Below are 72,089 nucleotides of genomic sequence, written 5' to 3'. Positions count from 1 at the left end.
CTTCGTCGCACCATGAACACCCAGCTCCAAACGACCATCGTCGTCATGCCCGTTGCTCCCCCACTGCTGCTGCTGCCGCTGCTCCGTGTCGTTGCTGCTGCTGCCACTACTGCATCGCTGCTGCTGCTGCCGCTACTGTGTCGCCGCTACTACTGCCGCTGCTGCGTCGCTGCTGCTACTCCGACGTGTTGCTGCTGCTGCTCCGTGTCGCTGTTGCTCGTGCTGCTGCTGCGTCGTTTGCTTCTTCAGCTCGTCGTGCTGCTGTTGCTGCTGCTACTCCGACATGTAAATGCTGCTGCTCCGTTCACTGCTGCTATCCGCGGCTTCTTTATTCAAAATCTTCGATGGTCCGTTCGGGGTCGTCTTCGGCGTCGAATCGGTTTGGTGCGGTAATCGCTTTCGGATGGATTTGTTTTCATTCAAGTTCTTCGTCGTTCTGATCCGGTTAGTTGGTTTAAATTTTATTTCATCCGTAATTTGTTTGATATTTTCAGATTTGAAATTAGTATAAGTTTGTTTCATTTTTCTTATTTATTTTTAGATAAAAATGGTTAGTTTAATTATATTGTTGTTAGATTTAAGTTGAAGATTCAATTAAATTATTTTTCAGTTTGTTTTTATTAATTCTAAGAGGATTTAATGTTAATATAAAAGAATGTTAGTTTAAATCGCTTGAATCGGTTGTTTGTTGTAGATTAAATTCGTGTTCATTTTGTTTAAAGTTCGTCGTTAGTTTAGTGATTTAATGAGAAATTATGTTTTGGTTTTTAATTTTTTGAATCATGTATCTTTGTTATAATTTTATTGGAGTTAATTAAAAAGATCAATTGATTATTTGAAGTTTAGTGATTTGAATATGTTTATTTGTTTTGTTCAAGTTTAATTCGAATTTGAATAAAATTTGCTTGTTATTGTTGATGAATCTTTTCATTTATGTCCATACTTTGTTTGATTGTTCTTGAATCCGAAATTAGTATAAGTTTGATTTTCTTGTTTGTTGTTTATCATTTATGATTATTTCTTCAGTTTGTTTCATGATCTTGTTTAGTTTTAATATAGAAATTGTTGGTTGTAATGTGTTAGATTTAATTTTAAGTTCAAATGATTATTGGATTTAAAGATCTGAATATACTTGTTTGTTGTTGTTGTTGTTGAATCTGAAAGTAGGTTTGTTTGTTGTTAAAGATGTTGTTCAATCAAGATAATTTTAGTTGTTTCTTTGTTGTTCATCATTCAGTTTGAATTTGTTGTTGAACATTGTTAGAAATTGGTCATATTTGCTATATTTTGGTTGAAATTGATTAAGTAAATTGGTTATAGCTGATGGGGGTAGGTTGGTAATTTGCAGTACGTTCAGGGGTAAAAGGGTAATTTCATTAAGGGCAGAGGGGTATTTTGGAATTTAAATTCTGAATAATTATTTATTTTGAGGTTCTTTCCATTAAAATTAAGATAATATTAAAGTAATTAATAATGGGGGGACAAGATATAATGGTGGGGAATAATGCAATTGTTTAATATAAGCATGAGGGACAAGATATAATGGGGTATTTGTTTAATAAGGTGGGGGACAAAATATTAGATAATGGGATTAAAAGGGGGTTGAGTGGGAAGATAATGGGTTTTTATGTTCTAAAAATGTTGAAAGATGGGGATAAAAGGGAGAGGCTTGATCAGATTTAAGGGGGAGACATATAGAGAGAGAAAGAAAAAAAGAGCTGAATATTTAAGAGAGAAAGGAAAAAGGAGGTGTGACTGCTCTGGCGACTCTGCTGGGGACATTTTTACCCTGAACCACTGGTTCAGGGTTAGAAATTCGAGCTTATATAAATTGTTATATTTGGTTTTATCTGATTTTGTTACATATTTTGGTTCAATGTGCTAATTGATTGCCTTTTACCGCTTTAATATTACGTGAACTGTATATAAACTGTGCCGAAACCCATCTCCTCTCTGAGTCTTCTGAATCATGAAGAAGGGTGCACTTCGTGTGACTTCTTTTCTGTATAGTGTCTAAATTCCCAATTTAGAACGAGGTTGGATAAGTTGCAAAGCCGGTGAAGCTTCTGTATTCCCGGTACGCTGCCTCCCCCTCGGCTCGAGCTGTCCGCTCGGGTAAGCCAGGTCTAGAACAAACACCCAGGTTCTGAACCTAGAATAACTCAGCCTAATGCCGAATCCCTAATAGGAACGCTTATTTGCATCATGTGCATTTTAACTTAGGGGACTCAACACAGGGGTTGGGTCCGTCTAGGGATAGCAACCTGAAACAAAGACCGTCCTGAGACATCTTATTTGTTTTATGTGCATTTATTTGCTCAATCTTGCATGTTGACCGGCTTCTGAATCTCGAAAAAAATAAGAGTTAAAAATTCAAAAAATATTTCTTTAGACGTCTTACTTTTCAAAAAAAAAAATTCTCTTCGTCCTCAAAGGCCGTATTTGAAAGCCGGGTCATTTGGAATATAGATAGTTTTCGAGTCAAATAAAAGTTTTTCCTTCTTTAATTACTATAATAAATGTGCAGGATGAGCACAAGTCAAAATGAACCGTTCTCAGTCTGTAGCGAGGTCCCTTTGCAACTCCACATGTGGTGGAATGATATGGAAAATGATAGTAAAAATATAGTGGAAAGAGTTTTAGGAGGTTTTGTCGATCTGCTGAATATCAAGCCAAGGACAGATATCATTGAGGCTCTAATACCGTTCTGGGACCCGACCCGCAATGTATTCCGTTTTGTCGACTTTGAACTTTCACCTACATTAGAGGAAGTCGCCGGATATGCGGGGTTGAATGGGAAATTAAGAGGGCAGTATTTACTTTCACCAAGACCAGTATCTCCGCACGCGTTCTTGGATTTTCTAAGCATTAGTCGGAAGGTGCAGAATGATGATTTGTCGAAGGGATGTTGTACTCTCCAATTCTTGTATCAACAGTACGGAATTCCTCAGGGTTTGGAAGAACCAAACCTCGGATTAACTCACACTGGGAACAGAATCAAGTGGGAAGCAAGGCGTACTTTGGCATTTATCACAGCATTTCTGGGAGTTGTGGTCTGTCCCCGCAAAGATAAAAAAATAGAGATAGGCCTTGTAGGGATGGCCGATGTTGCAATCAAAAGAACCGACAGTACTGTGGCTCCTTTGATTTTGTCCGAAATCTACCGAGCTTTAACTATATGCCGAAAAGGAGGCAAGTTCTTTCAGGAATGCAATCTGTTACTCCAGCTGTGGATGCAAGAACACCTCCATCACCGAGTGGGATACATGAACCACGGGTTGACTGAGAGAAACTGCATTAGCGGCTTTGAGAAACGAATGACAGGCGTCATATTTCTCGAAGGCGTCGAAGCATGGCTTACACAATTGAGGTCAACAACAGCCGACCAAGTTGAATGGGCATTTGGGTGGCTGAATGATACTGAGGTAATATACATGGCGGCCGAGGAATGTCATGTTCTTTTGATGGGACTTCGCAACATCCAACCATATGCTCCTCATCGGGTACTGCGCCAGCTAGGAAGATTTCAGGTAATTCCCACTGATGAGGATCTAAGCAAGCACGCCATTGAGTTGAGTCCAGGAGTCGTGTTCCCCGAAGGAAAAATTAGAAAGCTGTGGCACGAATGTAGATTCCTTGAGCCCAAGACTATGGTTCGAGAGCTGGCTAAGGGTGAGATAGACCCAAAGTACGATGTTTGGTTCGGGAAAAGGTTCCAGATTCATCAGAGGCCTGCTAAAAGAGCTCACGTCCAATAATTTGCGGACGATTCGCAGGAACAGTGGGGTTGGTTAGTGAGAGAGGAAGGCTACCGGGCTGAAATCGGGAAGCTGAAGCGACAAATTGAAAGGCTTATGTTTGAAAACAACGTTCAAGTAGCCTCGGAGCAGGGTGAAAAGAACAAATTAGCCAAAAAAAACCAGGCACTGAAAGCCCGAATTCGCCAAGTCGGTAAGAGTGATAGCGACCGACAGAAACGTTGCTCTGATGAAAGGTTGATAGCGGAATTGAGAAATCAAGTCAGCAAAAGCCGAGAAGACTTGGAGAGATCCAAGGCTTGTATAACAAGAATGCGGGTCAGGTGGGCCAAAGTTACAGCATCACGGAGAGAGCACCTATGGCAAGTAAAAAGAGACTACGAAATGAGTGTTGCAACATTGAGAGAGATAAACTCCATTCTCAATAATCGGGTCCTCAAACAAGCCCGGGATGCTAGAACAGATAGAGAACGCTGCTATGAGTCGATAGCCCGGATGGAAGAACACATGGAGAGGTTCCAAGATCAGCTCATTGACAATACTCGAATATTGGGACTAAAGAATCAACGGATAGAACAATTGTGCATAGAGAGGGATAGAATCAGGGGTAGGATCAATGAGATAGGGCGCTATATCACCACGAAGTGCCTAACATGTGAAGAGATGCCCCGTGATATCCTTTTTGCCTCAGTCATGGGTTATGTCCACCGGATCATGGAGGAACTAAAAAGCTTGCAAAGGAGCCTGGCACCAAAGCCCGCGGAAAGGCCGAACGATGCCTCGCGGGCACCAAAATCCAAAGCTTTAATGTATCCCTAGTTCAATCTTGCACTTGTTTGTTTTTCAGAGTCTGTTGTCTACCCTTATGTTCTCTTCAAACATTCTTAAAAAGAAAAGTATGGAGTCTGTATTTTTGTTTGTTTTTGATGGCTTGTAATAGCATATTTGAATAATAAAAGTTATAATTGAGTCTTTATTTTTATGGCACAAACTACGCTTGGTCTGATTCGTGCGGGGTCACGATACGTAGGCAATCTCTATAGGATTCGACCGTAATTATGAAAAAAAAAAGAAAATAAATAAAAATATATATATATATATTTGTATATATATATATATATATATATATATTTGTCAGAGCAAAAATATTCCGGGATGATGCATGCGGTCAGAGCAAAAGCATGTTAGAAATGATTAACTGCCTAGGAGCATTGCACCCCCCAACGTGCAATTACAATATCTGTTAAGACTCTAACACTGACAAGTTTGTTGTTTTTCCAATCAATACCAGTTAGTTGTTAGAGCGTACTGGCACCGTACCATTATCAAACAAGATCGAAAGGTCCTATACTAGAAAGCATGACTGGATCAGACAACAGTGTTGAGTTGGAAAAAACGGCAAATCAGATGCTGAAGGAAGCCATGGAAAAAATGGAAAAAATGAGGCTGGAAATGAATGAAATGTAGATAGCCTTGGCCAGAGCCCAAAAAGGGCAGGAACTACCTGTTACTCCTACTCTCCAACCAGGACACACGTCAGAATATCCCTCTCCCGGTCCTTCAACGAGTTTCCCAAGCCATCACTAATATCAGGGAAGAGAGGCATATGATCCCCAAGCTCCACCACCCAGTCAAAACCCTCCTCCACCAAATGTTCCCGTCTTTGTGGCACCTCCCCCAGCCCCATTGCACAGATCATCCAGTGAGCCATTGTTTCAGGCTCACGACACACAATATTACCCCCTCTGAACTCACATTCAAAGCACCCTAGCCACATACCTATAATCCCCACTTTGAGGTCCCGGCGGAGATTGAAAAGCCGGCTAAGAGCCCAGAGCAGGACGAGGTGATGTGGAAATTTAAAAGCCTGGAGCAGTCCTTTAGGAACATACACGGGTTAGGCAACCAGGTCAGCGTGGCCTACAAAGATCTATGCCCTTTCCCTAACGTTCAATTACCAGCAGGGTTCAAAATGCCCAAGTTCGATTTATACGAAGGGCATGGCGATCCTATGGCACATCTACGGGGCTTTTGTAGCAAAATGAGGGGATCAGGGGGGAAACGATGAGCTACTTATAGCTTACTTTGGCCAGAGTTTGAGCGGGTCGGCACTGGAGTGGTATACAAGACAAGATCCAAGCAGGTGGTACACCTGGGATGACTTGGCACAGGCTTTCGCAGGACACTTCCAATACAACCTTGAGATAGTCCCAGATCGTCTCACATTGCTAAAGCTTGAGAAGAAACCCGTAGAGAGCTTCCGGGAATTTGGGTTCCGATGGAGAGAGCAGGCAGCCAGAGTTGATCCTCCAATGAGAGAAGGAGAAATGGTAGATTACTTTCTACAAACTCTAGAGCCGACTTACTTGGGTCACTTGGTGACGTCAGTTGGCAAATCCTTCAATGAAGTGGTGAAAATGGGAAGTATGATAGAAGAGGGACTTAAGTCCAATAAGATCCTGAGTTACTCGGCAATTAAGGCAACAACTCAGGCCATTTAGAGTGGCACGGGAGGTGCGCTCGGAAAGAAAAGAAGAGAGGAGGTCACAACAGTAGAGGCAGGCAATTGGTCCAGATCTAAAGGCCCTTCCCCTCATTACCAACCCAGACCCCATCATCTAAACTACCCACACAATCCATACAACCCTCCACAACCTTACTACTCACCACAAGAACAACATTTTTCCATACATCACGCCCAAACTTACACCCAACCTCCAGCTCGTCCGCAGTGGCGTATACCGGCTCCCTAACATACGTATCTACCTCCACAGAACACATATCCACCACCGAGGGCCTACAAGAATCCTTCAGGGACAAGCTTCCGCGGAAATCAGGCTTTCAGGAACGAAAGGATGCAGAAGCCAAGAACATTCACTCCGTTGGGAGAAACCTATACTACTCTGTTTCACAAGTTGAAGTAGATAGGCCTACTGAGCCCTGTTGAAACCAAATTGCCAAATCCCCTTCCCAGAAATCTGGACCATTCAGTGAGCTGCGAATATTGTTCGGGTACTCCCGGGCACGATACTGAGAAATGTTGGAAGTTGAAGACTGCCATACAGGATCTTATTGACACAAATAGGATTGAGGTTCAGGCACCAGGGGCCCCCAACATCACTGAAAATCCGTTGCCGGTGCACCATGAAGCCCACATGATCGAATTAGTGCACAAGGGAGGGAAACCAAAAACACCCTCACAAACGGTAATGATGATTCGCGCCAGTACTAATGAAGAGTCAACCAGTGGAAAGGTAGTGGTACAATCGGGAAAGGTATATGACAAGCCCTTTGTGATAGCAGGGAAAGGATCATCTATTACAGGGAAGAGGCCAGAGTCAGTCAAAGCAGTATTGCAGGGAGTAGCAAACAAACCAAGGTTGGTAGTAAAAGGGGTCCATATGGGACCAGTTGTTATCAAGCCGGTCATACAGTTGCCGATAACAAATGAGAAGGTTGTACCATGGAGCTACAGTTAGGTGACGGTAACGCATGAGGGGAAGGAGGTTGTAGAAGACATATGCGAGGCACAAGGGTTAACTCGATCGGGAAGGTGTTTTGCTCCCGCAGAGTTGAGAAAGGTCAATCCTGAAACAATAAAGAAACCTGTAACAGAGGAAGAAGCAGAGGAATTTTTGAAGAAGATGAAGGAGCAGGATTACTCAATTATAGAACAATTGAGAAAGACCCCAGCCCAGATTTCATTGTTATCCTTGTTAATCCATTCAAGCGATCACTGTCAGGCCTTAATGAAGATTCTGAATGAGGCCTATGTCCCGGACAAACTCTCACTGAACCATTTGGAGAAGGTAGCGCACAAGATCTTTGAAGTAAACCGAGTGACATTCTCTGATGATGAGTTACCGGTAGAGGGTACTGAGTACAACAAAGAACTCTATCTGACGGTAAAATACGAAGAATCGGTGGTCACTCGAGCATTAATTGATAACGGGTCAAGTGCCAATATCTGTCCTTTGGCCACTCTCAACAAGCTAAAGGTTACTGATGACAGGATCCGCCAAAACAGTGTATGTGTCCAAGGTTTTGATGGAGGCGGCATTAACACAGTAGGTGATATCATACTGGAACTAATCATTAGTCCAGTTGAGTTTACCATGGAATTCCAAGTAATAGATGTGGCAGTGTCGTACAATCTTTTGTTGGGTCGACCATGGATCCATGCAGCTAAGGCAGTACCTTCTACACTGCATCAAGTGGTCAAATTTGAATGGGATAGACAAGAGATTGTGATACACGGGGATGATGGCACACACGCCATCAGGGATGCTATTGTGCCCTTCATAGAAACCGACGATGATAAGTGCCCGTAGGTTTATCAGGTTTTTGATGCAGTCTCGGTAGACAAAATTCCTGAGAGCGAGGGCCTTCCACTTCCCAGAATCACAGCTGCAGCCTTCATGATAGCAGCAGAAATGTTGAATAATGGGTTTGTACCAGGGAAAGGTATGGGGGTTGATTTGCAAGGAATGATCCAGCCAGTTTCTTTGCCCAAGAACCTGGAAACTTTTGGGTTAGGATTCAAGCCTACCTCAGCGGATGTGAAGCGAGCCCGCAAATTGAAAAAAGAGTTTGGGTCCTTCCTAAACCAGTCCCACGCCTGTCCAGATTATTTGTCAAAGCAGGATGCAGAAAGTTGCCAGTCCCGGAAGTTCTTGGACCTCTGATGGGGTCAAACAGAGATTTGAATGAATGCTTTAGAAGAATGTCTGCCGACGTCAACATGATAGAAGCTGGAGAGGGCTCCAGTAAGACAGACATACAGTTTGTGGGTCCCAAAGTCAAGGTCAACAATTGGATAGCTACTCCTATTCCTACTTGGAGGGAGTCTTGGTAGTTGACTCTGATTTTCCTTTTCTGTTTTCTGGATTATTCCAGGGTTGTAATCCATAATTCTTTTATTACATCGAATACAGTGTGAAACCTTGTTATCCCATAAATAAAACAAAAAGTTTCTTCTTTATTTCTTATCTTATTTTCTATTATTTTAATTTTGTTTCTTTCGTTTCTTTTCTGAACAGTTCTTTTCATACTGGTTCTAATGACATGGCATGCACAACGGATCTTCAACCTAGTCTAAAAGATCAATCTGATTCCGAGCTAACCATACAAGAGGTCGATTATGATAATGAATCGGAATACGATGAGGATGAAGCATTCGAGGAGATAAACAGGGAGTTAAGCCAGTTTGAAGAAAAATACAAACCCAACTTAAATGACACAGAAGCCATCAATTTAGGGGATGTCGGAGATATCAGAGAAACTAAAATAAGCATCCACATTGCACCAAATATCAGGGAGGAATTGATCAAAACACTTATTGAATTCAAAGATGTTTTTGCATGGTCATACGATGACATGCCGGGGTTAAGCACAGATTTAGTGGTTCATAAATTGCCCATTGACCCGGCATGACCTCCCGTCAAGCAAAAATTGAGGAAGTTCAAAATGGATATGAGTGTGAAGATTAAAGAAGAAGTAACCAAGCAGCTACAAGCAAAGGTTATTCGTGTCACTCGATATCCTGATTGGTTGGCTAATGTGATGCCGGTACCAAAGAAAGATGGAAAGATCAGGGTGTGTGTCGATTACCGCAATCTGAATAGGGCAAGCCCTAAAGACAACTTTCCTTTACCCAACATCCATATCTTGATCGACAATTGTGTCGGACGTGAGATCGGGTCTTTTGTGGATTGCTATGCTGGGTATCATCAGATTCTGATGGATGAGGAAGATGCGGAAAAGACAGCCTTCATTACGCTGTGGGGAACTTATTGCTACCGGGTAATGCCATTTGGTTTGAAGAATGCTGGGGCAACGTACATGAGAGCAATGACCACTGTGTTTCATGACATGATCCACAAAGAAATCGAAGTGTACGTAGACGATGTAATCATAAAGTCCAAGCATCAGGAAGACCACGTAGCAGACCTAAGGAAGTTCTTTCAAAGACTTCGAAGGTATGATATTAAGCTCAACCCGGCCAAATGTGCATTTGGTGTTCCATCTGGGAAGCTTTTGGGATTCATTGTCAGTCGGCGAGGTGTTGAACTGGATCCATCAAAAATTAAATCTATCCAAGAGTTGCCACCGCCGAAGAACAAGACAGAAGTAATGAGTCTGTTGGGAAGATTGAATTACATCAGCAAATTTATTGCTCAACTCATAGCAACCTGTGAACCCATTTTTCGGCTGTTAAAGAAGGATGCTGCAATAGGATGGACGGCGGAATGTCAGGAGGCATTCGACCAGATCAAAGAATATTTATCAAATCCACTTGTATTGGTTCCCCCTGAGCCGAGAATACCATTAATTCTTTATCTAACGGTCTTGGAGAATTCTTTTGGTTGCGTGTTGGGGCAACACGACATTACAGGAAGAAAAGAGCAAGCCATCTATTATCTCAGCAAGAAGTTTACAGTATATGAGGTTAAGTACACTCAACTCGAGAAGACATGTTGCGCCCTAACCTGGGTGGCCCAGAAGTTGAAACATTATTTATCCTCAAATACTACTTATCTCATTTCCCGGTTGGATCCGTTAAAGTATATTTTCCAGAAGCCTATGCCCACAGGAAGGTTAGCAAAATGGCAAATATTACTCACGGAGTTTGACATCGTCTACGTGACGAGAACAGCCATGAAGGCCCAAGCGTTGGCAGATCACTTGGCTGAGAATCCGATTGATGAAGAATACGAGCCGTTGAGGACGTATTTTCCTGACGAGGAAGTAATAAATATAGATGAGTTGAATTTACCTGAGGAACCAGGTTGGAAGATTTTCTTTGATGGAGCCGCAAATGCGAAGGGAGTTGGAATAGGAGCAGTGCTTATTTCTGAAACATGACATCATTACCCTGTTACAGCTCAACTGCATTTCTACTGTACCAACAACATGGCTGAGTATGAGGCATGCATTTTGGGTTTGCGATTAGCGGCAAATATGGATGTCCAGGACGTTTTGGTCTTGGGGGACTCGGACCTCCTGGTGCATCAAATTCAGGGTGAATGGGAAACACGGGATTTGAAACTCATACCATATCGACAATGTTTGCACGATCTGAGCAAGCGATTTCGATCAGTTGAGTTCAGACACATCCCAAGAGTTCACAATGAGGTTGTCGATGCATTGGCCACTTTAGCAACAATGTTGCATCACCCAAACAAAATTCATGTTGACCCATTACACATCCAGGTTCGTGATCAGCATGCCTATTGCAACATGATAGAGGAAGAAGAGGATGGTGAGCCATGGTTTTATGATGTCAAAAAATACCTCAGGATGGGGATATACCCGGAGCAGGCCACCGGAAATCAAAAAAGAGCCATTCGGCGATTGTCAAATGGTTTCTTCCTCAGTGGGGGAGTGTTGTACAAAAGAACCCCAGATTTGGGATTGCTGAGATGTATAGATGGCAGTCAAGCCACGAAAGTTATAACCAAGGTACATGCTGGAGTTTGTGGGCCACATATGAGCGGATATGTGTTGGCAAATAAGATTCTGCAAGCGGGATATTATTGGCTCACTATGGAGCATGATTGTATCAGTTTCGTACGAAAATGCCATCAGTGTCAGATACACGGAGATCTGATTCATTCTCCACCAACGGAATTGCACACAATGTCAGCACCATGGCCATTTGTGGCATGGGGCATGGATGTCATTGGGCCTATTGAGCCGGCAGCTTCGAACGGTCACAGGTTCATTCTGGTGGCCATCGACTATTTTACTAAGTGGGTTGAAGCCAAAACTTTCAAGTCAGTAACCAAGAAGGCAGTAGTGGATTTTGTCCATTCCCATATCATCTGTAGATTTGGGATCCCGAAAGTGATAATCACGGACAATGGCGCTAATCTTAACAACAATTTGATGAGAGAAGTATGTGAACAATTTAAGATTACACACCGTAATTCCACACCTTATCGTCCCAAGGCAAATGGAGCTGTTGAAGCGGCCAAGAAGAATATCAAGAAGATACTAAGAAAGATGGTAGAAAGATCCAGGTAATGGCATGAAAAATTACCATTTGCATTGTTGGGTTATCGCACTACCGTCCGGACCTCAGTAGGTGCAACCCCTTATTTGTTGGTATATGGAACTGAAGCAGTAATACCGGCGGAAGTGGAAATTCCATCCCTTCGGATTGTCGCCGAGGCTGAGATTGATGATGATGAGTGGGTCAAAACCCGTTTGGAACAGTTGAGCTTGATTGATGAAAAGAGATTGGCAGTTGTGTGTCATGGCCAGTTATATCAAAAGAGAATGGCAAGAGCCTACAACAAGAGGGTGCGCCCCAGAAAATTTGAAGTGGGGCAACAAGTGTTGAAACGAATCCTGCCACACCAAGCAGAAGCAAAGGGCAAATTCGCCCCGAATTGGCAAGGACCATTCATTGTAACCAGAGTGTTGTCCAATGGCGCTTTATGTTTAACAGATATCTAAGGGAAATGCGTCGACATGGCTATCAATTCCGACGCAGTTAAAAGATATTATGTATGATCTCTTTTGATTGTAATTGTCATTTGTTTGTGGTTGGCATTTATCGGAGAATGAAATGACGGAGGCAATTCTTTCTTCTATCCAAATACCTTAACCTTTGCTTACCCTTTTGAGCCTTATTTATTCTTTCATATCCCACTTTTGGAGTCAGTAATTAAAATAAAAGATAAAAAGAAGGAAAAACAATAATAAAGACAAAAGAAAATCACAAGAAAAACAAAGGAAGTGGGAACTACGTTTGACCTGATTCCTCAAAGAAGGATACGTAGGCGCCTCAGGGCTCGGTCATAGTATAACAAAAAATAAGAATCCCCAAGCAAGAAAAACTAGGGCAGAAGTTGTGTTTATAATTTTGGGAAAGAAAGTTTGATTCCAAGAGTTGTAATGTTTTACCCGTCAAAATTATTCTGAGCTTTCTGATAGCCTTTTCTTTTAACCCCACACAAAAATCCCTATTGATGTCCAAAAAAGACCTCCGGATTAGTATTCGAGAAGTGCCAAGTCCATGCATGTGGAAGTCGGGAACAACACTCTGATCCCCAGCAGAGAAGAGGATCATAAACTGGAAATAAACTGATAGCCGAAAAAATCCCCAACAAAGAGCGTCATATCGACAAATGCTCCAGTCCCCAACTGAAAAATAAAATAAAATGAGAGAGTCTTATTGGTGAAAACCTTCACAGGCACCATGAGGCGACGGGAGTTAAGAGAAATGAGAGAGTCTTATTAGTGAAAACCCCTCGAAGGGCACTATGAGGCGACAAGGCAAGATTGGCGGAGAAGGTCCACCTTTGTCAAAAGTTGAGTATTTATTTACCCTCAGCGAGATGAGGCCATCCGAAAAATTGATTGATACAAATAGACTAGGTTGATCAATCCGGAATGCACGACATGATCGTTGGGATTGGTTATACCATTCAGATAAGTTCTGTTCTTTTCTTTTTCCCCAGCGTTTATTCAGAAAGACTTCTTTTTCTATCTTTAAAATTATCACTCTTTCATTTCTTGGTTTAAAAGATTTTATTTCCCAGTAGTTTATTTTTGAAAAGGATTTTCAGAGTTTACTGCCAATTGCCAAAATGGTGCAAGTCAAAATGCGAAAACACCAAGCCAAAGATAAGGCGACAAAGCGAAAAGAAGTTTGTCGCAAGACCAAATGATGAATGAGTCTAGATCTTAAGAGGCCCAAATTTCCAAGGGAAGTTATGGATCAAAGCTCCACAATGGTCGGACGACACGGAGCGGGGAAGGAAGAGGAACGACAACCATCCCCAGCAGAAATATCAGCCCCGACAATCAATATTCTCCCTAGAAAGTTTTACAGCAATGAAAGGAAAAGAAAAGGGAAAAACCATCCTCAGCGGAAGTGGCACGACCACTCGTCCCCATTTTAAACTAATGAATTTTTCTTTGATTTGAAACAGGGAAAAGAAATATTATTGACCGCAGGAAGACAGGGTCATAGAGAAGATTATCAAATTGGGGCAGAAAATTTTCTCTCATTACGAAAATTTTCTTAAAATCAGATAGTCATTTGGGAAAGAAAGAAGATAACACAAGTGTTGAAGGAAGAAAAATCCTCCAGCAGTATACGAGAAGGGAATAACAAGTTTTAAGAGAAAAGCAATCTTGGAGGAAGCGAGATAATCAGTATCATCCCCACCATTGTTAAAAGGAGAAAGATAATTCCCCAGCGGTGTTATTCCCGGCAGATTTTAGGGAAGTGAAAGCACCAGCTTTAAAGGAAATGGTCTTTGAAGAAGGAAAATGACACATTGATGAAATAAAATATCGGTGTTATCCCCAGCACTTTTCAGAGGAATAAAACACCAAATTATTGAAGTCAGGAGCCCGCCTGGAGAATGGAGGTGTTAAAATTTAAGAAATTATTGAAGTCAGGAGTCCGCCTGGAGAATGGAGGCTGATTTATTTTTTTCGAAGTTGAAGAAGTCAGGAGCACGCCTGGAGAATGGAGGTGTTACATTTAAGTTGTTGTTGAAGTCAGGAGCTCGCCTGGAGAATAGAGGTGATAAAATTTAAAGAAGTTATTAAAGTCAGGAGCCCGCCTGCAGAATGGAGGCTGAATTATTTTGAGCAGTTGTTGAAGTCAGGAGCCCGCCTGTAGAACGGAGGTTGTTATATTTTAAGTTGGAGAAGTCAGGAATCCCCCTGAGAATGAAGGTGTTATTTTTAAGGAATTGAAGAAGTCAGGAGCCCGCCTGGAGAATGGAGGTGTTACATTTAAGTTGTTGTTGAAGTCAAGAGCCCGCCTGGAGAATGGAGGCTGAAAATTTAAGAAGTATTGAAGTCAGGAGCCTGCCTGGAGAATGGAGGCTGAATTATTTTAAGCAGTTGTTGAAGTCAGGAGCCCGCCTGTAGAACGGAGGTTGCTATATTTTAAGTGGAAGAAGTCAGGAGCCCGCCTGTAGAATAGAGGTTGCTATATTTTAAGTTGTTGAAGTCAGGAGCCCGCCTGGAGAATAGAGGTGATAGAATTTAAGAAATTATTGAAGTCAGGAGCCCGCCTGGAGAATGGAGGCTGAATTATTTTAAGCAGTTGTTGAAGTCAGGATCCCGCCTGGAGAATGGAGGTTGTTATATTTTAAGTTGGAGAAGTCAGGAGTCCGCCTGTAAAATGAAGGTTGTTACATTTTAAGTTGAAGAAGTCAGGAGCCCGCCTGGAGAATAGAGGTGTTAGAATTTTGAGGAAGATGTTGAAGTCAGGAGCCCGCCTACAGAACAGAGGAATACATTTCCAGATCAAACAGAAATCAGTAATCAGGAGGAGTACAACGAACATCTCCAGCATAACAAGCTTTAGTATAAGAAGTAGTTGTCCCCAGCAGACAGAACGGAATAAAGCTTATGCTCAAAAGACAAAAGGCTAGTGTCATCCCCAGCAGTTTTCGAAAGAAAGGCACCAGAGGAAACACAAGCCGACAAGAAAGCAAGGAAACCAGAGCAAGGGGAAGACAGATAAGATCTTGTAATCCGTAGTCTAACCTAACTTCTTGATTTTTCTTTTAAGCATGGTATAATAAGGAGGTCAGCAAACAGTAAAAGTAGCATGCAACAGCAGTAACTTTGCAGTCCCATGGTAGTTCCAGCTACCAAAACTTCCCGAACTACATTGACCTGATTCCTGTTCAGCCCAGGATATGTAGGAAACCTCTGAAGCAAAGGTTCGGTCAAAATCTTTCAAAAAATGCTTCACACGGAGTACTCGTACGAGCAAAAATCGCTCGTATCCGCTCACTTTATCTATGCTTGAAAACCCTTCGTGTTTTCGGACAAAGAGGGGCAGCTGTGAGCACGTGATTTTTTCCCTATATGAGAATCACTCCCAAAAAATCCAAAATAAAATAATTTTTCTTTGCGTGTAATTTTGAGAATTTTTGTGACATTTTGGATAATTATTTGTATTTGTCTGCGCATGTTTATTTGTTAATTTAATAAAAAATACAAAAAAATATGTCGCATTTGCATTTAGGATTTAATCCTACAATTTTTAGTAATTAAGTTTGTTTTACAAAAAAAACAAAAAAAAAATCATAAAATAAATGTACGTTGCATGTTTAGCATTTAAACGTCTAAATTGTGCGATTTTTGTCGTTAATTGCTATTTAAATGTGCGATAATTATTTTTAGAGTTAATTAGTTTTTTTTAAGGTAATTTAATTTAGAATTTAATTTAGAATTTTAGTTTTATTAATTAGGAAGTAAAAGAAAAGAGAACAAAAAATACAAAGAAAATCGGAATTGGGTCTCTTCTTCAAATTCAAGCCACAAGCCTAAAGAATGCCCAATCTTCCCAAATGACCCAGTCCATTTCGAACGGGGTCGACCCAGTCCATAACCCAAAGAGACCCAAACCCCCTTTTCTTTCATTTTTCATAAAACAAAACAAAACAAAAAAAACCAAGAAAACCCTAACACTAACCATCTGCCACCCCCCCTCATTTTCTTTCTTCTTCTTCAAGCTCCAAATGACCTCCATCCATGGTTGCCCCATCTTCAGCTTTCTTCGTCCCAAGCTTCATCTTCATCGTCAAACAACATCCACCATCGACGAGCTCGCCAAGCTCTCATGGCTGCGCATCTTCTTCTCCTTCTTCTTTGTTGCGTTGTTGTTTCTTCTACTGCTACTGCGTCTGCCATGGCTAGATCCCTCACATCCATAAATGACCAGCCCTGTCGTTGTTGCTTCATCTTCTTCGTCGCACCATGAACACCCAGCTCCAAACGACCATCATCGTCATGCCCGTTGCTCCCCCACTGCTGCTACTGTCGCTGCTCCGTGTCGTTGCTGCCGCTGCCGCTGCTGCGTCGCTGCTGCTACTGCCGCTGTGTTGCCGCTGCTGCATCGCTGCTGCATCGCTGCTGCTACTCCGACGTGTTGCTGCTGCTGCTCCGTGTCGCTGTTGCTCGTGCTGCTACTGCGTCGTTTGCTTCTCCGGCTCGCCGTGCTGTTGTTGCTGCTGCTACTCCGACATGTAAATGTTGCTGCTCCGTTCACTGCTGCTCCGTTCACTGCTGCTATCCGCGACTTCTTTATTCAAAATCTTCGATGGTCCGTTCGAGGTCGTCTTCGGCGTCGAATCGTTTTGGTGCGGTAATCGCTTTCGGATGGATTTGTTTTCATTCAAGTTCTTCGTTGTTCCGATCCGGTTAGTTGGTTTAAATTTTATTTCATCTGTAATTTGTTTGATATTTTCAGATTTGAAATTAGTATAAGTTTGTTTCATTTTTCTTATTTATTTTTAGATAAAAATGGTTAGTTTAATTATATTGTTGTTAGATTTAAGTTGAAGATTCAATTAAATTATTTTTCAGTTTGTTTTTATTAATTTTAAGAGGATTTAATGTTAATATAAAAGAATGTTAGTTTAAATCGCTTGAATCCGTTGTTTGTTGTAGATTAAATTCGTGTTCATTTTGTTTAAAGTTCGTCGTTAATTTAGTGATTTAATGAGAAATTATATTTTGATTTTTAATTTTTTGAATCATGTATCTTTGTTATAATTTTATTGGAGTTAATTAAAAAGATCAATTGATTATTTGAAGTTTAGTGATTTGAATATGTTTATTTGTTTTGTTCAAGTTTAATTCGAATTTGAATAAAATTTGCTTGTTATTGTTGATGAATCTTTTCATTTATGTCCATACTTTGTTTGATTGTTCTTGAATCCGAAATTAGTATAAGTTTGATTTTCTTGTTTGTTGTTTATCATTTATGATTATTTCTTCAGTTTGTTTCATGATATTGTTTAGTTTTAATATAGAAATTGTTGGTTGTAATGTGTTAGATTTAATTTTAAGTTCAAATGATTATTGGATTTAAAGATCTGAATATACTTGTTTGTTGTTGTTGTTGTTGTTAAATCTGAAAGTAGGTTTGTTTGTTGTTAAAGATGTTGTTCAATCAAGATAATTTTAGTTGTTTCTTTGTTGTTCATCATTCAGTTTGAATTTGTTGTTGAACATTGTTAGAAATTGGTCATATTTGCTATATTTTGGTTGAAATTGATTAAGTAAATTGGTTATAGCTGGTGGGGGTAGGTTGGTAATTTACAGTACGTTCAGGGGTAAAAGGGTAATTTCGGTAAGGGCAGAGGGGTATTTTTGGAATTTAAATTCTGAATAATTATTTATTTTGAGTGTTCTTTCCATTAAAATTAAGATAATATTAAAGTAATTAATAATGGGGGGACAAGATATAATGGTGGGGAATAATGCAATTGTTTAATATAAGCATGGAGGACAAGATATAATGGGGTATTTGTTTAATAAGGTGGGGGACAAAACATTAGACAGTGAGATTAAAAGGGGGTTGAGTGGGAAGATAATGGGTTTTTATATTTTAAAAATGTTGAAAGATGGGGATAAAAGGGAGAGGCTTGATCAGATTTTAAAAGAGGACAGATAAACATATAGAGAGAGAAAAAAAAAGAGCTGAATATTTAAGAGAGAAAGAAAATTACAAAAAAATATTAAAACTTTCAAGAAAAAAAAATACAAATAAAAAAGGAGCTGGAAATTAGAAGAGAGAGTAGTACACACCTGATAAATATTCTGATATACGGGTTTAGAAAAGAAGGGTTAAACATTAATTAGCCTTTCAAAATCTGAAAATTCCCTTGGATTCTGCCCGTTGTTTGTTGTTGGTGTTTCTGGATTTTATTTTGATTTTCAAATCTGTCACTGGGATTTCTGTTGACTGGATTGCTGGTTATTATTGTTGTTGTTGTGTTACGTACTACGTGGCTGACTTTCTTCTTCTTATGTTGACAATACCAGGTACACAACTGTAATTTTGGCCTTTTGTAAGCTGAAAATGAAAAATGGAAGTTTAAATTTTTTATTTAGTTTTTTTTATTAATTGCATTTAGGTTATTTCATGTATTATTATTCTGTAAATCGCCGTTGTTTTGCATAACTAGGCATATTGTAGCGATGTATTAAATAATGCTTTTCTTTAACCTGATTATTAGGTAGTATATATTTAAGCATGTCCATTACTGTTTAAACTGTCAAATAATTAAAATAGAAGAAAATAACGTAAAAATGGCTTTATTAAATCAGTTTGGCAAAATTGATTAAGTTCCTTATTCATAAGGGTTTTAGTATCGCCAACGTTAAGTTAATCGGAATCATGTAGCTAAATTCAGTTAAAACATGAATTAATTTTGCGAATCAAATATTAGGACAGGATTTGAATTAAAACAAGGTTAGTTAAGGTTAAATTATTTAATTTTTAGAAATACGGTTTAGTAATCAAGATTATTTCTAATTTTCAGTATTTGTAAATAATTAATTTCAATAGCTCAAGTCATCTAACAATATGATTTTTAATCCGACTATGGGATAATTAGTTTTTTAAAAAAAAAAAATTATTTGACAATTCCATGTTGTATTTATAATTATAATTTTTATTACTTTCTGTTAATATTTGTTTTTCTCTTCTATTTAATATGTTATTTTTAAGAATGTAGAGATTGATTTTATATTTATAGACAAACTTAGTAATAATAAAAATGTAGTCATTAAAGGATATTCTTAAAATAAGGAAGGATTTCGCTAAAAATAAATAGATGTAAACAATACAAAAATTTGCAGGATTCTCCAATCTCATTTATTTATTTAATTATTTTAAAAAAAATACTTAGAATTTGGGATGGACTGTTTAGTGAATTTCACTTCCTTCCCCAAAGATAATAACGCGCTAGACTCTTTAGGCGCGATTTAATTAATTTTACCTTCTTAAACTCGGATGCGCATTTCATGCGACCCAAATCTAAATCCTAAAACATTGAATAAAAATGTGTTCCGGATTGCGGGTGCATTTCATGTGACGTAATCCAAAGACATGTTTTAAACGATGTTCATATTTTTTTTAAAAAAAAATATATAATAATAAAAGCGGTAAAGAGTTAAAACTTGCACATAAGTTTATATTTGTATAAATATCAGATAATCAAGCCGAAGATGACAGTTGAGCGACCGTGCTAGAACCACGGAATTCGGGAATGCCTAACACCTTCTCCCGGGTTAACAGAATTCCTTATCCGGATTTCTGGTACGCAGACTGTAATATGGAGTCATTCTTTTCCTCGATTCGGGATTAAAATTGGTGACTTGGGACACCCTAAATCTCCCAAGTGGCGACTCTGAAATAAATAAATAAATAAATCCCGTTTCGATTGTCCTTTAATTGGAAAAAACTCCTTGTCCCCTCGCGGGAGGACAAGCAAAGGTTTAAGTTTGGGGGAGTTGATAAGTTAGGATTTTAACATGTTTTATGCCCCTACTTGCCTATGCTTTGATCATATATTGTTACAAAATTGTCCTAAAAGGCTCACAAGTTGTGCTTGATTGTAGGTTTGATCGACAAAGTGATGAAATGTCAAAGATCGGCTCAAAAAGGAGTGAAACCTGCTCAAGTATCAAAGACCAAGGAATTTAAGAAAAGAAGGCCTAGTGTGGACCGCGCAAAATGGAATGCGGCCGCACTAGGTGGTTCAGAGAGTTGGTTAATCAGGCTAGAAGAAGCGCGGTCGCGGTACACATCTCGCGGTCCGCGGTGAAAGCTCCGCGGCCGCACTACTCTTTTGTGCGGTCTGCGATCATGAGATTCAGAGAGATGAAGTTTTCAAAGCCAGTGCCATGCGGTCTGCGGTCATGATTGCGCGGACCGCACCAGCTCCCTCCGCGGCCGCGGTTCATTCTACGTAGTCCGCTGAGTCCAAGTTCAGAGAAGCAAAAGTGAGCCCAGTGCGGCCGCGGTCCATTTAATGCGGACCGCACTGACCCCGCAGGGGTATTTTTGTCCAGTTTTTCCAACCTAGTATAAATAGAACATTGTACCATTTTTTAGGTAATCAGATACATCAGTTGAGAGTTTCGCTCGTAAGACGAACTTTGTAGACATTTTTGGCACTTTTGCTTTACATTTATAACAGATTCTTGTAGATTAATTTAGCAATTAATTAATATGATTAGTTCTTCATCTATTTCTTTAATTTCTTTATCTAGCATGAGTAGCTAAACCCATTAGCTAGGGTTGTGGCTCAACCCTAGTGTGAGTAATTGATGGGTGTTGCCATCTAGTGTGAGATTGACTATGGTTGTTTGCTTTTTGGGTTGATTTTATGTGTTAATCTAGAATTGGTGGTTGCAAACACTGATTCAAGCTTTGTGGGTTTAACTCTTCTTGAGAAAGAGAGTCTATGACCCCAAAATTGACCCAACAAGGAATTGGGATGGACTCATGAGAAATGATAGTCCCAATTAACGGGTTAAACCTCGAGAGAGTAATTACCCTACTTGAACCCTAGTTGCTTGGTCTAATTTGCCTACCCATTTGGTCTCGAGAGAGTCAATTGGGAAAAATCACTCTCTCTACCGAGAGGTGTGAGAATGGGTAAAATTGTGTAACAGTTATAACATAAGCCCCAACTATGTCAATCGAACCTTAGTAATATATACCTGTTAATTAGCCACCTAGGTAGTGTCACGATCCTAGTGCCCTTCTTCCCATTAGATACAACTTAACAATATTCTCGTAGCATAATTTATTGTTAATCAGTAGTTTTATAAAAATAGTTATAATTTGAAAACCCGACATTATGAGTACAAACACATCTCTAGGATAGACAGACAATCCAACTCCACTACTAGCTCCCTGAGGAAATCGATCCTGACCCTTATATCGGGTAAAAGCTATTGCGACCCGCTTTTCCTACCTTAGTGTAACGTCGAGTTGGTAGCGATCACTTTTTGGCGCCGTTGCCGGGGAGCTTACGGTGTTGACTATCTAATTATTTAGTTTTGTGTTGTGTTTCTCTTTCCTTCTTGTTTACTAATTTTTTTGTGTCGATCAATCAGGTACAAATGGCTCTTAATGCAAATGACCCTCTCGACAATGTGATAGCGGGGGAGGAGGTAGAGGATCTAGAACAAGATGAGGTCTTACCTCAAGTTCCACGGAGAGGCCGAAATGCCAATGTAAATGCAAATGAGAACAACAATATTCCATGCCCTCCTCCGGCACCGCCGAGAGTGGCTCCCAGAGTTTTACCAAATTAAGGGTACACCAGTGCTATTGTTCCTCCCCGAATCCAGGCGGGGAATTATCAAATCACAAATGTTATGTTGACCTTGCTCGAGCAAAGAGGGTATTTCACGAGTGCCTCCGATCAAAATGCCTACAAGCACTTGAAGAGGTAGCAAGCAGACAAACGTGTCCGAGGATACGTTGAGATTGAGGCTTTTCCCGTTCTCTCTTCGGGGTAAAGCATTGGATTGGTTAGAAAGGCTCCCCAATCATTCTATTACAACATGGGATGAATTGGAGGATAAATTTATTGCCAAGTTCTTTTCTCCAAGTCATATGGCGGCTCTTCGGGATGAATTCTAGCCTTCAAGCAAGAGCCAATGGAACCTTTGCACGAGATATGGGAAAGATATAGAACAATGGTGAAAGAGTGCCCTAATAACGACATGACCGAGGCTATGATTCAATAAACCTTTTATCGGGGCATCAACACCACGAATCAATGCATTGTGAACCAATTGGCGGAGGAAACTTTATGAAACTTTCTTACCAAGAGGCATGTGATGTACTTGATGAAATGGCCGACACCTCTTCGGCATGGCAAAGCCGAGCAAATGTGCCCCAAGGTGACCCCATGGTCATCCATTTGCACAACGAATTGCACGATCACGACCAAACTATTGTCGAGATTACAACAACTATGAATCAATTAGCAAAGGCGCAATTGCAACAAGTCCAAAACCCGCGCCACGTCAATGCAATGGAAGGTGTTTCCATGTTGAAAATGAGGCAAAGAGGACAACAACCTCAAGGTAATTGTGAACAATATGACAACAACAATGATGGTGGTGGTTATTCAAATGAGTGCTATGATGATCAAAGCGAAGAGGTCCAATATGTCAATAACTACCAAGGGAATAGAGGCAGCTCTTCGAATCAACAATGACATCTTCAAGGAAATTGGGGTAATCAACAACAAAGCGGAGGTAATTGGAATAAAAATAATCAACAACAAGGTGGTGACAATTGGAATAATAGCAACCAAAACAACAATTGGGGTAACCAAAGCAACCAAGGGAATTGGAATGGGAACAACAATAATTGGAGAAACAACAACAATCAAGGAGGGTGGAACAATAGCGGGAACCAAGGCAACCGGGGGCAAGGCTTTCAAAGGCCCCCCATGTACCAATAACCGAACAATCCACCCCCATTTCCTTCTCAAGGTCCGAATTCTTCCGGAAGTGATTGTAGACATGTGATTTTTGACCCTCCCCAAGATTTTTTATATTTTAGCATGTAAATATTTAATTTAGGCCTAATATAGCTATTTCAACTCATTTTTACTTTTTTACTTTATTTTATTATAAGAAAAATAAAAATTACAAAAAATATTTTAGTTTATGTGTTTTTCATAAAAAAATTTAAAAAAATATAATACAAAAAATAGTACCTTATTTTTATCTTTATATAATTTCAAAAACACAAAAAATAGTTTCATGTTTAGTTTAATTAATTAGGATTAGCTTTGGCATTGTGTAGTATTTCAAATCATAAAAATATATATAAAAAATATATATTGCATCTGCATTTAGGATTTTATTTTACATTTTTAGATTAATTAAGTAAGTTGTTGTTTGACAAAATAGAAAAAATCATAAAAAATAGTTATGTTGTATTTTACTCTTTAATTTTTGAATTTTGGCAATTTTCTTTTAATTTGATATTTAATTAGTTGGGATAATTATTATTTTGAGTAGTTAATCTAATTTGGTAGGCTGAATCTTGGGTCAATTTAATCCATTTGATTTTTGAAGTAATTAACATGGGGTTTTAAGGGTAGTCTAGGGATTGTTTAAATTGGGAAGTCTTATCTAACTAATTAGGAAGCTTCTAAAGTGGTGGGGTTTGAATAAAGTAAAGAAAAGAATATGAGTGGAGAACACACTCACAGAAGGGAACAATAAATCTGGGGGGGCTGTAAAGCAAAAAGGGGAGCAGACAAAAAAACGACCCTGCCCCCCTTTGGATCGTGGTTTTCACGAGACCATCCCCGGGGCCTCCAAACCAACATCTTATTGGATTAACCCCGAACGACCCCTGCGGCTTCACCATTTTTTTGAGCAGCTTGAGACCTCACCCCAACGACCTTCCTCTCTAAAACAAAGCCAGCAGCAGCCGGCGTTCACCAGTTCCGCCATGAACGACCAACCCCAAGAGAAAAGCTAGCCGCTCACACTTCAGCTTCCTCACTTGAGTTGTTGCTTCGCCGGAATTGACCACCGGCGAGTGGCGACGCCACTAGCAACGGATCTGGCCAGAAACCCCAAAACACAACCGCGATTCAGTCACTCGTATAAAAACGAAAAATATTCTGGTTTTCTTCTTCCATTTTTCGGACATCCGTCTCAAAATCCAGAGGTGTTGTCCTCTAATTCTCATTCCAGAATGAAGGTCATTTGATGTCGTGTATGGATTCAACATTTCTTGTACCGATTCGAGGATTCTGTCAAGGTCCGTGTTCGCGAGTCCTGTCCGAGCTGAGTTCCGATCATGGTTGTGGTTTGTTTCCATCCGGGTAATTGCTGGAATTTTTATTAACTGAAGGCAACTTGAGGTTCAATTCTTTCCTATCTCCTTTTAATTTCATTTACATGTTTTGGATGATATGAATTTGGAGTTTTGCACTATTTGGTGTGGATTGATTGAATATCTTCACACTTTGAATTTGATTAAATTAGATTTGGTTTCCTATTCAATAGTTCAGTTGAATTTGATTAAATTGGCGTGGGTGGTGTCCCGTAGAATCTAAATTGGAGTCATTTTTATGGTTTGTGTTTAAGATGGAGGATTTGTATAATTATCTTACAGTTTTAGCCATATTCGTAATTTGACTGTTGCTTCTCAATGTTAGACTCGTCACTTCATTATTGTGTCCATTTGACAGACTTGATGTGTTCCTTTGAATGTGGGTATGTAAGAAATTGATTTGGATGGTAGTTCATTACTGTTATAGTTTTTTTTTTAATTAGCAAATGTGGTGGTAGCCTGTTTTGAGTTCTTCGAATTGGTTGGTTATGGTGGCAGCAAACGTTTTGAGTTCATTTGGGATGGTTATGTCCGTTTCTTGGTTGATTTGATTTCTTGGTTGCAAAGGCAGAGGGTTTTATGTATATAACCCAAAGTCAAAAATTGGATAAATTACCCAATATTCCTACTAGTTCTCGTGCTGCCTTGGTCGTTTCTGCGTTTGGGTCTATAAAGGAAAAGAATGAGTATGTACTTTGGAATGATTTGTTAATGTTAAGTTTAGGAATTCCGTAACTAATTGGTAATTGAATTATTTTTTTTATTTGGGTTATACACTAACATTTCAAGTGGTGGCTGGAATCTTAATTGGTTTATCTTACCTGATTTTGTTGCGTGACCCTCATTTAATTATTTCTTTTAAATCCTTAGAATTCGAGGCGTGTCATTTAGCAAATTTTCTATGGCCCTCGCAAAGTTAAAAACGTGTAGTTGCTTTAGATGCGTAAGTTAAAATTACCTTCCTAAACTCGGGTGCGCATTTATGTGACCCAAATCCAAATCTCAACAACGTTAGATAAAATATATTGTGGATCGCGGGTGCATTTATGTAGCGTGGCTTACGACGTGTTTTAAATAACTTTGAATTTTTCCCGAAATATTAAAAGCGACTAAAATAATAATACCTTTTTGCTTTTGCTTTTGCTTTAACTTTAACTTTAGCTTTAGTTTTTGCTTTAACTTAAACAAATGTACAGCATGTGCCGATTGTTCTTTTGGAGTATATTTAAGTTTGTTGTCATATGGTTGAAGCTCATGAATCCAAATCTCAACGATGTTAAAATATGTCAAAATCATGGGTGCATTTATGTGACGTGGTTCAGAACTTTCTTTAATAACGTTGCAATTTTCTTTAAAAAATGAATAAAAATGGTTTAAGTTAAAATTTGCACATAAGTTTAAACATGTACTAAAATCAAATAATATGCCAATTATAACAGTTGAGCGACCGTGCTAGAACCACGGAACTCGGGAATGCCTAACACTTTCTCTCGGGTTAACAGAATTCCTTACCCGAATTTCTGTGTTCGCGGACTGTAAACAGAGTCAATCTTTTCCTCAATCCGGGATTTGAACCGGTGACTTGGGACACCATAAATTATCCCAAGTGGCGACTCTGAATTTTTAATAATAAATGAATCCCGTTTCGATTGTCCTTTAATTGGAAAAATTCCCTTATACACCCTTCCCCGGGGGTGTAGTGAAAAAGGAGGTGTGACAGTGATATAGGGAGAATTGAAAGCATGTTCGAGCAAATGATGAAAAAGAACCAAGATTCCGATGCCCAATTAGCTTCTCATAATACATCTATCCGGAACTTGGAGGTGCAATTAGGTCAAATCTCTCAAACGTTGAATACTCGTCCCAAGGGTGTGCTACCAAGTGATATGGTAGTGAACCCGAAGGGTGGGAATAATAATGTATGATGGCGGTTACAACAAGAAGTGGGAGAGATGGTGATGTGAATGCCTCAAAGCAAAAGAAAGTTATGGAAGAAGATGCTGAGTTGCGGGATGATGATGTACCTTTGATTGTTGAAGATGTGGTTAATCAAAATGTGAACAATGATGTGCGGATTGATATTAAAAATGAAGCCGAGGTAGAGACTTAAGATGTCGTGAACCCGTCTAGGGAACACATGATTGACATGCCCGAGCCGGTTGTACAAAAGGGCAAGGCACCTTTGCCAAGGCCACCTCCACCCTATCCTCAACGGTTAGCAAAGCAAAAGAGTGACAATCAATTCAAAAAGTTCATTGACACGATGAAGAGCCTCACAATCAATGTGCCTTTGGTGGAGGCACTTGAGCAAATGCCGGGGTACAGTTCATGAAAGATTTGGTAACAAATAAGAGGTCGATGGAGTGTGAAACAATTAAAATGACTCATCAAGTGAGTGTCATAGTGCATTCAATGTCACCCAAGCTTGAGGACCCCGGAGCTTTTACTATCCCTTTGTGACTTGGGGGCTAGCATAAATTTGATGTCGTACTCGGTCTTCAAGACTTTGGGAATTGGACAACCTCGACCTACCTCAATGAGACTTCAAATGGCGAATCAATCGATGAAGCGACCTTTGGGCATAATCGATGATGTACTTGTCCGGGTGGATAAGTTTATATTGCCGGCCGACTTTTGTCATATTGGATTGTGAGGTGGAATTTGAAGTGCCGATTATTCTTGGTAGACCTTTCTTAGCTACAGGGAAGGCACTGGTTGATGTTGAAACGGATGAGTTGACTTTCCGAGTGGGGGATGAGAAGGTGGTATTCCATGTTTGCAAATCAATGAGACAACCCAATAGCACGGAGGTGTGTTCATTTGTGGACATCGTCACAGCTGTGATAGTGGATGACACAAGTTCCATGATCCATGTTGAAGATCCCCTTGAGGCCGTGCTTCTTAATATGGATGTCAATGATGATGCTAGTAGAATGGAGTGCGTGAATGCATTGCATAGTATGGGTTCATATTCATATGAGCCTAGGAGGTTATCTTTGGATCTTGAAAACCGCAAAACTCCACCAACAAAGCCATCGATTGAGGAGCCACCGATGTTGGAGTTGAAGTCACTTCCTCCACACCTCAGGTATGAATTCTTGGGTTCAAATTCTACTTTACATGCTATTCTTTCTTCTTGACTTACTAACATGCAGGTTGAGGCCACCTTGGCGGTTCTTCAAAAGCGGAAAAGGGCAATCAGATGGACTCTAGTTGATATTTGGGGAATAAGCCCCGCATTTTGCATGCACAAAATTATCTTGAAGGAGGATGCAAAGCCTTCCTTGGAGCATCAAAGAAGACTAAATGAGGCGATACAAGAGGTAGTGAAGAAAGAGGTTATCAAGTGGTTAGATGTTGGGGTGATTTATCCTATTTCTGACAGTTCGTGAACTTCTCCTGGGCAATGTGTGCCGAAGAAGGGTGGTATGACCGTGGTGACCAATGACAACAATGAGCTCATTCCCACTAGAACGGGCACCAGGTGGAGAGTTTGTATGGATTACCGAAAGCTGAACAAGGTGACTAGAAAAGATCATTTTCCATTGCCATTCCTTGACCAAATGATTGATTGTCTTGCGGGCTGGGCTTTCTATTGTTTTCTGGATGGTTACTCGGGGTACAATCAAATTCTAATTGTCCCGGAGGACCAAGAGAAGACCACCTTTACATGTCCTTATGGCACATTCGCTTTCTCTAGTATGCCATTTGGATTGTGTAATGCTCCAGCGACCTTCCAACGTTGCATGATGGCTATTTTCACCGACATGGTGGAGGATATCTTGGAGGTCTTCCTGGATGATTTCAGCGTGGTTGGGGATTCTTTTGAGGAGTGGTTGGTAAACTTGGATAGAGTGTTGGCCCGATGTGAAGACACCAACCTTGTTCTCAATTGGGAAAAATGACATTTCATGGTTGAAGAGGGTATAATGTTGGGTCACAAGATCTCGAAGCGAGGAATTGAAGTTGATAAGGCCAAGATTGAGGTTATTTCGAGTCTCCCTCCCCCTACTTCTGTCAAAGAAGTGAGGAGTTTCCTTGGGCATGCGGGTTTCTACCGGAGGTTCATAAAAGATTTTTCTAAAGTGGTACATCCGTTGTGCAAGTTGCTAGAGAAAGATGCAAAATTCTTGTTCGATGAGAGTTGTATGCAAGCATTCGAGCTTCTCAAGCTCAAGTTGACTTCTACCCCTATCATTACCGCACCAAATTGGAGCTTGCCTTTCGAGCTCATGTGTGATGCTAGTGACATTGCGGTTGGGGCTGTTTTGGGCCAAAGAATCAACATGATGTTTCATCTGGTGTACTACGCAAGCAAAACCATGAATGAGGCTCAAAGAAACTATACAGTCACCGAGAAAGAATTGTTGGTTATTGTGTTTTCTATGGAAAAGTTTCGACCTTACCTTATGGGGGCCAAAGTTATAGTGCAAACCGATCACGCCGCCCTTAGGTATTTGATGACCAAGAAAGACTCCAAGGAGAGATTGATGAGATGAGTGTTACTTTTTCAAGAGTTTGATCTAGAAATTGTTGACCGGAAGGGTAGTGAGAATCAAGTGGCGGACCACTTGTCCCATTTGGAGGAGGAGGGGAGGCCTTGTGACGGCCTTGAGATCAATGATTCATTTCCCGACGAACAACTCCTTGTGGTGTCAATGAAGGATATGCCATGGTTTGCCGATGTTGCCAATTACCTTGTGACCGGAATAATCCCGTGTGAGCTCTCTTTTAACCAAAAGAAGAAGCTCAAGTGGGATAGTTTGGATTTCTATTGGGATGAGACATACTTGTTCAAGATTTGCACAGATGGTGTGATTCGTAGATGTGTCCCGGAGGAAGAACAATTGAGTATCCTAGAGGCTTGCCATTCTCCACCCTATGGTGGCCATCATGGCGGGGCGAGAACGGCTTCTAAAGTGCTTAGTTGCGGATATTATTGGCCCACCTTGTTCAAAGATGCGGGCGACTTGGTGAAGAGATGTGATGAGTGCCAAAGAGCCGGCGAAATTTCTAAAAAGGATAAGATGCCCCTCAATACAATTCTCGAAGTGGATATTTTTTATGTTTGGGGCATCGACTTCATGGGTCCTTTTGTGAGCTCTTGTGGGAACACTTACATTCTCGTGGCGGTGGACTATGTCTCCAAATGGGTTGAAGACGTGGCTTTGCCCAACAATGAAGCTCGGATTGTTGTGGCATTTTTGAAAAAGAGTCTCTTCACAAGGTTTGGCACTCCTCGTGCAATCATTAGTGATGGGGGGTCTCACTTTTGCAACAAGGCTTTTGACACGTTGCTTTCTAAGTACAGTGTCAATCATAAGGTTTCGACCCCCTATCATCCTCAAGCTAGTGGCCAAGTGAAAGTCTCCAACAGAGAAATTAAGAGTATCTTGTCTAAAACTATCAATGCTAATAGGACCGATTGGTCAAAAAAGTTGGATGACGCACTTTGGGCTTATCGGATAGCTTACAAAACTCCGTTTGGTATGTCACCGTATCGGTTGGTGTTTGGGAAATCTTGTAATCTTCCGGTGGAATTAGAGCACAAGTCTATATGGGCTTTGAGGAAGTTGAACTTAGAATGGGATGTTGCGGCAAATTTGCGGGTTGAACAACTTAATGAGCTTGATGAGTTTAGATTCCATGCCTACTCCAACTCGTCCTTGTACAAGGACAAAATGAAGTACCTTCACGATAAATACGCTCGGGGTAAGGAGTTCAAGGTTGGAGATATGGTTCTCTTGTTCAATTCCCGGTTACGTCTGTTTCCCGGTAAGCTCAAGTCAAAGTGGAGTGGGCCGTTTGAAGTTGTGTTCGTGACCCCATTTGGTGCTCTTGATCTAAGGAACAAGAATGGTGAAGTATTTAGAGTCAATGGACATCGGTTCAAGCATTATCTTGGGAAATTTGATGATGGCCACGTGGTGGCACTTCTCCATCTAAAGTGATGTGCTGGTAACATGCATTGTGCCTCGACGTTAAATCAGGTGCTGCTTGGGAGGTAACCCATGTCTTTTTCTTGTTGTTGTTTTCTGTGTTTTCTTGGTAGTGTAAGTTTGATTTTTGAGCTAACTGATTGTGAGATGTTGTAGGGATTGAGTTTATCCAGTGCAAAATAGTTTGAAAAAAGTTGAACAGTCTCTGAAGATTGCCAGTGCGACCGCGGTTGCTTTTGTGCGGCCCGCACTGGTGATGGTGAAAAGTGGTGCTCTCTGAAGTTTGCCACCGCGGCCGCATTCCATTTAGTGCGGTCCGCGGTGGACCTCCACGACCGCGGTCTATTTTGTGCGGTCCGCGGAGGTTGCCTACTCAAGCTTCAATTGCACAAACCCAGCGCGATCCGCGGTCGATTCTGTGCGGCCGCGCTGGTAGGTAAGGCTGGGGACCTCACCTTTTTCTATAAATAGAGCCCAAGGGTCACAACTTACACTTTTTGAAATTTTAACACTCAAACCCCTAAAAGCTACTGTTCACTCTCTCTTCTAATAGTAATTCTTGCTTAGCCTGATTAATTGCATCTCATCATCACAATCTGGTAACATTTCATCATCTTTATTTGTTTTATATTATAATTTCATTTGTTTTTCATACCCAGTAGTTAGAGTCTCTTCTTCTTCCCATTTTTATTTCATTTGTTAGATGAGGAAAGTGTGATGGTTGGATATTGTGTGTTTAGAGACCTTTGTGAACTGGGTAAAATGAGTAGAGATAAGTTAGGTGGAAAACTTGAACAAAAATAGCAAAAACTTAGACCCTCACTTAGTGCCTGTTCAGAGTACTCTCCGCGACTCGCGGTCGCCTTTGTGCGGTCCGCGGTGCCCTGACGCAGTCTGCATTACCATTTTGCGTGGACCGCGGTGTTCAAGTGACTGGAAGTGAACCTGTGCCTAGCGCGGCCGCATTGCACTTTGTGCGGTCTGCGCTGGCACACCGCGGCCGCAATCCCACTTTGCGCGGACCGCGGTGGGATGATTTAGAGAGGTGATTTTTGGACTTTGCCCCAATACGGACCGCGATCACCTTTGCGCGGTCCGCGGTGCCCCTAGTGCGGCCGCACTCCTGTTTGTGCGGGCCGCGGTGCTCTATTCTGCAACTGCATATGCTGATACTAACCATGTTAGATGTGTATGCTTGTAGATAATGGTCAAACAATGAGGTGGAGGTGCCAAAAAACTCGGGCGAGCTAATTCCTCCCGGAGAAGGAAGCAAAGGATGGTAAAACTCACTCCCCATGCTAGAAAAAACATAAAAGAAATGAGGAAAGCAATCACCGCTGATAGAGCCATTGACAACTCGGGGAGTGAGTATGAGCCATCCCAGGAGATCTCTTCAGATTCAGTCCCTCTTTACATCCCGTATCCGGAGAACGCCATATATAAAGACACTTCCCCATCTTCCCCCGATGCTCGAGCTTCAATCAACATTTCTTCTGGGTCGTCTGAGGGCTCAGCAGTAGGTAGTGGGGATGAATATTCTACCTCTCCTACAGCATCACTATCTGGAGAGGGTGCTAAGGGTGATGCCGGAGATAGGGAGTTACCTGGGGGTGGTGTGCCTCAGGTTGGGGGGGGGTTGACAGGACTAGGAATCCCGCTGTTTGGGAAGATAGATTTGTCAGCCAGGTGGCGTTCCACAAGTTTAGAGAATGGTGGCCGTCACGGAAGTTGATTCTTGAGAAGAGCTTTATTGACAAAGACCTTCTACCCCTACACCCCAATGTACATAGACAGTTTCAGGCTCGAGTGGGTTGGGAGTTCTTTAAAGACAATTGTGTGAAGGCGAATGAGCATATGGTCAAGGAGTTCTATGGAAATGTGGCCCACATATTGAAGGGCACTAAGGTGACCAAAGTGAGAAACAAAAATGTGGTATTTACCAGGAAGGCCCTTAATGAATACCTGGGGTTCAATGATGAAGATAAGTCCCTTTACAATGAAAAGTTAGCAATGGGCGAGGAGGTTCATCCGTGGTTAGCTTCATACCTGGCAATCCCGGGTACGGTTCCAGAGTGGTTACAAGCAGGGGCCAAAATACTTCGGAGAACCTTCAACTTTGAGGCTAGAGGGTGGTTGACTTTTGTGTGCAGTCGGCTCGACCCCACTACCCATGATCAGACTATTCCACTTGCCCGGGCTGTTCTTATTGCTTCTATTATGGCGGGATATCCTATCAACGTGGGCAATGTAATGTCCCGCATCATTTCTGCAGTGGGGGTTGAGCATGACCGGAACTATCCTTTTCCCAGCACCCTTACTATATATTTTCGGGACTTGGAGGTGGAGAAGAGACCTTTTGACATCAAGGTCAAACCTGTGGCTCCGTTTTCATGGTAAAGTTTGAAGGGGTCAGACAACCCCAAGGACAAAAATTACAAGCCACCTGCCTCTGCCCCAATCGGCCAGTCTGAAGAGCCGGTTGCGGTAAAGGCCTTCACTGAGCCTACTTCCACAGTTGCTGAGATGCCTCCCGGACCTTCCACTACTGCTGGTCCCTCTACTTCAGCTGGCCCGAGGATTCCATCTTCCCAGGCCCATCCTATCACCGCCCACCAGCCGAGCCAGACACTTCATAGCTTGAACAACTGGATAGCGACTGCTTCATCCAAGTTGTCCACCTTAACTTCTACCATTGCGGCTCAGTCGGCACCACAGCCAGTGCAGGTGCCCCAGTCTATCAAGGATTCACTTAAGGAGATTCTTGCCAACCAATAAAAGATCCTCGATTCTCAGGCTGCCTTGGCTAAGGCAGTGGATTCACATGGCAAGGCCTTGAGGGAGCTTGCCAGGGAGCACAAGAAGTTGTGCAAAATACGGGCTTCTAAGGAGTTTGTGAAGGCGCTGAGAGAGGATGTCGACAAACTAAAGGCAGACCAGTTGACTTTAGATCTGCTATTTGAGGATCCAGCCCCAGCAACAACACCAGTAGCAGAGCCACAACAGGAGCAGACTCAGAGGCTTCCTAGGAAGAAGAGGAAGCTCCCTAGTGCTGACGAGGCGGTCATCCGGTTGGCAGACCCACAGGAGGTCTCTTCCAGTCAGCCACAGGTTGCTCTAGATATTCAGCCCGTACAGGTCCAGGCCCCAGGCCCAGCAGTTGAGCAGCAGGAGATCGGGAACCAATCTGAGGTTCCCGTACATACAGAGGACCCGGGGACCACTCATGTTCCCATCCATACAGACGAGGCTTAGGGAGCTCCTATATCATTTCCTCTTGATTTTTTATGGTTATTTGTTTAGTTGGCATTGGGGACAATGCCAGCTTTTATTTGTGGGGTGAGCCCTACTTTTTATCCGGATGATTGTATATATTAGTTGACTTAGTTTATGTTTCTGTTGATTTTTTTATTTGGTCTGTATATAACTTTACATTTAGTTACTTTTATCGCACATTTTATCTTCTCTTTGGTTTGTATATAAAGTTACATTTTTGTATATATATTCATCCCCCGTTGTATATTCTCTTCCCCTTATTGTAAATATTCATTCTATTTTCTAAGTTCGTACAAAATTTTCATTTTTAACTTAGTAGATAGGCTCGTAGCCTTTTTGTTTCGATTTTGGTGCTTTCAATAAACCCTTGGTTTTCTTAATGCCACGGTTCTTTCCAAGGGTGGAGTATTGTACGAATCGAGTGGCTCTTCCCGATGATGGATGGCATGACAACCTTGTTAAGGTTTTGAGTCTGTTTTGATTTTTCTCTTGTTTTTAGTAGTTTATAGTTAAGGGTACCTCAAGCAAAGCTTCACTTGGGCCTAATACATTTGCCTTTGATCTCATGGTCAAAGACAAGTGGTTGTGTTTAGGATAGTGAAAGTAGTGACCTTGAGACTCTTGTTTTGACCAAACAAACATCACGTGGTCTTTCGGGACTATTGTGTGCTCAATCGTGTCTAAGGTTGTTGTGGGCCCCCGACTCTATGTCTTTAGCAATCCTTGAGTGTGTGTGGTGAGAAATCGAATTGTGAGTTCAAGTCCCGAGCCAATGGTCTAGAACTTGCCCTGAATGTTTGTTGAGGCGAAATTTTGAGTGAAATTCGACTTGAGAAGTGAATATAGGCTCTCCTTGATCCAAACAATAGTCGAACAATTCCATAGCCTACCAATGATATAATCCTTAGCTAACCCTTTTGATCCTTAAACCTTTTTCTTTCAAGAACCAATGCTAGAAGCCTATACCCGTTCTAAATTATACCCTTTCTTGGCACCCAAATCGTCCCTTAAATAATGACAAAAGTCTAAGTTTGGGGGGGAGAGACAAGAAAGGAAACAAAGTGGTAAAAAGGTACAAAAGCAAAAGGAAAGGAAGGCGGTGAAAAAGAAAGAAAAGAAAAAGACAAAAAGAATGCCCAATATGCAAAGAATAAAACGGGATTCAAGAAAAACAAAAGTGAAAAAGGTGTGGAAAAAGTAGAAAAGGGAGAAATGCTTTGAATTGCATAAGAAAGAGTGACAATGTATCTCTCTAACCCCTTGAAAAGAAGTAAAATACTCAAAGAGTCAAAGAGCATTGTGCCAGAATGAATCAAAAGAAGTACTTAAGGGAAGATGAAACCCATATAGACCAACAACTTTTCCTACCCTAAACCAAAAGCCTTCACATTGACTCCACAAAAGCCCTATATGATCTTGAGTTGGATGACGCTCTCATTAGTGGATACTTACATGAGGGTCAAGCATATGGTACTTAGAGACGGACTTGTGACCTTTCCTTGAGAGAGACGAGTGACTTCTTATTAACCTTGGTTTGCATGCTTATACTCTAAAAGGTGAGGTTTGCTTAGGGAGAGTTGAGGATGTGTGAGTTTGGGTTCCACAGCGACAAAAGTAATTGAGAGAGTTCTTTGATGTAATGAGTCAATTCTTGATGCTCTTGTGTCACACTTGATCCATAGTTTTTTAAAGTTTAAATTTTGTTAATGATCCATTCATATTGAGGGCAATTGTTAGTCCCAATTGATGCTTGTTGAGGTTACTTTAGGACAGTTGGAATTTCTTGGATTTTCCTTTAAGGGGTGGGTCTTATTTTGTTTGCTTGAGGACAAGCGAAGGTTTAAGTTTGGAGGAGTTGATAAGTTAGGATTTTAACATGTTTTATGCCCCTACTTGCCTATGCTTTGATCATATATTGTTACAAAATAGTCCTAAAAGGCTCACAAGTTGTGCTTGATTGCAGGTTTGATCGACAAAGTGACGAAATGTCAAAGATCGGCTCAAAAAGAAGTGAAACCTGCTCAAGTATCAAAGACCAAGGAATTTAAGAAAAGAAGGCCTAGTGCGGACCGCGCAAAATGGAATGCGGCCGCACTAGGTGGTTCAGAGAGTTGGTGAATCAGACTAGAAGAAGCGCGGCCGCGGTACACATCTCGCGGTCCGCAGTGAAGGCTCTGCGACCGCACTACTCTTTTGTGCGGTCCGCAGTCATGAGATTCAGAGAGATGAAGTTTTCAAAGCCAGTGCCATACGGGTCGCGGTCGTGATTGCGCGGGCCGCGCCAGCTCCCTCCGCGGTCGTGGTCCGCGGAGTCCAAGTTTAGAGAAGCAAAAGTGAGCCTAGTGCGGCCGCGGTCCATTTAATGCGGCCCGCACTGACCCCGCAGTGGTATTTTTGTCCAGTTTTTCCAACCTAGTATAAATAGAACATTGTACCATTTTTTAGGCAATCAGATACATCAGTTGAGAGCTTTGCTCGTGAGACGAACTTTGTAGCCATTTTTGGCACTTTTGCTTTACATTTACAACAGATTCTTGTAGATTAATTTAACAATTAATTAATATGCTTAGTTTTTCATCTATTTCTTTAATTTCTTTATCTAGCTTGAGTAGCTAAACCCATTAGCTAGGGTTGTGGCTCAACCCTAGTGTGGGTAATTGATGGGTGTTGTCATCTAGTGTGAGCTTGACTATGGGTGTTTGCTTTTGGGTTGATTTTATGTGTTAATCTAGAATTGGTGGTTGCAAACACTGATTCAAGCTTTGTGGGTTTAACTCTTCTTGAGAAAGAGAGTCTATGACCCCAAAATTGACCCAACAAGGAATTGGGATAGACTCATGAGAAATGATAATCCCAATTAACGGGTTAAACCTCGAGAGAGTAATTACCCTACTTGAACCCTAATTGCTTGGTCGAATTTGCTTATCCATTTGGTCTTGAGAGAGTCAATTGGGCAAAATCACTCTCTACCGAGAGGTGTGAGAGTGGGTAAAATTGTGCAACGGTTATAGCATAAGCCCCAACTATGTCAATCGAACCTTAGTAACATCTACCCGTCAATTAGCCACCTAGGTAGTGTCACGGCCTAGTGCCCTTCTTCCCATTAGATACAACTTAACAATATTCTCGTAGCATAATTTATTGTTAATCAGTAGTTTTATAAAAATAGTTATAATTCAAAAACCCAAAAATGTTTGAAGTGACATTAGGAGTACAAACACATCTCTAGGATAGACAGACAATCCAACTCCACTACTAGCTCCCTGAGAAAATCGATCCCGACCCTCATATCGGGTAAAAGCTATTGTGACCCGCTCTTCCTACCTTAGTGTAGCGTCGAGTTGGTAGCTATCACCGGCCCAGTGAAGTTCCGCAGAAGCAGACCATTTCCGCAAATGCGGTTGGCGGAGGTGCGGCCCAGAACCACAGATGCAGAAATCGCCGAAAGCAGTGCCCTTTATTTAATAACGGGAGTTTGTCATTTTGACCCATTTTAGTCAATTCTTAGGCGATTTGGGAGCTTCAAAAGGGGAGATTTCAATTTAGCTTTTTGAGGTAAATTATTTCTACTTAATGTAAGTTTAATACCTAGTTTATGGGTAGATTACAGCATGTAAATTAGTGAAAATTATGGGTTTAGAGTAAAACCTAGGGTTTTGATGAAAATGAGATTTAACCACAATATTCGTTATGGAATGAAGTAAAAATCATATATTCTTGATCTTTAGGTTATGAGTAACAACTTTCTTCGAAAATTTCTAGAATCCGAGCACGTGGGCCCGGGGGTGAATTTTAGGAACCTTGCATTTAGGGTTGGAAAATTACTTTAATAGTTAGAATATGAACTCTTGAGCATGTATTGACTAGTTCTTACCCCATTAGAATAGTTTTGGATCGTTCGGCTCCGATTTGAGGGTTTGAGCGCTCTTGAATTTGGAAGTAAGCTTTAGGACAAGGTAAGTCTCCTTTCTAACTTTGTAAGAGGGAATTAACCCCATAGGTGAATTAAATAAATGTATGTGACTATCTATGGGGGATACGATACGTACGTGGTGATGAGTGTCCGTACGTAGCTACTATTATGCTAATTGTCCGGGTAGTTTAGGACTCGTATCATGCTATACTTGCAAATGCTTGCATCCTTACTTGCTACTAAGATCACTTAGGTCATGCTAGAAATTGGTAAATAAATATAGATAGTTATACTCACTTACTTGAGAATTTGTATGAATTACTTGACTATAAATGGACAATGTGTGCTTCCTTGATAATAAATTATTATTTGAGGATCAGGCAGAGCGCCTCGGTAGTAAATAGATGCATCTATGGTTAGCGCCATTCGACCCTCTAGCAGTGCACAATTTAATATTACATCGGATCGAGTCGTACGGCCTCGACACAATGTGCGCATGTTATTTATGTGGAACTTTCCGTGATTTACACTGCTTAAATGCTTTGAAATATAACTTATTACATGATATGACTGAAATTGATATGTTATTAAGAAAGAATATCTTATTTCTCCTTGTTCTTGGACTGTCATTGTATTCATGCTATTCATGCTTAGCGTAATACTTAAACTGTATTATTATTGACCCCAGTAGGTGTCAAGTCGACCCCTCGTCACTACTTATTCGAGGTTAGACTGGATACTTGCTGGGTACATGTTGTTTATGTACTCATACTACGTTTCTGTACTTAACTGTACAGGATCTGAGGCAGGTGTATCTAGCTACCCGTCCGGCATGCATACCTGATATTTGATCAAGATCTTACAGTGAGCTGCCCCCTTCTGAGCCATTCAGCAGCATGCCGAAGTCTTTTCTTTTGTTATTATTGTCTATTCTATTTCAGGCAGTAGGATAGTTGTATTTTGAACATTCTACTAGTTGCCCTCGTACTTGTGACACTAGTTCCTGGCACATACATTGGTAGACTATTCATTTTGGGTTGTATTTCTATTATTATGAATTTGTTAATTATCGACTGTTTTGAATTCAAATTAAGTAAATGTTGGGATTGTTTATTAAAATAAATGAGAACTCACTAGTTGATTAGGGTTGGCTTGCCTAATAACGGTGTTGGGCGCCATCACGACCTATAACGGAATTTGGGTTATGGCAACATGGTATTAGAACACTAGGTTCACGTAGGTCTCTCAAGTTATGGACAAACCTAATAGAGTCTTGTGGATCGATATGGAGACATGTACTTATCCTGAAGAGGCTATAGGGTGTTAGGAAACTACTCTTTATTCATTTTCAATCGTGCAGTTGATGGTATACTAAATTTCCTTCTTCTATTCTCTCCCAGATGGTGAGGACGCGCACGACAGACGTTCCAGACCCAGGAGGAACCGCTCCCCCCATTACTAGAGGCTGAGGCAGAGGCCGAGGGAGGGAACCGACCTGAGGTAGAGGACGAGGGCATCTTAGAGCTGCCCCAGTTGCACCACCGGCCGATCCTGCAAGGGATCCTATTATTGAGAAGCAGGGCGAGATGTTAGCAGCAGAGCCCACCCCGGCGGACTTCATGACAGCACCGGGCTTTCAGGAGGTCATAGGCCGTATGTTGCGGTTTATAGATTATATGACCCAGGCCGATTTATTTCCAACAGACCTAGCTATATCTCAGGAGGTAGGGGAGTACAGACCCTTACTGCTCAGGCTCCTAGGCATGCAGTCGTAGTGTATAAGACTCCGAGCACACTACCCGCGGATGGGGCCTAACCAGTTGCCGCAGTGGTACACGAGCCTAGACCAGCTGCGGACGGCGATCCGCAGAAGTTATTGGACACATGAACTAGGATACACCCTCCTATCTTCGGAGGTGAGCGTCATGAGGATGCCCAGGATTTCATTAATAGGAGCAGGGACACACTGCACAACATGAGGATATTGGAGTCTCATGGGGTTGACTTCACTACTTTCTAGCTGAAGGGCAGGGCCCGTAGATGGTGGCGGTCTTATGTTTTTGGCAGGCCAGCGGGTTCTCCTTCCATTACTTGGGGTCAGTTCACACAGCTTTTCATGGATAGGTATATTCTACCATCTGAGAGGGAAGGGTTGCGATATCAGTTTGAGCAGGGTCAGATGATAGTGACCGACTATGAGGCGAGGTTTTCTGAGTTGTTCCTCCATGCACTGATGATACTTCCTACTGACGCAGAGAGAGTGCGGAGGTTTGTTGCAGGGTTGCACTCTGGTATTAGGGCCAATATGGCCTGAGAGGTTGAGATGGGGACTTCTTATCAGCTGGTAGTGGAGATTGCTCGGAGGATTGAAGGCTACCATTTGAGAGGTAGAGAGCAGATGCAGCAGGACAAGAGGGCTCGGTTCTCTGGAGAGTTTAGAGGTGCCCCGGCTAGGGGCAGAGGTCAGTTTGGGAGGGGTCAGCCTAGCAGGCCCCCATATTCAACACCACCACCTCCTCGAGGTGCTCCAGCGCGCCCCTATTTCAGCGCCATACGAGAGAGTTATTACCGCCCACCAACCATCCAGGGTTCTTCCAGTGGGTATTCAGGTCCCCAGGGTTCTTCCAGCTCCTACTTTAGTGCTATACCAGAGAGCTCATACCGTCTACCGGGTATTTAGGCTTCTTCTAGTGGTCTACAAGCCATCAGGGTCCGACATCAGGGCAGCAGGTCACCTCAACAAAGGGTGGTTTCGAGTGCAGAGATCTGGGTCACATGAAGAGGACCTGCCCCAAACTTCTGGGCAAGGCAGTGCAGTAGGGTCAGCAGCCTATGATTGCAGCACCGACTGTCAGGGCGCCTCGAGGCGGAGGACAGACTTGTAGGGGTCGTCCTAGAGGTGGATGCCAGGTAGGGGGAGGTTAGCCAGCTACTGTTCAGTTAGGTGGAGGCCAGCCAGCCGATGCTCTAGCCAAATTCTATGCTTTTCCAGCCAGACCAGATGCATTAGCCTCAGATGTCATTATCATAGGTATTATTTCCATCTGCGGTAGGGATGCTTCATTATTATTTGATCCAGCGTCTACAAATAAGTATGTGTCATCTTTGTTTGCTCGTCTTCTGGTTATTGCTCCTGATCCCTTGGGCACTCCTGTTCATGTGTCCACTCCTGTGGGCGATTATGTGGTTGTGGATCGGATCTATCGGTCCTATGTGGTCACATTCTTTGGTTTCGAGACTAGAGCAAATCTCATGTTGCTCGCTATGATCAATTTTGAGATCATCCTAGGCATGGACTGGTTATTCCCATATCACGCCGTCCTAGATTTCTATGTCAAGACTGTTATTTTAGTGATGCCAGAGTTGCCAAGGTTGGAGTGGAAGGGTTCCTCAGTTAGTACATCTAGTCGGGTTATTTCTTTTCTGAAGGCTCGACATATGGTCGAGAAGGGTTGTTTGGATTATCTAGCTTATGTTCGGGACACCACCGCAGAGTCTCCGATAATTGATTCAGTTTAAGTGGTCCGGGAGTTCGCCGATGTGTTCCATTCTAACCTTCCAAGCATGCGACCAACTCATGATAACGGTTTCTATATCAATTTAGCTCCAGGTACACAACCTATATCTATCCCACCGTACCGTATGGCTCCGAAAGAGTTGAAGAAGTTGAAGGAGAAGCTTGAGGAGTTGTTAGCAAAAGGGTTTGTGAGACCGAGTATATCACCTTGGGGTGCACCAGTGTTGTTTGTGAAGAAGAAGGATGGGACTATGCATATGTGCATTGATTACCATCAGTTGAACAAGGTTACCATCAAGAACAAGTACCCGTTATCGTGCATTGATGATTTGTTCGACTATTTGTAGGGTGCTAGGGTGTTCTCTAAGATTGACTTGAGCTCAGGATATCACCAGTTGAAGATTTGGGACTCAGATGTCCGAAGACTGCTTTCCGTACTAGATATAGACATTATGAGTTTCTGGTGATGTCCTTTGGCTTGACTAATGTCCCAGCTGCGTTTATGGATTTGATGAACAGGGTGTTCAAGCCTTATATTGATTCCTTTGTTATTGTATTCATTGATGACATCTTGATCTACTCAAGTAGCCTGGGGGAGCACGAGCAGAAGCTATATGGTAAATTCTCCAAGTTTGAGTTTTAGCTTGATTCAATAGCATTACTGGGGCATGTCATATCAGGAGAGGGTATTAAGGTAGATCCCAAGAAGATTGAGGCGGTTCAGAGTTGGCCATGTCCTACTTCAGTGAATGAGATCAGGAGCTTCTTAGGGTTAGCAGGCTATTACCGCCGATTTGTGCAGGGATTTTGATCACGGCGAACTCAACCTTACACAACGGTAGGAGGAGCGGGCGCTAATACTTTTACCCGAATAGTGGTATCGGGGTCAATTTCCACAGGGAGCTTGGAATGGAGTTGTGTATTTGTTTAAACTAGGAATGCGTGTTTGCTCCTAATTGTACTTCTACCATTTTTTAGGTTTTTGTTTATTCACTACTATTATCAACTACAAGTTTAAGCTAATTTATGCTAAAAGGGTATGTTCTAAGTTGTGATTAATATAGAGAAATCTAGGGTCGTGACATCACCTAGGTGGTTAACTAACGGGTAGAGGTTACTAATAATAGAATGACATATTTGGGATCAATGTTATAACCATGCACATTTGTACTCACTCTCACACCTCTCGGTAGAGAGAGCGATTTTGCCCAATTGACTCTCTCGAGATCAATTGGGTAGGCCAATTAGACCAAGCAACTAGGGTTCAAGTTGGGTGATTACTCTCTCGAGGTTTAACCCGTTAATTGGGACTACCATTTCTCATGGATCCACCCCAATCCCTTGTTGGGTCAATTCTGGGGTCATAAACTCTCTTTCTCAAGAAAGGTCAAGACCCACTAAGCTAGAATCAATGTTTGCAACCATCAATCCTTAATTAAACCATAAAATTAACCCAAATAACAAACATCCAATATCAATCTATCAGTAAGAAGCAACACCCATTAATTACCCACACTAGGGTTGAGCCACAACCCTAGCTAATGGGTTTAGCTAGACATAATTAAAGGAGAAAATGAAGAAATAGAAGATGAAACAACCATATTAATTAATTGCTAATGCTAAACTACAATAATCTATGATGAAACTAAGCTAAAAATGCCCAAGATAGGCCTAAACATAAGTCTCACGAGTGCAGCAACTGTCAGTTATACAAAACTTGACCTAAAAATGGTAAAATGTTCTATTTATAGTAGACTGGAAAAACTGGACAAAAATGCCCCTTGCGGGGTTAGTGAGGACCGCACAAAGATGGCACGCGTATGCACTGGGTTTCTTGACATCTGAATCTTGCTCTCTGAAAATGGTGTTGCGGACCGCACAAAGTTGGGGTGCGGCCGCATGAAAACTGGCGCGGACCGCACAAAGTTGTTGTGCGGCCGCATGAAAGGTTTTGCAGCTTCTCTTAACTTCACTGATGCGGGCTGCGTGACCATAGAGTGCGGCCGCATGGGGGGGAGCGCGGGCCGCATGAAGTTGGACGCGGCCGCGTGGTTTGCTTCTGGAATATAATACTCTCTGAACTTCCTGGACGCGACCGCATAGCAAAATTGTGCGGCCGCATGAGTGAGACGCGGGCCGCATGAATTGGGACGCGGCCGCATGGGGCATGGCTTGTAAGTTCACAGTCTCTGAACTTCTATGGTGCGGCCGCATGACATGATGGTGCGGTCCGCACCAAGTTCTGAATGTCTTCACTCTACTGATCTTTGGCACTTGAGCAGGTTTCACTCCAATTTGAGCCGATCTTTGACGATTTGTCACTTTATAGCTCAAACCTGCAATCAAGCGCAATCTGTAAGCTTTTTGGGACTATTTTGTAGCAATTTACACTCAAAGCGCAGGCAAGTATGGGTATAAAACATGTTAAAATCCTACTTATCAACTCCCCCAAACTTAAACCTTTGCTTGTCCTCAAGCGAACAAAACAAAACCCACCCCTCAAAGGCAACATCCAAGCAATTTCAGCTTATCCTAAAGTAACCTCAACTAGTGCCAATTGGGACTAACAATTGCCCTCAATGCGAATGCATCATTAACACATTTAAACTTTGAAAGCTTGTGGATCAAGTGTGACACAAGAGCTTCAAGAGTTGACACATTTCATCAAAGAACTTTTCTCAATTACCTTGGCCATTGTGGAACCCAAACTCAAACACCCTCAACTCTCCCTAAGCGAACCTCACCTTTTTGAGTATTATCACACAAACCGAGGTTGATGGATTTCCACTCATCTCTCTCAACTCATCTCTCTCAAGGAAGAGACCACAAGTCCGGCTCTAAGTACCATATGCTTGCCCCTTATGTAAGTATCCACTAATGTAGGTTCCTTTCAACTCAAAATCATTTAGGGCTTTTATGGAGTCATTGTGAAGGCTTTTGGGTAAGGGTAGGACATAATTTTGTTCAAGTGAGTTCAATCTTCCCTTAAACATTTCTTTTGATTCATTTCGGCACACTTTCTTGACTCATTTGAGTATTCACTTCTTTTTCAAGGGGTTAGAGAGACACAATGTCACCCTTTTCATGCAATTCAACACATTTCTCCTTTTTTACTTTTTCCACACCCTTTTTCACTTTTGTTTTCTTTGAATCCCTTTTTTGACCTTATTCAATTGGGTCTTTCTTTTTGTCTTACCTTTTCTTTTTCTTTTTGCTTTTGTACCTTTTTACCACATTGTTGTCTTTCTTGTCTCCCCCCTAAACTTAGACGTTTGCCATCTACTCAAGGGAAGAATTGGGTGCCACGAGAGGGTATCGTTAAGAACGGGTATATGCTTGTAGCTTTGGTTCTTGAAAGAAGAAGGTTCAAGGCTCAAAAGGGTTAACTAGGGATCATTTCATTGGTAGGTCATGGAATTTTTCAGTCTTAGAATTTTGGATCAAGGAGAGCCTACAATCACTTCTCAAGCCAAATTTCACCTAAGATTTCGCCTCAACAAACATTCGGGGCAAGTTTTAGACCATCGGCTCGGGACCTGGACTCGCAAATCGAATTCTCACCACACACACTCAAGGATTGCTAAAGATGTCGAGTCGAGGGCCCACAACGACCTTAATTACGATTCAAGCGCACAATGGTTCAATACGACCACATGATGACTGTTTGGTCAACACAAGAGTCTCAAGACCACGACTTTCACCATCCTAAGCACAACATTATATCTTTGACCATGGGATCAAAGGCAAATGTGTTAGGTCCAAGTGAAACTTTGCCTGAGGTATCCTTGACTGCAAAACTTGAAAATCAAAAAAACGAAAAATCAAAAACGGACTCAAACCCTTAAGAAGGTTGTCACGCCATCTATCATTGGGAAGAGCCACCCGGTTCGCACAACACTCTACCCTTGGAAAGAACCGTGGCATTAAGAAAACCAAGGGCTTATTGCAAATGCCAAAACAAAACAAAAAGGCTACAAGCTTACTATGAAGCTACAAACAAAAAAATTTTAACAAAAATTAAAAAAAAGAATCGAATGAATATGTACAATAGGGGAGTAGAATATACAACGGGGGGAATGAATATGTACATAAAGTAGAAAAGTAACTAGAATGAAAAGTTATATATAGGTCAACTATCAACTAGCAACATAAGCTAAAAATCAAATGAATATGTACAGTCATCCCAAATGTATCAACCATCAAAATACAAAATAGTAGGGAGCACCCCCACGAATAAAAGCTGGCATTGTCCCCAATGCCAACTACCAAAATAAGCATATAAACAGAGAAAGGATATAGAGTGGCTCCTCAAGCCTGATCCGTTGTCATGGGCTGATCAGTGGTCCCCTGGTCCTCTGTACTGGCGGGAACCTCAGACTGGTTTCCGGCATGCTGCTGCTCTGCTGCTGGGACAGGGGCAGGGTCATGGAACGGCTGAACATATGGTGGAGCACTAGAAGTATCCTTCTGAACCTGTGCTACCTCTATCACAACACCCTCAGTGCTAGGAAGCTTCCTCTTCTTCTTTGGGTGCCTAGGCTCCTCCTCCTGCTGTGGCTCCGGTACAACTACTGATGGTGGAGGTGCTGACTCATCAAAGAACAAGTCTAAAGGCAGCTGGTCTGCCTTTAGCTTGTCAACCTCAGCTCGGAGCTCCTTCACCTCATCCTTGGATGCCCGGGATTTTCTCATCTTTTTATGTTCTCGGGCAAGCTCCTTTAGAGCTTTGCCCTGTGCATCAACTGCCTTTGTCAAGGCAGCCTGAGTAGCCAAAATCTTCTCCTGGTTGGCCAGGAGTGTCTTCAATGTCTCCTCAATGGACTGAGGAATCTTAACTATAGCTGGAACAGACTGGGCCGCAACTGTGGTAGCCAAAGTGGACAACTTGGATGTCGAGACTGACATCTAGTTGTTCAAACTGGCCAATGTCTTTGCTAATTGTTGGGTCGTGAGAGGGTTGGATTTGGAGGTGGGAAACCGCAGAGGAGGATGGGATATCCGGAACAGTAGTGGCAGCGGGAGTGGGTGGCTCAACAGAGGCTTCTACCGCAACTGGCTCCTCAGACTGGCCAGTCGAGGCAGAGGTGGATGCTTTTCCCTTCTTATCCCTTTTCGGGTTGTCCGACCCCTGAATATTAAACCATGAGAACGGGGACACCGACCGGACTTCAACGTCGAAGGGGTATTTTTTTACCTTTGCATCTTCAAAGTACATTGTGAGGGTGTTCGGGTAGAGGTAGTTTCTGTCCGTATCAATTGCAGTGGATGTGATCACATTGTACATAACATTCCCCACATTGATGGGGAAACCTGCCATAATGGACGCAATGATAACCGCTCGGGCGATTGGAATGGTTTGGTCATGGGACGAAGGGTTCAACCTGTTGCATACAAAAGTTAACCATCCTCTCGCCTCAAAATTAAGGTCCTTTCTTAGTATTTTCTTCCCCACCTGAATCCATTCCGGAATGGTACCCGGCTGAGCTAAGAACTGTGCCACCCAAGGACGAGCTTCCTCTTTCAATGCTAATTTCTCTTTGTACAAAGCGTCATCCTCCTCGTTGAAACCCAAATATTCGTTCAACGCCTCTGCCGAAAACACTTTCGTCTTATCCCGCACTTTGGTTGCAATTGACCCTTCTTTGGTGTGGGCTACATTGCAGTAGAATTCCTTCACCATATGTTCATATGCATCGATCAGCTTATCTTTAAAGAAATCCCACCCCACTCTAGTAAGAAATTGATCATAGACTCTGGGAAGGTAGGGTAACAAATCCCGGGTGACTATTCTTCTTTCTGGAATCAGCTTCTTCTTTGGCCACACTTCCCGAAATTTATGAAAGGCTACCTCGCTGACAAATCTGTCCTGCCATACAGCTGGGTTTCTACTTCTTTCAATTCCCCTAACTCTAGGTACCCCATTGTCCGGGACCTCCTCATCATTCTTGTTTTTGTCTTCTGCACTTTCCCCGGATTCTGAAGCTGTGGGGGAGGTGGAGTATTTGGTACTGCCTGCTTCTGAGCCCTTAGACGACTCAGGTTGTATAATAATTGGAGCTTTAGCAGTGCCTGCGGGGGCTTTCCACGAACCCGTTGAGAAATCCTAGGAGGGGAGGTACTCACTCCCTGACTGCTCTTCAGCACTCACCACCTGCTTTCTTGTTTTTAGCTTTGATTGGGGAGTGAGTTTCTTCAATTTAGCTTTACCTCCCTGGGAGGGGTCACCTCCTCATCCGGGCTGTTTAGCTCCACGACCTCGTTGTTTAACCATTTTTCTGCACACAAATAATTCTAACATTGTTAGTTCAGGCAGTTGCAGAGTTTAAGTACAGAACAGAAACATAGATAAAGAATAGCTGACAGCAGTGCAGACCGCACAAACAAGGCATGCGGACCGCACTGACCAACTTTGGAATTCAACACCTCTCTGATTAGGAATCATGCGAACCGCATGAATAGGGTGCGCGGCCACATAGGAGCCAACGCGGTCCGCACAAACTGGTCATGCGGCCGCATTGGCCATAATATTGAAAAGTGGTGACCTCCGAACCTCACCCATGCGGACAGCGCAAACATGGAATGCGGCCGCATGAAGCATGGCGCGGACCGCACAAACCCGGCATGTGGCCGCGCTGAGAGAATCAACCTTTCAGCTCAAGGTTTACGCGGACCGCGTAACAGACTGATGCGGCCGTGTGGGGTATGGCGCGGACCACACAAAAGGGTGCGCGGCCGCGCTGAGCTGAAAATACAAGGGCAACTAGGGCTTTAATTACTAAGCTCAAATTTTTCATGTTTTAGCATCCTACTTTGTCCCTACTCATTTATAACATGCCCATTATTTCAAAGAGCAACAAGAACACTATAGAACTATCCCAATCATGAAAAAATAAAAAGAAAAAAGAAAAATTGAAGAAGTTATGACTAGGGGAACATGTATAAAGTTTAAATTAATGCTAAGTAAAGAGTAATGTGAGAGATATGTTACGAGGAAAGCGAAGAAATTCCGTTGATATTAACACTAAGAAGGATCTCTGAAGGTGAACAGTAACTTTTAGGGCTCAGGAGTGAATTTTGGCGAAAGGTTCTACTGAAGACCCTAATGGTCTATTTATAGGAAACAAGGGGGGCCCATCACTTACCGTCCAGTCGCACTGGGGTTTAACCTTTATACCTGAAGCTGCAGCGAAAGCACGCGGACCACATAAAATGGGATGCGACCGCATGAGTACTACGCGGACCGCACAAAGTGGGACGCGACCGCGTGAACATAGTTCAGAGACTTGGCAATAATTTTTTTGGCCGGTGCGGACCGCGCAAAGTGGGATTGCGGTCGCGTCAGTCACTGTTCAGAGACTGTTGTTTTACACAATTGTTTTCGCACTAGTTCAATCGCAATTCCTACAACATCTCACAAACCATTAGCTCAAAAATCCTAATCTACCACAGAAATCAAAAAGAAAGCAAAAGACATGGGTTGCCTCCCAAGAAGCGTCTGATTTAACGTCGCGGTACAACGCATGTTACCATCAAAGTCACTTCAAATGAATGAGTGCCACCACGGTACTATCATCAAACTTTCCCAAGTAATGCTTGACACGATGCCCATTGACCCGGAAAACTTCACCATTTTTGTTTTTGAGATCAATAGCACCGAATGGGTTACACCGACAACTTCAAATGGACCACTCCACTTAGACTTAAGCTTTCCCGGAAATAACCTCAACCGGGAGTTGAAAAAAAGAACCATGTCACCAACTTTGAATTCCTTCCGCCGGGCATACTTATTGTGAAGATACTTCATCTTGTCCGTGTACAAGGACGAGCTGGAGTAGGCATGAAATCTAAACTCGTCTAGCTCATTGAGTTGCTCAACCCAGAGATTCGTAGCGACATCCCATTCTAAGTTCAATTTTCTCAAGGCCCACATAGCCTTATGCTCCAATTCCACCGGAATATGACAAGCTTACAGAGATGGAGACATACCAATCGGGGTATTGTAAGCTGTCCGATAGGCCCAAAGAGCGTCATCTAGTTTCTTCGACCAATCGGTCCTATTGGCATTGACAGTTTTGGACAGTATATTCTTGATCTCTCGGTTGGAAACCTCAACTTGGCCACTCGCTTGAGGATGATAAGGAGTGGTCACCTTGTGATTTACACCATACTTGGCAAGCAATGAATCAAAAGCCCGGTTGCAAAAATGAGAGCCACCATCACTAATGATAGCACGTGGAGTGCCAAACCTTGTGAAGATACTCTTTTTCAAGAATGCCACCACACTTCGAGCTTCGTTGTTGGGCAAAGCTACGGCTTCGACCCATTTCGACACATAATCAACCACTACCAAGATATAGGTGTTCCCACAAGAACTCACGAACGGCCCCATAAAGTCGATACCCCACACATCAAAAATATCTACCTCTAGAATTGTGTTAAGAGGCATCTCATCCTTGTTAGAAATCCCATCGGTTCGTTGGCATTCATCACATCTCTTGACAAAATCACTGGCATCTTTAAACAAGGAGGGCCAATAAAAACCGCAACTAAGCACCTTAGAAGCCGTCCTCACCCCGCCATGATGGCCACCATAGGGAGAGGAATGACAATCCTCCAAATTACTCAATTGTTCTTCTTCCGGGACACACCAGCGAATCACACCATCGGTGCAAATCTTGAACAAATATGGCTTATACCAATAATAATCCAAACTATCCCGCTTGAGCTTCTTCCTTTGGTTAGAAGAGAGCTCATACGAGATTATACCGGTCACAAGATAATTTGCCACATCAGCAAACCACGCCATATCATGCATAGATACATTCGGGAATGCATCATTGATTTCAAGGCCGTCAGAAGGCCTCCCCTCTTCTTCCAAGCGGGACAAGTGGTCCGCCACTTGATTTTCACTTCCTTTGCGGTCCACAATTTCGAGATCAAACTTTTGAAGAAGAAGCACCCATCTCATCAACCTTGCTTTTGAATCTTTCTTGGTCATCAAATACCTAAGGGCGGCATGATCAGTATGGATAATTACTTTGGCCCCCATAAGGTACGGTCGGAACTTTTCCATGGCAAACACAATAGCTAGCAATTCCTTCTCGGTGACTGTATAGTTTCTTTGAGCTTCATTCATCGTCTTGCTTGAGTAGTACACCGGATGGAACATCTTGTTGATTCTTTGTCCCAAGACCGCCCCTACCGCAACATCATTAGCGTCATACATGATCTCAAATGGCAAGCTCCAATTGGGTGCGATAATGATTGGGGTTGTTGTCAACTTGTGTTTTAGCAGCTCGAAAGCCTCCATGCACTTCTCATCAAAAACAAATTAGGCCTCCTTCTCTAATAACTTGCACAACGGATTAACTACCTTAGAGAAATTTTTTATGAACCTTCGGTAGAAACCCGCGTGCCCCAAAAAGCTCCTCACCCCTTTGACAGAAGTAGGGGGAGGTAACCTTGAAATGACTTCAATCTTGGCTTTGTCAACTTCAATACCTTTCTTCGAAATCTTATGACCCAATACAATACCCTCTTCTACCATAAAATGGCATTTTTCCCAATTGAGGACTAGGTTTGTATCTTCACATCGGGCCAACACTCGGTCCAAATTTGTCAAACATTCCTCAAAGGAGTTTCCCACCACGCTAAAATAATCCATAAAGACCTCCAATATATCTTCCACCATGTCGGTGAAAATTGATCGTTGAAAGGTCGTTGGGGCATAACACAATCCAAACGGCATTCTCGAAAATGCGAATGTGTCATAGGGACATGTAAAGGTCGTCTTTTCTTGATCTTCTGGGGCAATGAGAATTTGATTGTACCCCGAATACCCATCTAAAAAGCAATAGAACGACCGACCCGCAAGACGATTAAGCATTTGGTCGAGGAACGGTAACGGGAAATGATCCTTTCGAGTCACCTTGTTAAGCTTTCTATAGTCCATACAAACTCTCCATCCTGTCACCGTCCGAGTAGGAATCAACTCATTGTTGGCATTGGTTACCACAGTCATCCCGCTCTTCTTCGGTACGCATTGCACCGGAGAAGTCCATGACCTGTCAGAAATAGGATACACTACACCGGCGTCAAGCCACTTGATAACTTCCTTTTTGACCACTTCTTGCATAGCTTCGTTGAGTCTCTTTTGGTGGTCAAGTGAGGGCCTCGCATCCTCCTCCAATATGATCTTATGCATGCAAACGGCGGGGCTTATGCCCCGTATATCCGCCAATGTCCATCCAATTGCCCTCTTGCATTTTTGTAGAACCGCCAAAGTGGCGTCAACCTGCACGTTAGTCAAAGAAGATGAAAGAATAATAGGCAAAGTGAGATTAGGGCCCAAGTATTCATACCTGAGGTGGGGAGGAAGTGGTTTCAACTCCAACACCGGCGTCTCCTCAATAGATGGCTTGGTTGGGGGAGTTTTGCGATTCTCAAGATCCAAAGATAACTTCCTAGGCTCATAAGAATACGAGCCCATACCATGCAAAGCGTTTACACATTCAACTCTCCCAGCATCATCATCAACATCCATGTTCAAGAGAATGGCTTCAAGTGGGTCTTCAACATTCACCATTGCACTTGTGTCATCCACTATCACCGCCGTGACAATGTCAACAAACGAGCACACCTCGATTCTATTCGGTTGCCTCATAGATTTGCATTCATGGAACACCACCTTTTCATCACCAACACGGAAGGTCAACTCTCCCGCCTCGACATCTACCAAAGCCTTCCCAGTAGCTAGGAAAGGTCTTCCAAGGATACTTTGGAACCTCAAAATCCACCTCACAATCCAAGATAACGAAATCGGCCGGCAATATGAACTTATCAACACGAACAAGGACGTCATCAATAATCCCCAAAGGTCGCTTCATTGACCGGTCCGCCATTTGAAGCCTCATAGAAGTTAGACAAGGTTGTCCGATTCCCAAGGTCTTGAAGACCGAATATGGCATTAAATTGATACTTGCCCCCAAGTCACAAAGGGCTTTTGCAAAGTCAGCACTTCCAATGGTACATGGGATAGTGAATGCACCGGAGTCCTCAAGTTTCGGAGCCATAGAATGTACAATTGCGCTCACTTGATGGGTCATCTTGATTGTCTCACACTCCATTGATCTCTTTTTTGTAACTAAATCTTTCATGAACTTTGCGTATCCCTGCATTTGCTCGAGTTCCTCCACCAAAGGCACGTTGATAGTCAAACTCTTCATCATCTCAATGAATTTCTTAAATTGGTTGTCACCCTTTTGCTTGGACAACCGTTGAGGATAGGGCGGAGGAGGTCGAGGTAAGGGTGCTCGAGCTTTGGGCACCACCGGCTCGGGCATATCAATAACGTGTTCCCTAGACGGGTTCACGGCTTCTTGTGTTTCTTTATCAACCTCATGAACATCAATCCGCACATCATCTCTCACACTTGGTTCAACTACATCTTCAACCACCAAAGGTATTTCATTATCTCGTAACTCATCTTCATCCACCGTAATTTGGTTTCCTCTTGAGGCATGCACATCACCGCCTCTTCCACTTCGCGTTGTCACTGCCATCATATGATTATTGTGCCCACCCTTGGGGTTTACTACCGTATCACTTGGTAGAGCACCCTTTGGGCGAGTATTTAAAGACTGAGAGATTTGGCCTAATGGCACTTCCAAGTTCCGGATAGATGTGTTATGCGAAGCTAATTGGGCCTCGAAATCTTGGTTCTTTTTCATCATTTGCTCGAACATGCTTTCAATTCTCCCCATCTCGCTTCCGGACAAACTCGGACCTTGAGAAGGAAAGAGGGGTGGATTGTTCAGTTGTTGGTACATGGGGGGCCTTTGAAAACCTTGCCCCCGGTTGCCTTGGTTCCCGCCATTGTTCCACCCTCCTTGATTGTTGTTGTTGCCCCAATTATTGTTATTACCATGCCAATTTCCTTGGTTGCCTTGATTTCCCCAATTGTTGTTTTGGTTGTTGTTATTCCAATTACCTCCGCCTTGTTGTTGATTGCCCCAATTACCTTGAGGACGCCATTTTTGGTTTGAAGAGTTACCTCTATTCCCTTGATAGTTGTTGACATATTGGACCTCTTCGCTTTGATCATCATAGCACTCATTTGAATAACCACCACCATCATTGTTGTTGTCATATTGTTCATAATTAGCTTGAGGTTGTTGTCCTCTTTTCCTCCTTTTCAACATAGAAACACCTTCCATTGCGTTGACTTGGCACGGGTTTTGGACTTGTTGCAATTGAGCCATTGCCAATTGATTCATAGTTGTTGTAAGCTCGGGGATAGCTTGGCCATGATCGTGCAATTCCTTGTGCAAATGGATGACCGTGGGGTCACCTTGGGGCACGTTTGCTCGGCTTTGCCATGCCGAAGAGGTGTTGGCTATTTCATCAAGTACATTACATGCCTCTTGGTAAGAAAGTTTCATAAAGTTACCTCCAGCCAATTGGTTCACGATGCATTGATTTGTGGTGTTGATGCCCCGATAAAAGGTTTGTTGAATCATAGCCTCGGTCATATCGTTATTAGGGCACTCTTTCACCATTGTTCTATATCTTTCCCATATCTCATGCAAAGGTTCCGTTGGCTCTTGCTTGAAAGCTAGAATTTCATCCCGAAGAGATGTAATATGACTTGGAGAGAAGAACTTAGCAATAAATTTGTCCGCCAATTCTTTCCATGTTGTAATAGAATGATTGCGGAGCCTTTCTAACCAATCCAATGCTTTACCCCAAAGAGAAAATGGGAAAAGCCTCAATCTCAACGCATCCTCGGACACGTTTGTCTACTTGCTACCCCAACATGTATCCACGAACCCCTTCAAGTGCTTGTAGGCATTTTGATCGGAGGCACCCGTGAAATAACCTCTTTGCTCGAGCAAGGTCAGCATAACATTTGTGATTTGAAAGTTCCCCGCCCGGATTCGGGGAGGAACAATAGCACTGGCATATCCTTGATTTGGTAAAACTCTGGGAGCCACTCTCGGCGGTGCCGGAGGAGGGTCTGGAGTGTTGTTGTTCTCATTTACATTTATATTGACATGTCGGCCTCTCCGTGGAAGTTGAGGTAAGACCTTATCTTGTTCTAGATCCTCTACCTCCTTCCCCGCTATCACATTACCGAGAGGGTCATTTGCATTAAGAGCCATTGTACCTGATTGATCGACACAAACAAAATTAGTAAACAAGAAGGAAAGAGAAGCAAAACAAAATTCTAGCTACACAAATAGTCAACACCGTAAGCTCCCCGGCAACGGCACCAAAAAGTTGATCGCGGTGAACTCAACCTTACACAACGGTAGGAGGATCGGGCGCTAATACTTTTACCCGAATAGTGGTATCGGCGTCAATTTCCACAGGGAGCTTGGAATGGAGTTGCGTATTTGTTTAGACTAGGAATGCGTGTTTGCTCCTAATTGTACTTCTACCATATTTTGGGTTTTTGTTTAATCACTACTATTATCAACTACAAGTTTAAGCTAATTTATGCTAAAAGGGTATGTTCTAAGTTGTGATTAATATAGAGAAAGGCACTAGGGTCGTGGCATCACCTAGGTGGTTAACTAACGGGTAGAGGTTACTAATAATAGATTGACATATTTGGGATCAATGTTATAACCGTGCACATTTGTACTCACTCTCACACCTCTCGGTAGAGAGAGCGATTTTGCCCAATTGACTCTCTCGAGATCAATTGGGTAGGCCAATTAGACCAAGCAACTAGGGTTCAAGTAGGGTGATTACTCTCTCAAGGTTTAACCCGTTAATTGAGACTACCATTTCTCATGGATCCACCCCAATCCCTTGTTGGGTCAATTCTGGGGTCATAGACTCTCTTTCTCAAGAAAGGTCAAGACCCACTAAGCTAGAATCAATGTTTGCAACCATCAATCCTTAATTAAACAATAAAATTAACCCAAATAACAAACACCCAATATCAATCTATCAGTAAGAAGCAACACCCATTAATTACCCACACTAGGGTTGAGCCACAACCCTAGCTAATGGGTTTAGATAGACATAATTAAAGCAGAATAAAGAAATAGAAGATGAAACAACCATATTAATTAATTTGCTAATGCTAAACTACAATAATCTATGATGAAACTAAGCTAAAAATGCCCAAGATAGGCCTAAACATAAGTCTCACGAGTGCAGCAGCTGTCAGTTATACAAAACATGACCTAAAAATGGTAAAATGTTATATTTATAGCGGGCTGGAAAAACTGGACAAAAATGCCCCTGCGGGGTTAGTGCGGACCGCACAAAGATGGCACGCGACCGCACTGGTTTGCTTGACCTCTGAATCTTGCTCTCTGAAAATGGTGATGTGGACCGTACAAAGTTGGGGTGCGGCCGTATGAAAACTGGCGCGGACCGCACAAAGTTGTTGTGCGGACGCATGAAAGGTTTTGCAGCTTCTCTGAACTTCACTAATGCGGGCCGCGTGACCATAGAGTGCGACCGCATGGGGGGAGCGCGGGCCGCATGAAGTTAGACGCGGTCGCATGGTTTGCTTCTGGAATATAATACTCTCTGAACTTATTGGACGCAACCACATAGCAAAATTGTGCGGCCGCATGACATAATGGTGCGGTCCGCACCAAGTTCTGAATGTCTTCACTCTACTGATCTTTGGCTCTTGAGCAGGTTTCACTCCAATTTGAGCCGATCTTTGATGATTTGTCACTTTATAGGTCAAACCTGCAATCAAGCACAATCTGTAAGCTTTTTAGGACTATTTTGTAGCAATTTACACTCAAAGCGCAGGCAAGTATGGGTATAAAACATGTTAAAATCCTACTTATCAGCTTTTCATCCATTGCATTACCTTTGACTAGATTGGCTTAGAAGGGTGCTCCTTTCCGTTGGTCCGATGATTTGGCAAGCTTTCAGAAGCTCAAGACAGCTTTGACTATATCACCGGTTCTAGTATTGCATTCCGGATCAGGGATGTATACGGTGTATTGCGACGCTTCACGCATGGGCTTGGGTTGTGCGTTAATGTAGGAGGGGCGAGTTATTGCATATTTTTTGCGTCAGCTGAAGATTCATTAGAAGAATTACCCCATGCATGATCTAGAGTTAGCAGCGATTGTTCATGCTCTTAAGATATGGAGGCATTATCTGTATAGGGTGTCATGTGAGGTTTATACTAATCATCACAGCTTACAGCATTTGTTCAAGCAGAGGGATCTCAATTTGAGGCAGCGTAGGTGGCTTGAGTACTGAAGGATTATGACATCACCATTTTGTATCATCCGGGCAAGGCTAATGTGGTCGCGGATGCCTTAAGCAGGAAGGCAGAGAGTATGGGTAGCTTGGCATTCATTTCAGCGGAGGAGAGGCCACTAGCTTTGGACATTCAGTCCTTGGCTAACAGACTTGTGAGGTTGGATATTTCAGAGCGCAACTGAGTCCTTGTGTGTGTTGTTGCTCAGTCTTCATTATTAAGGCAGATCAAGGCTCGGTAGTTTGATGATTTGCATTTGGCAGTTCTCAGAGAGATGGTACTACAGGGTAGTGCCAAGGAGGTTTCTATTGGCAAGGATGGTGTTCTGCGACTCCAAGGTCGCCTATGTGTTCCTAATATCGATGGCTTGAGGGAGAGGATTCTAGAGGAGGCACACAGTTCACCGTATTCTATTCATCCAGGTGCTACGAAGATGTATCGTGACCTGAGGCAGCATTATTGGGGGTGACGGATGAAGAAAGATATAGTTGAGTATGTGGCTAGGTGCTTGAATTGCCAGCAGGTTAAGTATGAGCACCAGAGGCCAGGTGGCCTACTTCAGTAGATGTCAATACCAGAGTAGAAATGGGAGCGAATTACTATAGACTTTGTAGTTGGGTTGCCGTGGACTTTGCGAAAGTCTGATGTAGTTTGGGTCATTGTCGATAGGTTGACCAAGTTGGCACATTTCATTCCGGTTGTGACTACTTATACTTCAGAGAGGTTGGCTCATATTTACATTCGGGAGATAGTTCGGTTGCACGGTATGCCTGTTTCTATCATATCAGATAGAGGCCCTCAGTTCACTTCCCATTTCTGGAGAGCCGTACAGAGTGAGCTGGGGACTCGTGTAGAGCTCAACATAGCATTTCACCCGCAGAACAATGGATAGTCAAAGCGGACAGTTCAGATTCTAGAGGGCATGCTTAGAGCATGTGTGATTGACTTTGGAGGGCAGTGGGATCAATTCTTGCCTTTGGCCGAGTTTGCTTACAACAACAGTTATTAGTCCAACATCGAGATGTCTCCATTTGAGGCTTTATTTGGTCGGCGATGTCGATCTCCTATCGGGTGGTTTGAGTCTGGTGAGGCTAAGTTATATGGTACAGATTTGGTGAAAGATGCCTTGGAAAAGGTAAAGTTGATCCAGGAGCGATTTCGCACAGCACAGTCCAGACAGAAGAGTTACGTAGATCAGAAGGCGCGGGATGTATCATCCATGGTCGGCGAGAAGGTTCTCTTAAAAGTCTCGCCGATGAAGGGGATTATGAGATTTAGAAAGAAGGGAAAGTTGAGCCCCAGGTTTATAGGCCCATTTGAGGTGTTGAGGCGAGTTGGGGAGGTTGCTTATCAGCTTGGTTTACCCCCAGCCTATCAAGAGTTCATCCGATTTTTCACATGTCCATGCTCTGGAGGCACCACGCCGACCTGTCGCATGTGTTAGACTTCAGCACTATTCAACTAGATGAGAGCTTGGGGTATGAGGAGGAGCCAATTGCTATTGTTGATAGACAGGATCGCCAGTTGAGGTCCAAGAGGATTTTCATGGTAAGGGTTCAGAGGAGGGGCCAACCCATCGTGGAGGCGACCTGGGAGTCTGAGGAGGACATGCGGAGTAGATATCCACACTTATTTAGCACTTCAGGTATGAATCTAGACGGTTATACTCACTTACATGAGAATTTGTATAAATTACTTGACTATAAATGGACAATGTGTGCTTCCTTGATAATAAATTGTTATTTGAGGATTGGGCCGAGTGCCTCGGGAGTAAATAGATGCATATATAGTTCACGTCATTCGACCCTCTGGTAGTGCACAGTTTAATATTACATCAGACTGGGCCGTACGACCTCAGCACAATGTGTGCATGTTATTTATGTGGAACTTTCCGTGATTTACACTGCTTAAATGCTTTGATATATAACTTATTACAAGATATGACTGAAATTGATATGTTGTTAAGAAAGAATATCTTATTTCTCCTTGTTCTTGGACTGTCATTATATTCAAGCTATTCATGCTTATTGTAACACTTAAATTGTATTATTATTGACTCTAGTAGGTGTCAAGTCGACCCCTCGTCACTACTTCTTCGAGGTTATATTGGATACTTGTTGGGTACATGTTGTTTATGTACTCATACTACGCTTATGTACTTAATTGTACAGGATCTGAGGCAGATGCATCTAGCTACCCGTCCGGCGCGCATACCTGATAGCTGATCGAGATCTTACGGTGAGATGCACCCTTCTGAGCCGTTCAGCAGCATGTCGGATTTATTATTGTCTATTCTATTTCAGGCAGTACGATAGTTGTATTTTGTATATTCTACTAGTTTCCCTCGTACTTGTGATACTAGGTTCTGGCACACCCATTAGTAGACTATTACTTTTGGGTTGTATTTCTATTATTATGAATTTGTTAATTATTAACTATTTTGAATTCAAGTTAAGTAAATGTTAGGATTGTTTATTATAATAAATGAGAACTCACTAGTTGATTAGGGTTGGCTTGCCTAACAATAGTGTTGGGCGCCATCACGACCTATAATGGAATTTAGGTCGTGACAACTTTGTAATGGGTCAAATGGTCAGATGAACCGTGTCCATATAGAATAGTCGAGCCCTGATGGCAAAACGTGTACGCATATATGAATTGTTCAAAAAAGCATTCTTTCTATGTCAAACACTTTGTGTCTCAAAGAAGTTTACTACTATACGAGCTCCATACTGGTGATTCGGCGAAAAACGGCTCAAGGGCCAAAACGTAAATACACCTCAAATACTTGGGGAATGTCATCGACACTCAACACATTCGAGTATCTAAACTCAAATTTATAAGACCTCAAAGAGGCATCACTCGATGCAAAGGCCAAGGCCATCATCCTCGGAGACTAACCTTTTGGACAAGTTCGAAAGGTTATCGGGAAACAAGTCCAAGAGACATACCCAAAGGATACGGAAATATTAAAGGCTACGGCAAAATAACGCGGCTTAGAGACGTCCGAATTCCACAATAAAAACAGGCCTTCAAATTCTCAAAAAACTGGTTAAATAAAGGCTACCCTCGGCAAAATAATCAAAGGGCTTCGATAAAATCAGCCCTCGAAAAGCCTTAAGAGGTATCGAATTATTTAAATATGAACTCGTGCTAAGGCACTAAAAACAAAGAGTTTTGATCGACACCGAACACTCAAAAAATCTAATGGGTAAAAAACGCATGCCAAGGCATAAGCAAATTTTTCTAAGTCTACTAAGCTGAAAAGGGGAAATAATAGCCATCTCTTAAAGGCCATAATGGCCCGACCTAAAAGAGCCTAAGGGCCAATACACTTAGGGTTCAAGATCTTGTTCTCACTCGATCTGAACCCAAGGGTTCGATTATCCCAAGCCTAAACAAATAATGGTTTGATCATGGCTCGGGGACTCACCATTATCCGACACGAGCCCGTAAAGGCCTATGCCCAAAAGTTCGAACTTATTCGAACTCGACCATGGCAATTTCAAAGAAAATATCTAAGATAAAATCTCAAACACAACAGTTAAAAAGGATGAAGTCATTGCAAGAATTTTACAAGGCAGGAAATAACGAGAAAAAATTCAAGGAAATTATTCTTTTATATACTTGGAAAAAGATATATACAAGAGACTGATGAAATGTCTTACAAAAAAGAACAATACAAAAGGAAAGGAAAATTCTATCTTGCCCAGGGCAGGTCTCTCCCTCGGGAGCAGCTTCCTCTTCGGGCCTAACCTCATTATCAGACCCGTTTTGACTATCTTCGGCATCATCATCATCGTTAGAGGAGACAAGGAACTTAGCATCGGCTTCGAGCGCTTTTTCTTGTCTATCTCCTCAATGAGGTCGAAACCTCGAGCATGGATCGTTTCTAGGGTCTCCCTCCAGAATTGGAATTTGGCCAAATCACTGAACCGTTTCTCTCGATTGGAGGCTTCCCTCAGTTCCATTTGAGCAGCCTCGGGATCCTTTAGGTACACATCAATGGTTTTATCAGTCATGGACTTCGTCTTCTCGATCTCGGCCCGAGCTTCAGCAACCTCAACCCCGGCTGCGGCAAGTTTGGCCTCGAGCTCATCAATCTTCTTGGACTGGGCCAGATTTTTCACTTTGACACCCCAGAGCTGGGTCTCAGCCGAGGCCAGTTTGGCTAGAGTAGCCTCTTTCTCAGCAGCAAGCCGATCCATGTTTTCCTTCCACTGGTTGCAGTCGGCCTTAATTTGATCGACCTCGCCTCGAAGCTGCCCGATCATCTCTAATTTTTGCTGCAGCTGAGACACTGAAGTGTTAGCCTCCACAGTTTGGTCAAGTAGACCATACTCTTGCAAAATGATGGTTACCTACTTGTCCAGCTCGGCCTCATTTGACGAACTTTGGCCAAGTCTGCCCGAAGGTCCTTGAGCTCCTCCTCCTTTTTGCTGCACAGAAGCCTCAGGGCCTTCCCTTCTGCCGAAGACTTCTTGAGCTCGACCTCATATTGGCTCAACTCGGCCCTGAACCTGGTAATGGCCTATGCAAAAAAATAAATATATCAGTTAGGCTAAGGGAAGGATAAGGAATTTCATCTATAAGAGTTAATGCTTACCCGAGAAAAAAGACGGTGAGCCTCTTCGAAGAGGGTGGATGCATCGTTGAGGTCAGCGACATCATGGACCCCAGTAAAGCAATCCCAGAAAGGATCTTCTTCACCAGGGACTCCGCTCGGGTCAGGCGTTTGCAGAGCTTGAGCTTCCCTTATTGCCTCCTAAGAATAAGTTGGTAGATAAGGAGAGTGACTTATTGGCATGGCCCCAAATATGTCGCTCGGGGCGCTCTGTTTAGCCTCAGGGGTCTCGGTACTTGCCCCCTTTTGTGTACTTGTTGAAGGCGGGGGAATGATCTCGATCTCGGCTGATTTAGGGGCTTTGCCCACATTTTTCTTTGGAGCCTCCTCTTTACGAGGCAGGGTTTCTGGTTCGGAGGACTTGATGACCTCAATTGGCTTCCAAGTTCAGGTCACCAATGCCGATTCTTCGCCCTCGTCCTCTTCTTGGTCATTCAGTTGATGGAGTGAATCTATGCCCACTTGAATGAGTTTCCGCCTTTGCCTTCGAGCAGGGGCTCTCTTATCTTGAGGGTTTTTGGGTTTTGAAGACCTTTTCCTCTTGTTATCTTTCCCCGATTTTGGAATCAAGGACTCGGTTTCTTCCCCGGGTGGGGCTGGCCTCATTTTGGAGGCATCTCCAATACCTACATGAACGAAGAACAGGCATGAGTAAGGTGACATACCCAGTATAGGGGAAAGCGTCAAAAACTTGGGAGAAGGACTTACTGTGGTGTTTGGCCTCCCATTTGCCTTTCGAAAAGTCACACCATTTGCGCTTATCATACGAGGAGGTTGCGGCTAATTTTCGGACCCAATCTTCGAGGTAGTGAATCGCATGGGGCATCCAAGCAATTCCTACAAAAGAGGTAAAGGCATCATACTATGTAAAAACAGAATCTAAGAAGACACTGGGGAGAGGACTTCACTTACGATCGGGGTTTCATTTCTCTTGGAACAACATTTTACCCTCGGGGATGACGTTTGAGGTCCTCACTCGCACAAACCGGCTCATCCAGCCCCGATCTTTATCATCATCATTGCTAACGAAGAAGGCCTTGCTCGATTGGCATTGGAGCTTGATCAGCCCTCAGAAAATCTAAGTCCGGTACAACCTGATGAGGTGGTTGAGGGTGAACTCTATCCCCTAGGCCTTGCTGTAGAAGTAATGAAGCATTTTCACTATACGGCAGAAAGAAGGATGGATCTGGCCGAGGGTGACTTGGTATCTTTTGCATAAGTCGATCACGACTGGATCGAGGGGACCTAGTGTGAAGGGGTAAGTGTAAACACTTAAGAACCCCTCCACATGAGTGGTAATTCTCTCTTTGGTGTCGGGGATCTGTACCACGACCTCGTCCCCACAACCATAATCTTTCTTCATGGCCTTAATGTGATTTTCCGTTATCAAGCAAACGTACCTCGATACATGCTCGCATCGGCCAGGGATCACGAGGGGATTTTCAACTCTGAAATCTTTCTTTAAGATGCAAGGGACAGGAATAATCTTGTGAATGGTCGGCGCCACAAGTTTGGCCGGCCGGGAAGAGGAGGAGGAAGCTTTCTCCTTTTGAGGAACTGTCTTTGAAGTTTTTTTCCATTGATTCGAGTTAGAAGAAATGAAGATAGGCAGAGTTTGGTAACTTCTGACGCTAAAAAGAATGGGAGTAACAGGTAATGAGAGAGAAGATATGAAGAGAGGGAGATATATAAGAAGTTTGGAGAAGGTTTGAGGATTGAAGTAAAGTTTTTCCGAAATTAAACCTTGTATTTATAAGAAAAGCGGAGACGGTTCAACGGCGCTAGTGGCCGACCACCACTGGAGAAGCATTTAATGTTTTGGAAAAGCGAATCGACGGGACGTTCCGGTCACTTAGAGCGCCTACGTCACGGGAATGACATCATCTCAAGGGCTACGGAGAATTGAGGCTCAGGTCGTTTCTTATCATTTTATTCTAAGAAATGCAGGGACTATTTGTATGCGGTCAAAATCATGTGTCCCCGATTTTGTAGGCTCGAGGGGTCGCATAGAGAACAAGTTCAATATAGACCAAGATCGAGCTCGAAGGCAAAAAGCGAGACTTGAATATCTAAGTGCTCGAGGAACATCGGAGCCGAATATGGCTAACCTCGAGATAATACCGTTATGATTTTATAACAGAAAGGGCGAGATTCCCGCGATGGCCCTAAGATCGTGGCGTAAATTTCGGAATAAATTTGTACGAGTTAGTATGGATTTGTACTAGGCGGTTAGACAGCTGTCCCAATAAGATTCCTTACTGTAAATAGAAATGTACATTATTTAGGGTTCCCCTACTATATAAAGGGGACACCAATCATTTGTAACATTCATTTAATCATTGGCAAAAGAATATACTCTCTTACTTTCTTGCTCATTACTCATCAGAATTGTCTCTTAACTTTATTGTCTTTGTACCGACCCAAAATCCACTAAGGGTCATGATGGCGCCGGACACCACTATCAGGGAAGCCAACCATAAATGCTTAATTTAATCCTTATCTTAATAGCTTTGAAAACCGAAATTTTCCTTCAATTTAGATAGTAAAAGATAATATTTACGAAATTAAATAAAAGAATGTTTAGAAATAAATATAGAATACCCTATAATCATCCCAGAACCCGGTATCACAAGTACATGAGCAATTTCTGGGAAATTATATAATACAACAACCGTCCGGAATATAATATTGGACGGAAGTAAATACAGTAATCTGAAAGAGACTCTGTTGGCTGCGGGTCGTCTCGAGAACTGCAACTCACCTAAGTCTCCGTATCAACCATGCCGCTACGCCCGCTAGGCCACTAGAGATGCATGTGCCTGTGCAATAAAAATGCACAGCAAGTATAGTATGAGTACGAAAATAACGTGTACCCAGTGAGTATCCCGTCTAATCTCGAAGAAGTAGTGACAAGAGGTCGACTTCGACACTTACTAGTGGTCCAATAATAATATTTGTAAGAATGGGAGGAGATCATGATTTATAAAGCAATTATAAACTCATAAAGTCGGATAGCAGGTAAACAACTTCTCAAATATTAATGGGTTCCAAAGATTTACTTTTCATCATCTTTTATCAATTTATCTCCAACTAGGAAAGGCAAATATCAAAATTTATAAATCCCAGGCAAATAATACAAGCATGCACATATCATGCCAAGGTCGTACGACCCGATCTAACATAAATGTAAAATGTGCAATGCCGAGGGTCTAACGGCACGAACCATAGATGCATCTATTACCCCGCTCGTGAATCATACATGCGACGCAGACAACATAACTAAAAAAATACCCCGCTCGCGAATCATACATGCGATGCGGGAACACATAGATACACACATTCAAACAACCAATTAAGAATTTATCGGGGAACATTTATTCAAATAAAAGCCAATTCTCTTTTAATGATTTTAGAAAATGAAGTTTAATCCTTTTAGAAATTCATTTACCAATTCGATAGGATTTAAGCAATTCAACTGTCAATAAGATTACAAATATTCCAAGTATAGCATGCTTTTGGATCCAAGACTACCCGAACTTAAACATGATAGTAGCTACGCACGGACTCTCGTCAATTTTCATGCTCAAATTCGTAACAAAACCATGTATTTAACGTCTAATGAGTGGGAACAACTTACCTTGACGTAGATGAAGAAAATCTCTCTTCCAAAGAGAGCTCATTGCCTCCAGCCTCTTTGCACCTGCGGTCTCATGACCGCTTCTACGGTTCCGCAGGTGCGGACCAAATGCGGCTTCTGCGGTCCAGGGCTCCCAGCCTATTCCCGCTTCTGCGTCCTCTCCTCCGCAGGTATGGTCTCGCTTCTGCGGCGAAATGACCGCATATGCGGTCCCAGCTCTCCCCCACCAAAATTGCATCTGCGACCCTATGGCCGCTTCTGCAGCTCCGCACCTGCGGCCAAAACCTCGCAGGTGCGGTTACACCAGATACCAGCTTCATCAAACCTTCTCCAAACTCCATTTCTTTGATTCGTTAACCATCCAGAATCCACCCGAGGCCCCCGGGACCCCAACCAGTCCCAAAAGACATTACGGACTTGCTCGAGGCCTCAAATCATATCAACCAACGCTAAAATCATGAATCGACCTCCAATCCAAGCTTAAGGAACTTTAGAACTTCAAACTTCTACATTCAATGCCGAAACATATCAAATCATGTCCGATTGACCTCAAAACGTTTGCACACAAGTCACATTTGACATTACGGACCTACTCCAACTTCCGGATTCGGAATCCGGCCCCAATATCAAAAAGTCCACTTCTTGTCAAACTTCTCAAAAACCTTCAAATTTCTATCTTTAGCCAAATGACTCCAAAATTATCCACGGACCTCCGAATTCACTTTCGATCGCGCTCCCAACACCAGAATCACCATACGGAGCTATTCCCAGACTCGGAATCCCAAACAGACATTGATAACACTAAAATGCATACCCAAACTTATGAAATTCTTCCAAAAATGCTAACTTCCACAATGGGTGCCGAAATGTTCTCGAGTCTTCCAAAACCCGGTCTGGACGAACGCCCAAGTCCGAAATCATCATACGAACCTGCTGGAATCTTCGAATCCTAATTCCGAGGTCGTTTACTCAAAAATCCAATCTTAGTCAATTCTTTCAACTTAAAGCTTCCGAAATGAGAATTCTCTTTCCAAATCAACTCCGAATTCCCCAGAATTCAATTCCGACCATGCGTACAAGTCATAATACTTGAAGTGAAGCTGCTCATGGCCTCAAACTGTTGAACGACGCGCTAGGGCTCAAAACGACCGGTCTGGTCATTACATTCTCTCCCACTTAAACATACGTTCGCCCTCAAATGTGCTAAGAATTGCGCTGGAGTTGTCTGAAATCACTGTTTAACACCTTGAGCACCTACCCGTGCTACCACAACTCAGCTGGGCACCCTAGCTCGATCAATCTGAAGATATATTTTTCCACTTAAGCAAATAATCCTTAGAGCCCAATTCCAACATCCGAAATTCTCTGCCAGGCCTGTTTCCAACATACGCTCATCGTATTAATCACTACACGCTGCACCAAAACATGACTGCATACCTTTGCTGAATTCACACCTTGCACCACTTTACTCACAGGACCACAATAACATTCTCTGATCAAATTAGTCGAAATTCCACGAATCTGATGCTCTCAATGCATCTCATGACCTATATACATCTTGCTCTGACTCTTACAATACCACCATGACGGAAGATGCGCGTAGAAATTCATAACCAACTGCTGAATCAACAAATCATTGGGGCTATACTCATGACAAGAATCATTACCTCCTTCTGAACCAAATAATGGTATTTGCTCTTTAATATTCTTCATATAATCCGATTGCACTGATCTCAGTTCCAATAATCTCATCTCACCCAGTACAAACTACTCAGGTAATAAGCCACCCAAACATGACCAAAAGTCTCATATGATGCCACAATGTGCCCATAGGCTACCAACTCGAACTTGATACAAAAGGAAAATGAACTCTGGAAGGGACTACTTAACTCTCATACAGCTAATACGAACTTTCCTCAAAAAATGGGAAACAAAACACATAAAAACAGATATAGGGAACTGTACTCAACATCACACTGTTGCGGCGCGCAACCCGATCCAAACAACATACCCATGGCGGCGTGCCACCCGATCCACACATAAAATTCACAAAGGAGTTACACACCGAGCTAGATTGCTCATTACAATAAAATACCAAATATCGGTCACAAGCACGCTAAGTGCATAATACCATCCCTAGGGAGACATATAGCGCCATAAGCTACAAAACGCAAGCACAACTGAGGTGTGATATACGATCTGAATCTCAAGAGTCATCCTGCTCATATAACATCATCTCTACGCGGAACCTCAACACATAAGAAATTCACCAAGCCATCTCTCAAGTCACACGGCGCAATATATCATCACATGAAATAGCTAACGACGAAATAACACCCTGACTACTCTTCCATAAGGAGCGCATTGGTGAAATGAACACATCTGGCCTGATATAGAGCCCATATTCACATTTAAATCCATCTACAGACCTCAAGCTAATTCTGATCACACTGAACTAGGCTAATAACCTTTCAAAGGTCCATAATAACCCCTCTTTTCACATAACACACAAGAACAACCATCACAACCGGAGTAATCCTCCATAGTCCACAACCCAATAAACCGAGTTCCCTCCAGGCATCAATTCTCAAATTAACAACATCACCACAATCTTCATACTTGGTTTAACTCTTCAATCGATCAAGTGACTACATGCCATACTTATACAACCTTCCCATGGGGCACTCTCCCACGACCTTCCATAACAGATAACAGGTCTGCACATCCAAACCACCGGCCACACTAACGCTGAAAAGCGATCAAGAATCCTTAACCAAGATGCGAAGCCTTTTTCACAAATCATCGATCTCAGGCGACGTTGAAGACAATGCCAGCTTACTCTAAAGCATTCAAAACCCCTTTCCTGATCACCCGAGTCGTGACGTCCTTGCCAACACCGAACTGCAATCTTGATCCTCACTTTTAAATTCTATGCCACTCACTGCACCCAACATACCAATATTCTATAGAACAAGATTTTCATCATAACTCCAGAACCACTAATAGATTAATACCTCATCATATAGAAACTTTTAACTTAACTCCTTTAAGAAGAACCATAGCAACACACAAGTGAATTCTCATAACCGTAGAATATGCAAATCTTCAAGTAGTGGCCTAGGCCACCACAACCCTTCCGGGATCCGCCTACACATAACATGCCATAATACTTGAATACTTCCAAACAATATCAATTATGGCGGCCGTCGAGCCTCGCATGCACCGCCATCACTATGCCAATTCAACCATGGCTAACCAATCTATCTTCTTCTAATTCATCCTTAACTTTTCTTATAGATAATAATAGCTTCATTCCTTACATCACCAACCTGAATCTGCACTCACCTTGAGTGACCCTAATCCACGAGACCACCATGTCTCCAAACCTATGAATCATTTCATACCCCCTTGCACGCTCATTCGCATCTTCAACTGATACACCCGTTCTTATAACTCCTTTACAAATCCAAAGTCTTTTTCTCCTTTTCCCTCCAATGCTACATTGCAAGTCAAAACATCAGAGAATATTCTGAGCCTCTTATCATAAGCTACTACAAAAGCTTGATTCCTAACCATAATTATAAGCTCGAGCTCATTAGGCACCACACTTTAACTTTTGAATCCACTAGGATCGTTGTTGAGAGCCACCCGCTCTGACTTGGTCCCGAATATAATCAACTCCATGAATCTCCTAGCACATGAATACCCTCTCAACAAAGCACACAGCCGAATCACTTCCCTTGAAACCGCATCTATACAAAGCATTAATCCTGAACCTTCCCCCAAGTCTAAACATGGGTCAATAAGGCCATCCCCAGCACACCTTTAACAATTCCTTTGCTCAAATTACAACTTATTCTTTTTTCCCTCAACTGAAATAGCCTAATAATATGCTAAAATCAAGAGATCTCACCAATAGACGACCATGCAATCCAACCGTAGGTCGTGGGACTCTCCCACTTAGCTTGAAGCCACTATTACACAACTCTGGAACCCACTTAGATTCAATCTCTCTTGTTGACATGACCTTGCACAATCAACCGTCAGATTCCTTGAAATCCTTCCGTTAGCACTTCATGAACACTCTGAATCCCCATCAATAACCACATATTCGACCTCTTATCGGATGACTAGTAAAATCCTTAGCAGAAGCTTCGCCAGCCACACGACCGCTAACCTGCTCATAGGGAATAACCCACCAGTGGAAATCACTTTTCATCATCTTCCAACGTCGCTGCACGGGGTACAATCACTACGACATCAATTACCCCTCCGGAGCCCGTGCTCCTTCACCAGCTGTACAAGTCCATTCACTCCTCATGGACATCAATTAAATGTGCGACCATATCCTTCCATCCCAAGTCATGTTGTATCCTTCTTCATATCAAGCAACTCTCTTTCGTCATATCTAATCTCCCGCCGCGTAATAGCCAATACTTCAAATTAAATCCGTAGACCCCAATCACCAATCACTAAAATTCCCATATCATTCCAAACTCTCCTTAAGGTGTGTAGTCATCCTACCACAAAACCCATATGCAACTCCGCCACTCTCCCACTTTGGAGGAACTCACTCCTTTAATCAACTACTCGACCTTTACTTCTTATACCTGGCCTTCTAGAAATTTTAACCACCGCCTGACACTCCCCACATGTCCTTCCTCATCCTTTGTTGCTCAGTTGTTGCCTTAAATAAAATCTATCTTCGTAGCACTTGAACCCACAAATAGCTACTAACTTTAAACCTTTCCGAAGATCATCTTTCTCAAGCCATCAACATTAGAAACACTGATTCAATCCTAAACCACCGCACCCCGCGATCTCTAACAGTCGTTTCTCCAATATTATTTTACAATATCTTGCCCCAAAGGCGAATTGCAGAAGACCATAACACTGGCGAACTTAACACATTCAATTGAGGATGACGACACCACATCGTAGATGAAAATTCCACCGTGCTCGAAAATACCAAGTCTCGTTACTTCCTCCACCCAAATCTGGACATTCATAGGCCAATTGTTTTTCCTTCGCTGGAAATAAGATACTAAATATCGGAACCACGCACTGAGTAAACCTCCTTTCAAGTCATTCACTACCCCAGCACATAGGCAAGAACCTTACCAACACGTCCATACTGTGCGACAACCAATCATGAGCAATCATAGAAATCTGTGCATAGACTCAAAGCTCTCAAGGATACTGTTACTGAGCTGAAATGACAAGATATCCTTCCGCAAGGCAACAACAATAGCCCAATCAACTATGCAGGGAGAAACATCCAGCACCACATTGGTATTACCATTAAAATTCTTCAATTCTCGATATATAATAAGCGTTTCGCGTCGCATAAGATTGAGTAGGAAGGAAACAAAGGCATAAGCCTCAAAGGAATCAAATCGCACGATGAGGAATCAAGAAGGGAAGTACTCCTAACAGCCTTGTAGCCTCCCGAAGATAAGTATAGGCGTCTCCGTACCGATTCGTGAGACTCTACTAGACTTGCTCATGACTCGTGAGACCTAAGGGAACCTAATTCTCTGATACCACGTTGTCACAACCCAAAATCCACTTAGGGTCGTGATAGCGTCGGACATCGCTGTCAGGCAAGCCAACCATAAATGCTTAATTTAATCCTTATCTTAACAATTTTGAAAACTGAAATGTTCCTTCAATTCATATAGTAAAAGATAATATTTACAAAATTAAATAAAAGAATGTTTAGAAGTAAATATAGAATACCCCATAATTATCCCAGAACCCGGTGTCACAAGTGCATGAGCAATTTCAAGGAAATAATGTAATACAACAACCGTCCGGAATACAATATTGGACGAAACGTAAATACAGTAATCTGAAAGAGACTCTGTTGGTTGCGGGTCGTCTCGAGAAGTGCAACTCACCTAAGTCTCTGTATCAACCATGCCGCTACGCCTACTAGGCCACTAGAGATGCATATGCCCGTGCAACAAAAATGCACATCAAGTGTATTATGAGTACGAAAACAACGTGTACCCAGGGAGTATCCCGTCTAATCTCAAAGAAGTAGAGACGAGAGGTCGACTTCGACACTTACTAGTGGTCTAATAACAATATTTGTAAGAATGGGAGGAGATCATGGATTTATAAAGCAATTATAAACTCATAAAGTTGGATAGCAGGTAAACAACTTCTCAAATAATAATGGGTTCCAAAGATTTACTTTTCATCATCTTTTACCAATTTATCTCCGGCCAGGAAAGGCAAATATCAACATTTATAATTCCCAGGCAAATAATACAAGCATGTGCATATCATGCTGAAATCGTACGGCCCGATCCAACATAAATGTAAAATGTGCACTGCCGAGGGTCGAACAACACGAACCATAGATGCATCTATTACCTCGCTCGTGAATCATACATGCGACGCGGTCAACATAACTAAACAAACACCCCGCTCGCAACTCATACATGCGATGCGGGCACACATAGATATACACATTCAAACAGCCAATTAAGAATTTATCGGGGAACGTTTATTCAAATAAAAGTTAATTCTCTTTTAATGATTTTAGAAAATGAAATTTAACCCTTTTAGAAATTTATTTACCAATTCGATAGGATTTAAGCAATTCAAATGTCAATAAGATTACAAATATTTCAAGTATAGCATGCTTTTGGGTCCTAGACTACCCGGACTTACACATAATAGTAGCTACGCACGGACTCTCGTCACCTCATGCATACGTAGCCCCCACAATTAGGAACACATATTTAATTAATTCACCTATGGGGACAATTCCCTCTTACAAGTTTAGAAAGGAGACTCACCTTGCTCCGAAGATCCATAATTGGCATTCCACGCCCTTTCGAAGACTCGAATCGATGTACAATGCTCCAAAACTAGTCAATAATTATGCAAATCCATTAATATATGTTCAATTACTCATTACAATCCAATTTATAACAATTCCTAACCCCGATCGAAAAGTTGACAGAATTGCCCTCAGGCACACGTGCCCGGATTCCGAAATTTTTCGAAGATTAAGTTTACCCATAGCCTCACGAACTCAATTATATAATTCACTCTAAATTTCATACCCAAAATCGTGGTCAAAATCCAAGAATATCAATTTTTTAGGTTTTCCCTCAAACCCCAAGTTCTATCAATTTTCATGCTCAAATCCGTAACAAAACCATGTATTTGACATCTAATGAGTGGGAACAACTTACCTTGACGTAGATGAAGAAAATCTCTCTTCCAAAAGCTCCAAAATCGCCCAACCCGAAGTGAAAATGGGTGGAAATGAGCCAAGACTCGATTTTTAAAGAGAGCTCACTGCCTCCAGCCTCTTCGCACATGCGGTCTCTTGACCGCTTCTACGGTCCCGCAGGTGCGGACCAAATGCGGCTTCTGCGGTCCAGGGCTCCCAACCTATTCCCGCTTCTGCGTCCTCTCCTCCGTAGGTGCGGGCTCGCTTCTGCGGCGAAATGATCGCATCTGCGGTCCCAGCTCTCCCCCACCAAAATCGCATCTGCGACCCTAT

At 42.4% G+C, this 72,089-nt stretch overlaps 1 protein-coding gene across 3 annotated transcripts; it reads left to right on the top strand.

Annotated features, from left to right (window-relative positions):
* The first annotated feature begins 23,764 nt into the window (after window positions 1-23,764).
* Window positions 23,765-38,644, top strand: LOC142164638 (uncharacterized). 3 transcript variants are annotated; one of them, XM_075222814.1, is made up of 3 exons: window positions 24,452-27,505; window positions 27,573-27,938; window positions 35,593-36,210. In XM_075222814.1, exons 1-2 carry the CDS (start codon window positions 27,006-27,008, stop codon window positions 27,628-27,630), a joined length of 558 nt encoding a protein of 185 aa, XP_075078915.1. In that variant the 5' UTR covers window positions 24,452-27,005; the 3' UTR covers window positions 27,631-27,938; window positions 35,593-36,210. The 3 variants fall into 3 exon arrangements, 1 of the variants encoding a protein (XP_075078915.1); XR_012695465.1 differs by lacking the exons at window positions 24,452-27,505; window positions 27,573-27,938 and adding an exon at window positions 23,765-24,445; XR_012695466.1 differs by lacking the exons at window positions 24,452-27,505; window positions 27,573-27,938; window positions 35,593-36,210 and adding exons at window positions 23,887-24,445; window positions 38,340-38,644.
* Window positions 38,645-72,089: the final 33,445 nt, after the last annotated feature.

Source organism: Nicotiana tabacum, chromosome 10, assembly GCF_000715075.1.
Source record: "Nicotiana tabacum cultivar K326 chromosome 10, ASM71507v2, whole genome shotgun sequence".
Lineage (NCBI taxonomy): Eukaryota > Viridiplantae > Streptophyta > Magnoliopsida > Solanales > Solanaceae > Nicotiana > Nicotiana tabacum.
Note: the sequence above shows the minus strand (reverse complement) of the source record. Positions and strands in the feature narration are given on the sequence as shown.

Coding starts and splice junctions, on each gene's coding strand:
- LOC142164638 (XM_075222814.1), top strand. CDS start 27,006: ATGATGTACTTGTCCGGGTGGATAAGTTTATATTGCCGGCCGACTTTT. Junction 27,506..27,572: donor TCACTTCCTCCACACCTCAG/GTATGAATTCTT, acceptor ACTAACATGCAG/GTTGAGGCCACCTTGGCGGT.